The 72,089-nt window shown below is 31.5% G+C and overlaps 2 protein-coding genes and 1 long non-coding RNA gene across 3 annotated transcripts; 2 read left to right on the top strand and 1 right to left on the bottom strand.

The window, feature by feature from the left end:
• The first annotated feature begins 18,323 nt into the window (after positions 1 to 18,323).
• On the top strand, positions 18,324 to 21,108 carry LOC143047884 (EGF-like and EMI domain-containing protein 1). The gene is made up of 5 exons (XM_076221611.1): positions 18,324 to 18,387; positions 18,759 to 18,902; positions 19,562 to 19,699; positions 20,094 to 20,237; positions 20,966 to 21,108. The coding sequence occupies exons 1-5, from the start codon at positions 18,324 to 18,326 to the stop codon at positions 21,106 to 21,108; spliced, it is 633 nt and encodes a 210-aa protein (XP_076077726.1).
• Positions 21,109 to 22,314: 1,206 nt separating this feature from the next.
• On the top strand, positions 22,315 to 38,001 carry LOC143085018 (uncharacterized). Its single transcript, XR_012981227.1, has 4 exons — positions 22,315 to 22,442; positions 35,162 to 35,293; positions 36,599 to 36,629; positions 37,747 to 38,001. It is a non-coding gene; the product is annotated as an uncharacterized LOC143085018 (long non-coding RNA).
• On the bottom strand, positions 28,312 to 29,746 carry LOC143084981 (uncharacterized). The gene has a single exon (XM_076261094.1). It carries the CDS (start codon positions 29,653 to 29,655, stop codon positions 28,810 to 28,812), a length of 846 nt encoding a protein of 281 aa, XP_076117209.1. The 5' UTR covers positions 29,656 to 29,746; the 3' UTR covers positions 28,312 to 28,809.
• Positions 38,002 to 72,089: the final 34,088 nt, after the last annotated feature.

Here is a 72,089-nt window from a genome sequence, read left to right as displayed (position 1 = left end):
TGGCCCCTTTAGACAACGTGCCAAACATTGAAAAAAAAATGTGTCAAAAACTTGGCGTTAAAAAGAAACGCTAATACTTCCTGCTATTTTTAGTTTCTTTTTTTACACAGGAGGTCTAATAAGATTTATTATTGATCTCAAAGCTTGCTTACTATTCCGGAGCACCTTAGGTCATTCTTAGTTTTTTATATATAATTATATAACTATATAATTTGTCGGTTTTTTTTCCAGAACAGAAAAAAAAGGAAGTAATTTTTAAATGGTTGGCCAGATACATTTTTCAATAGTAAACAGAGTTGTATACAATATAACATGCTCTGGATCTTTCCTTGTCTATACATTTTTATAAGGTATTTTTTTCCATTATTCCAGGTAATTTATCCATGAAGCAGTTTGACCTTCATTCTAAATATAAAAGTAAAAGAGACACATTATAATATTGATATAAATATATCAGTTATACATGTATGTACAAGAGATAAATGGTACACATACTGTAAATTGAGAAATTTTTCCGTGCATTTATTATTGCAATTTTGTTATTTTAGACTAGAATGCGATTTTGATCTTTTGTGTATCGCAAAAAATCAAATCCTGTTTATTTCCTATAAAAAAAGTGTGTTTCTTCTTAAAACACACAATATTACATGAAGTGTATACGCTACGAATGTTATCAATAGTTCTCTCTGTGTGTGTGGGGGGAGGTGCGGTGTGGGATGTGTGGTGTGTGTGTGTGTGTGTGTGTGTAGGTGTGTGTGTGTGTGCGTGTGTGTGTGTGTATGTGTAGGTGTGTTTGTGTGTGTGTCTGTGTGTGTGTGTAGAAAAAGGACTGTTTGTATTTTCAATTCTTTTGACTAAGATAAAATGTATTGCCTCTCTATCATTGATATAGGATTTGTAATTGTCCAACTATGTATCTTCACACCTCTTATGTTTATACAAACACAAAAAAAATGATGAAATATGCTTTTTGATAGTTGAAACATTAATTGTGTTAAAGGTTAAATATGATAATGGTATATGTAACATTTTGTAAATATATATGGTTTACATTATACGGATTTCAGGTTGTCAAATGAGTTATTGGGGGAGTAACTGCGACAAAGTTTGTCCCGAAAATTGTGTAGGGCAACATTGCTACATTGGAAATGGTTCCTGTGTTTGGGGATGTAATGCTGAAAACTGTTTGGGTAATAATTGCAATAGAGAGACATCAGTTTGTGCCGATGGTTGTAAAAATAGACGGACAGGACACTTTTGTAAAAAATGTAAGAATCTGGGCATTTTAAGGGTCAATTATAAAACAGATTTTACCACAGTTATGAATAACTTTTGATTTTTGTTGACGGCTGGCCTTAACAACTATTGATTACAAGGCTGTCTAATATAAAATAATGAACATTAGGCTTTTCCTTTATCAAGAGTAGAAGAGCTAGTAATTGACATTTTTTTTTAAATCATCCATCTATTTTATTTAATTATTTGTGTAACTAAAACTTTTATCTGTTTGAACATTTAGATACACTGGGTTCCGTCTTCATTAAAAGAAATACCCGGACCAGCAATGGAAGTAATTTTATTGTATTATCCAAGGATTTCAAGTCCTTGTATTATCGAAACGTTTATGATGCATATATGCATGCATGCATGGTCCAAATACTCACATGGTCCGAACCGTCAAAAACAAAACGAGTATTAACGCATATGGTCCGACCATGCGCGTATGGTTGGACTATATGAGTATACGCATATCGTCATGACCGTACACGTATGGTCCAAATACTCATATGGTTCAGAACAAAGCCGTTACATTTAATACAAGTGCATGTTTTAAACTTCCCTTTTAAATCAAACTGAAAATTACCATTACGAATATATAATAGTCAACATTGTGTTTTGCAATTGAAATAAATTATATACGTCTACTTACAATTACAATATGTACTACTGAGTCAATCCTAGTGGAAGGTATGTTCCGGAAGATGTAATCAACCCAGTAGCTACTTCTTTTTAAATAAGCGTGTTTTAAATGTCCTATATAAAATTGAGGATGGAAATGGGGTATATGTCAAAGGGACAACTCCCGACCAAAAGAGCAGACAACAGCCGAAGGCCACCAATGTGTCTTCAATGTAGCGAGAAAATCCCTCACCAGGAGGTTGGTTTCAGCTTGCCCGTAAATAAAGTTGTGTACTAATTCAGTAAAAAAGAACGTCACACTAAACTCTAAAACATATAAATGAACTAGAATTAACAACCATACATGACTTACAAAGGCCAGAGGCTCCTGACTTGGGACAGGCTTAAAAATGCGGTGGGACTAAACCCCTCCCCCTATACCTCTAGCAAATGTAGAATAACTCAAGACTGTATATTTTTAATAATATCGTATTTAATAAGATAATGATTTTCAAAGATGTACGTGTTGCGGTAGAACAAATCCGTAATAAGTTTCTTAAAAAGCAAAAATTAGAACCACTTGTAAATGACAACAAGCATGCATCCATTAAAAGCCCACATTAACATGCGATATCTGCTACAATCACCATCAATATAAATAAAAAGATTCACATTACATACATATCTTATTACAGATAATATGGCATCTGATAGTTTAGTCTCGCAATATCCAAATGGCAGTGAACTTGCGAATAAAGCAACTGATGGATATAAGATATCATGTTCAAGAACGCAGGGACATAATGTACAATTTCAGGTTGACTTAAAAAAAGAAAGCATTGTAACAGGAATTTATATTACATTGGGTGGTATGTTTGTTAACTTTTCATCTTTACTATTTCTTAACTAAGTATGGAGATTTTTATCATAATATTACCGTTTTGTCAACTTAATTTATTTTCATTATTATTTAATAGAAATTGCATAGCATAGATTGTAATCTTGTTACGTTATTCGTGTCCATTTCAGTGATATACTGTCAAGGTCACTGTGCAACAGTTAAATTAATTGATCGGAAAGGGCATATAATGATCTAGGCACTTATATTAGCTAACTTTGCCTACGTGTTATTGAAATTCACCCGAGTGATCTATAAAAAGTTGTTTCAAAATATTTGATCAATCAACAAACAGTCGATGTTGTTTAAATTAATTTGATTGTTTGTTGGTTGCTTAAAGTCCAATGGCAAATATGTCTTATATGTTGGAACGAGAGTACAAACTAACAAATAAGACAATAGACAAATTCTGTAATAGAGAAAAAAGAAAAATCACAAAAAAAACTGAACTCCGAACGGAAAGTTCCTAATCAAATGGCAAAATCAAATGATTAAACACATTAAACGAATGGACAACAACAGTTATATTCCTGACTTGGTACAGGCATTTTCTTATGTAGAAAATTGTGGATTGAACATAGTTTTATAGCCAGCTAATCCTCTCATTTGCATGACATTCGCATCAAAATCGCATTTGCACATAGCAAAAATGAAAGACACGCAAAAACATGTTAAACAACAGCACAATAACGGGATGTATAAGTATAGAACCACGCTGTTTGTATCGTAGTAAACCCAAAAGGCTTATAGACCAAGCACATTTGAAAAAATGAAAGAAAAGAATACGAAAATATCCCTAAACACTAATTACAGGATGTACAAGAACCACAAGTCTCTTAATCAAAATAAAAATAAACAAGTATTCAACAAGGAAGCACACAAAGGCATATATCAAATTAAACAACCTTATTCACTGCTTCCATATTTTTAAATTTTATTGATGCATGTTTAATCCAACCATAAAGATTTTAAAGACTGGGCACAAATGGTTAGAATAACACTGACTCCAACGTAGAATCGCGCGTTGGCGTCACAATGTAAACGTCACACAGGTAGAGATATAATATGTTGTCGCTCAAAGTATGAAATATAAATATAGGTAATACATAGGTACTGCCTTTTACATTTTTGGGGGGAAACAACAGAAGATATTGTGAACCTTTTATAGTTAAAATGTTCGCCAAAGTCTGATTTACAAATAAGTCAGAAGAAAGGAAATTGTTAATTGATCCCTTATGAGAGTTTTTGCCCTTGAAAAAATTATGTTTGTTTCTGTTTTCTATAAATACTATAATAAGTACAGAGAAACTGCAAAAACAGTGTACAAATTGTTAACAAAAAAGATCTACAAATAGTTCAACATAACGAAAAAAAGTTGATTGAACCCTTTTAGGAGTTATTGTCATTAAAAGCTTTTGTTTACTCACTTAATTTATAGATCGAAAAATATCATAATAACTAACAAAAACCAGCAAATGATGATATATAAATACTAGTAGGCCATAGACCCTTGCAAAATTGTTTTTATCTGTTTTTGCGTTTTTTAAAACCCATACTAGATTGAGACAAATTATTTTATCAACGTTTAAGCACAGTAAGATAAGCAATTAGCCTACGTCATTTAGTTTCTAGTCATTGGCAATCATAATCAATCTTTTTATATTTGTATAGCCGAAATTGTCAACTGACTTCACTTAGTGAACATTTTATCCAGTTTATGATATTTTTACAGAAACTAAGATGAATAGAGAGCAACTACATGAGACAACTTGTTCATCGAAACAAGATATACAAATTAGAATATAATAAATATGACACTCAATATAAGATTTATAAATATTGAAACAGATCTGATGGTAATAACGGTAAATAAATATCAAAATCACATATATTTACCAAGTGAGAAATCTATCCCCTATTGGACCTCTCAATGTCGTTTTATTAAACCCATGTCCACGACTAAGCTGTGTTCACCACTACAAATCATATTTATCTATCCGCTTTCAGTATGTTCCATTTCTATGCTAGGAACTTGAAGTACCTAGATTTTCTATCTATAGAAAATAGAAATAGACACAAAACTTATGTAATTTTCACGAAGCTTTGTGCAGATATAAAGCGCTAAGCATTCATTCAAGTACATACAGTGCTTGACAAGATGAATATATAACCTATATATATTCAGTGTCTATAATGTTTCAAAGGTCTTTTAACGGACAATATAAACAACGGTTGGTTTTAATAGTTGCATATATCACAATGAACATGATGAACTGGATAAAAAAGATACCTCAATGTTATCATAATGTCAGTTTCATAGTCCAACACCATAAAATCGTTTACAAAAATTAACGTCATCCAATTTTTCCCAAAGTTTACATTTTACCTTCTCGGCTTCCCGTAACATTTCTTTATGTAGCATCGTAAAACAGAACCTTCAGTTAAAATCATTTTCATTTCAGGTACTACATTGCAACCTTTACTATTTTCCTATCATTTTGAGTGTAATCATGATACTCAATAATAAAGTTCAGCTGCATTTATATTTATCAATCAATCTTAAAATTCATACACCGATAAACAGTAGTGTATTGCTGTTCAAAAGTCATACCTCGATTGAGAGAAAAAAAATCTTGGTTACAAACTCCTACCGAGGGAAACACATTAATTATAAGAGGAAATACAACAAAAACAAACGACAATGAAACATACATAGAAACGAACTATCAGATAATAACTGCCATATTCCTGACTTGGTACAGGACATTTTAAGAAAAAAATCCGTTTATACCTTCAATTTTATTTGTTTAGAATTGACTACAAAGAATGGTATGCATAGTGTTTATGCTTCAAATACAAGCACCTGGACAAATGGAATCGAGTTATATGACGAAAACAGTTTGCCTACAGAAATCCATTTTAACGAAGTTTTCAGATATTTGACTTATTTACCTAAAAGTCAAAGTTTATCATTTGACCTTGAAGTATGCGAAATTGGGATTATTGGTAAGTATTTTTCCGATAACAATTGGTAAGACTTATGTATGTTATTGTGTCACTGTTTATTTCTTCCACTGTGATATATTATCCTGGAGATAGTTTGTCACAGTAAATCTTTTCCAGACGCGGTATTTCACAGGTAGAATTTTTCCACAGGAGTGAAAATCTATCTGTCTTATGCGGATATTATGTCCCTGAAAATATTTTCCGTTCCATATTTTACAGAAACTTGTGAAATAGAATCCAATTGACTACTATATAAGTTACTCGCAATCAATATATACCTGACAATATTTATAAAGGTTTCACAAAGGTAGAACAAATTTGCATTATTTATCAAACAAAGGGAGATAACTGTGATCAAGTTATATTTTAAAAATATTAATATCATATTCCTGAATCTATTTCATTGTGAAATTTTCCTGTGAATCTTATTTTTTTATATTCATTTATATAAAAGATATTGACTTAAAACATGATTTTATAAGACAGAAAATATTGCACAGATACATACTGTTTAAAGTAGTAATGCAACTATATATCTACTTTAATTTTTTATATTATTACTGATATTTGAAAATAACTCACTTTTACCTGTACTTCACTTACTTTGTTTTATATATATTAAATTACTCATGATATTGTTTCACAATTAAGATCTTTGAAATTATTTTTGGTTTTCATTCATATGTTTCATGATAATTGTCTTTTTAAAAGAGTGATATTTACTTAAATATTTCTGGATACAATTTTCAATGATCATCTGTGATTTTTTTCCCCATTATAAAACATATTTTTTTTACCAATTTAGCTTAAATACAAATACACTATTATCATTTCATAGTAAAATTGAGAATGGAAATGGGGAATGTGTCAAAGAGACAACAACCCGATCATAGAGCAGATAACAGCAGAAGTTCACCAACAGGTCTTCAATGCAGCGAGAAATTCCAGCAAATATACATACTAGTTCAGTGATAATGAACGCCATACTTCACTCCAAATTGTACACAAGAAACTAAAAGTTAAAATAATACAAGACTAACAAAGGCCAGAGTCTCCTGAATTGGGACAGGCACAAAAATTGGGCGGGATTAAACATGTTTGTGAGATCTCAACCCTCCTCCTATACCTCTATTCAATGCAGAAAAGTAAACGCATAACAATACGCATAATAAAATTCAGTTCGAGAATTATTTGTAATGATAAAGTTTTTTTTAATTATAATTCAATTGTTTATCTACCCGGATATAATTTCACGGCATAGGAAAAAAATCATAGGGAACTATTTTCCTCCGGATAAAAAATTAACAACAACTACTGTAATTTTTTTTCACCAGATCAAATTTCACCCATATATAAGTTTGCTTTATACTTACACTAAAATAAAATGCATAACAGATACTTTGCATCTCGAGGGTAATTATTACACAAAGTCGAGAAATTTGCAAAAACTTGTAAACAAACATTTGTTTAACATGTTTAACTTTAGTTCAAATGAATTCAATTGACAAATAACCACCATATTTATTTCTGTATCCATGGCAACAAAGCTCCATAATTGCATAATGAAAGTGATTTACATTTTTATAAATTGACATCGATTATAAAGCAACTCGTCTAAATTTTTATTATTATTATGATCATGAAAGCCGAACTTTGATGTAAAACAACAATGTTGTTCAATGATTACAAGTTCGTGGATTACTTTTCCAACGTCGTCATACAAAAACAATTTCTGAAACTTTCAGATCGAAAATTAAAGTCATTTTGTTACTCATTCATTGACAACCGTCAGAAAAAAAACCAGAATTCCTTGCAGGTTTACAATTTACTGATATCGTGCGTTATTGGGCATTTATTTCAGTTTATCCCAACTACAATTTGGTGTACTTACAATTGCAGTCAACATTTTATAGACACAATTAAGTATCGATATATGAATATTCATACGAACAAAATAAAATAATGTTTTGGGACAATATATGTATATTAATTTTATTTGGCAATGTATGTTGTATAACTTATCTCCCTTTGGCAACAGAGAAGGTTTACGTTTCTTTTTTTTTGTTCAAATAGTTATGTTTGAGTTTGTGTTCAACTTATTCAAATGTCAAAAGCTCTCGTCTTTGAGAAAACATATGTATATTTCTAAGCGACATAGGTGTGTGCTCAATTTTTAGAATTGTAAGACTTGTGACATCAAAATTTGAGTCTTTAAAAAGAACATAGAAAACATCTTTTAAGATTAGGTTTCCATCTATATGTGTCTGATAACTTTTTTAAAAGATAGTTCGTGATTTCAAGTATAATGATATGCTTCTGGGTATGTTGTTAAGTTTTAATTTGTCTTTTGAACTGCCAAAACTTTTTTCTTCACTCTATTAATTGTAATTATCATACTCTGATATTTTCATGTTTTACTTTGTAAAATGTTTTGCTTTCTTTTCAAAAAGATGGACGAAAGAAACCAAAGGGACAGTCAAACTCATACATCTAAAATAAACTGACAACGCCATGGCTAAAAATGAAAAAGACAAACAGACAAACAATAGTACACATGACACAACATAGAAACTAAAGAATAAACAACACGAACCCCACCAAAAACTAGGGGTGATCTAAGGTTCTCCCGAAGGGTTAGCATATCCTGCTCCTCATGTGGCCCCGTCGTGTTGCTCATGTGACAACAAACCCGGAAAACAGTCCAATTCGGTAGGTCACATTCATTGAAGGGAAGGGGATTGTAGTTACGACGTAAGGAATATATCCGATATCATTTGTGAAACGGTTATTCCATAACGGTTAAAGCATTGTTTGTAGTAAAAAAAAAATGATACTTAAAACTGCTCTTTCAAATCTAAACATTCTACTTGTTGACATATTTCTGTGAAATCATTATTTTTCGTAGAATACCAATTAGCGTAGATAACGTGAGTAAAGGGAAACCACGAATTAAAATGTTCAACGAATTGCGAATTTGTTGTATGATTAAATCTAATATTCACGAACAATGGTTCCTACGAAAATGAATGAATCAATAGTGCATTCAAATAAATAAAATAAAATGTCTTTTGATCAATGATATTATAATGAATACTTTTAACAAAAAAGTAAATCTGGGATATTCTTTAAACTAGAAAGCACTATATATTGTAAACATTGACAGATATAATGCAGATAATTTAGAATTTTATTGAAAAACCAAATGAAATGAAAAACTTGACGACTTTCAAAGTCCCTTATTTTCGTTTTTTTTTATATTTTACTTTTTGTTACTTTTTTCATATGTAAACTTTATAAGTTTTGAATCTAAATTATTAAATTTCAAACTCAATGAGGGATTTCCTACTGCAACAGTGTTTAAAACGTATATTTCGGATACAAAGTTTGGGGTATGACAACGATAAAAATTGCAAGATTTTCAAATCTTTAAGTGTTAAATTTTCGTATTAGTCAACTATTCATTTTTCAACTTTTCTTTTTCAATCATCCGGAAAATTTCTTAAAATTTTTGTATATTCCACCATGTAAGTAAGTAAGTATCATTTTATACTTATTAACTTTTAAAAGATAGAAAAAAGTTTTGCAGCTCAGATTTATCCGGAAAGCAGTTAAAATACAAAAGAAGAAATTTTCAGAGAAACATTTGTCAACAAAATTATCGTCTTCAACTTTGCAATGTTTCTTTTGTAGGATTTGTTTTAAAGACAAATCTGACGAATAATTTCAATATTTAAACTGTTATACTCTACGGATATTTGAATAACACATGTTATCGTTAAATTTCAACATTAAACAGTTTTGTATTTGTAATCGAAATCTGAACCCGAACGTGCGATTGTTAATTACTTATTTTCATACTGTCAACATTTTCAAACATCAGATCTCTTATTCAGAAATTACACTTCTAGTTTAAATTGACTAAAATGATTGATGAACATGTACAAATCGTTGCTATTGCCGTAACACATAAACTAATCTGTCAGAAAACAATCATAGTAAAATAAGTTTAACAGTAAAAACTGTAAAAAACACAAAATAAAAATATTTTTAAAACTTATTTTCCACTGTTGCACACGACTGTGTACGGAAATTCAAGTCTTTTTTTATTTTTATCAAAATAGACCAAAGCTTTTCAGGCGTTCATTTACAACAGCATTTAAATGGACGACGACTCCAAAAACAAATAATGCAAGGACGATAGTATCAAAATGCTGGATCTTTATCGACAACATATTTGTTAGGATTAATGGTTTGAAATGAAGGAGCGAACATTTATCTAATAGTAACACGACCTTTTCTTTTTTTTTACCTCTTTATCTTTCAGGTTGTCCTCCCACACATTATGGTCCGGTCTGTGACCAAATGTGCCCAGAAAACTGCCACGGACCATGTGACCTTGAAACAGGGCTTTGCATATTTGGTTGTTTAAACGGATGGACTGGTGTTGAGTGTAAACAAGGTATAAACAAATGTTAAAAATAACATATTTTGTTGTGCATTTTTCCGGCTTTAAATGGATAAATGCAATCGATCCTCAAATTTGACTGTCATATATTTTTATACAAATATGACATCCGTTAAATAGAGAAAAATTAACAAAAAGGCCCCGCAACTAAAAAAGGCAAAACGTTTTACAAAAACATAACACTATATTGCATCCGTTAAAAAAAGACACCATAAACAAAAAGGCCCAGCAACTATAAAAAGGCAAATCATTTAACAAAAATATAACACTAAAAGTGCAAGATTAAGTAACGTTAAAACTTAAAGACTACATTAACTGAATATTGATTTGTGATTTAAGTTTAAAGCATTACAGGATTATTTTCCATCAGAACAGTACGCTCAAATAAGATAATGTCTTCCTTACTTAGGTTCAAAATCACATCAAGTTCAAAAACGTGCACAGATAGTTGAAGATTAAGCTAAAAGCTAAAAAGAGAAATGAATGGGTGAACTATTGATTGCCATAACATTAAGGATAGCATTTCAACTACACCAACTTCTATTGAAATATGGCTTGGTTGTTATCATTTCAATCAAGCATCAACTAGAGAATACAGATAATTGTGTCAAAACATTTCCAATCTACTTATCTAATAACATTTAAAGACCACTTGCTCGTTTCAGAACTTTTAATAATTGTCTGCATATTAAACATAATCCTAAAGCACCAACTTCAGCAATAGATTGTTGTATTGCTGACTAGAAAGCATAGTTGTAATTATATTATAATTTTAAAACATACGTTGTATAAATTTCATGCGTCCGAGACACTTTTCGGTGATTAAATATTTTACCCGTTTCCCTCAGTTTTAGTTTGTTACCCGGGTTAGTATTTTTTTCTCAATCGATTTATGATTTTCGAACATCGGTATACTACTTTTACCTTTATTTACCTTCATCAGGAACGCTCAAAGCCGAAATTTGAAAGCCAAGGATTTATAAAAACTGAACCAATTGAAGGCTATATGACAAAAAATAACATTATAAAAAAGTTGATGTGTTACAGTCATCAATATACTTTGTCAATTTCTGTAAAACTGTCAAATGTCAAATCATTGAAGAGCACTTAATGACAAAGATAACAAAAACAGACCTAATTTAAAAGTGCGTTAACTTCACATCTGCAGTTACTACAGGGAATTGATATTTTAGAGGCCTTTCATGTCTTGTTGACTCAATAAGGTTATATTATTACACACATTAAATATTTTTGGCTGCGAAAACTTCAAGTCTCTTGAGTTCCTGGTTCACGAATTAAATTTTTCGAGTTTAAAAAAACAATTGCATTCATCTGAAATAAGTTTTTGATAGGTATTTAAGGGCATATCCAACAGTTTCAGGGGAGGTAATAACCGTCGTCTATAGTTTCCCGTAATTTCACGGTGTTTCAACGACGTCATAATGGCCGTCTGGAAAGGTCGGTTTCTTTCCTCAAAGGAAAGGGCACGGCGGGAATCGGCAGAAAACTCATACAGAATATTACCAGAACTAGAACTCAAAACTTAAAAGATATATCTTTGTCCTATTGGTCTATTTATATAAAAGAAATGCAATTATCTTAATCATAATTACTAGACCATACTCACTTAAGTTTCCGTTTTCTTAAAATTATCTTCAATACAGTAGAAAACAACGACAGCAAATGCGTAATGATTTATTATTGCAGTAGAATGTAACACAAATTGTTAGTATAGTTCTTTACCAAACTTTTCCGAGATTATTGTCATTCAGGATTGAAAACTCAAAGTTTGGTTTTTCTTGAGAAAGATGAAAAAAAATGGTTTCTTGAGAAAAATAAAATACGGCGTAAACTAACATTTATCATGCATCTAGCTTTGCGTTGAAGTGCTAATATGTATACAGTAGCTTTTTAAATGAATACGACCTTTAACCGGTAAACAATGTAAAACAAAAGATGACACAGTAATAAAAAAATATTGAAATAGGAAAACATTGTAATATATACACTGACATACAAGTAGAAAATATCTGACGATGTTAGTGTTTACTTATGTATGAGGAAACAAATATGATTTAACCCAAAAAAAAAAAGTGTAGGTCTTGACTAATTAGACACGCCCTCTTAAGTCAGCGGGTCCATAACAGGATAGGGAAAAACAGCCATCAAAATACCATAATTCAAAATTGGGGTGGAGGGGGGGGGGTGGCTGGGCTAATAGCTTTATTAATAACTCTTAACTCAATATGTTGATCATTATTCAACTTTATATATTACGGCATACGTTTTACCACGAGCACACTCTTTATATCTTGATAATGTATCAATCATTTACTTCAGATCCACTCTCACCTCGTCGTAAATATGCGTGATATATTTGCTACTGGAGGACGGGAGCAATCAATTCATCAGTTTCATATAGTGATGCATAATCATTAGTTCTCAACTGATAATTGTCTCAAACAGTATTCCAGTATTGGTATTTTATTTTTATTTTATATCTTATTTCTAAACGAAAATTTTATAATTTCTTTCCGCATCTTTCTCTTTGAATTCATTTGTTTGAATAATCAATAATAATATAGTAGTCTACATCAGTGATTACATTGTATGCAGCCAAACTATGTAGAGGGCAGTAGAACAGAAAACAATTGCCATTGTGTATATATGCAATAACTCATATATTGAAGCGTAAAACCACGGCAGTCAGGTTCGTTTAGGTGGAAAAATTACTGTGTCAATTTCATATACTTATATATTGTAAATATGTCATAAAAGCAAAAACACACGAAAAATTGGCCACAATTTATAATAACATTCAACATTTTTCGGCTGTTTTGTTTATTATCAAGTTAATGTCTTACTGATCTGTTTTGTTAATCAAATTATTATTTTTCATCTTCAACTGCAAAAGGCGCAACAGATGCGACTTATTTGAAGATTAATGTGACCTTTGTTGTTGTTTATAGATTTTATTCGAAGGTCGTATTTCCCTTCAACCATTCATTAAGATGGTATTTTAACGTATAGATAGCGCGAAACTCTCCTTACTCTATGCATCTGATATAACGAAATTTTTATTTCGACTAAACGAGGCTGCAAATTTATACATCCGAGCAACTAAACGGCCGCACCCAATTTTAGCAAATATATACACGTAACTGTCGGACTGGAGCAGTCCAGAGATGTGAATATTTCTATACCCAATCAATACTTTTTTTATGAAAAAGATTTTAAAGGTATACATTAATACGACAGCAACCCAACGACACATATAATTCAAAACACTAAGAGTCAACATACAGATTTTTGTTATAGCTAGAAGCCTGTAAAGAAAAAAAAACAAACTGCAACATGAATATATAATACGGAGTCGGTGAGATTTTAGACAAGTGTTTGGTTGCAAACTTTCACGTGCTCTTTATTGATTTCGTTATGTGAAATTATATAGACAGTGTAATATAAATCAGTGTAAGAAAACCACTTCTTTGTAAAGTAACGGTAAAATGAATAATGATTATGGATGACGGACGTCAAGTGTCATATTAAATGAATAATCAGAACAAAAACATCAAATGTAAATATAATATGAAAATTAACCCTGCTTTGTACTTTAGACCGACACACAGAAACGGATTTCTAACGTGTAATTCGTTTGTTTTAAAAGAGGGATGAAATACCGTATACCAGAGCCGGGGCCTATTTTAATAGTTTGTAATTCCATGGTTTGCTAACCCGAATAATTCAGTCCCTCCCCGTAATCGACCTCTCCTACTTGCGAGGTAGTAATCGTAGATCAGCGGAATATAGAATATAACGACTGAATTATTCGGGTTAATGGTTTGCATGTTTCACAACCGGGTTTCACAATTTTGACGAACACAATAGTAAAGCTAACTGAATTATTATCTCGTACAGATACTGGTCCATTATAAATAAGAAGATGCGATATGAGTGCTATCGAGACAACTATCCAACAAACTCACAGTGTAAAAATACATTTGTCTGCAACACCGTCGCACTGCCTTTGAAAAATTAGCGGGGAAATATAACGTTACGTCCCGAAACGTCTTAATTTTTGGCGCAATTTGTGAGGCTTACGGAAGGGATTGAGTAAACAATATTATATTACTCGATTTTTCTCAAAAACGAGTATGGTGACAAATATTTTTCAAAACGTTATGACGTTCCATTTTTTTCAAAGAATAACATATCGTACTTTGGTCAAATCGACACCGTTAGAAATATTTTTAAAAAATCTAAAATGTGCATTTCAAATGTTCATTCTTGCCGTTTTTGGGGGTAACCATAACGTTTTTGGCTTTATTTGAGTAAGAATTAATTCTTTAAATGGTAAATTTAGATTTTTCTAACCATCTTGAACTATTTTGCTTCAATTTGAGCCCCATTATATAAGTATATGTTGATTAAAAAAATCATATTTAATTTTTTTTAAATAAAAAACGTTTGTTTTTTCAAAATTGCAAAAATGTTCAATTTTGAGCAGTATTTTTAGCAAAAACGAAATAAACAACAAATATTTTTTTTGGCAAAATTTTATTCTCTGTCTATTGAAGAATGAAATATCTTTACAGGAAAAAAATCTCACCGTCAAAAATAAACTGTTGGATATGCCCTTAATAGGTTCTTCTATGATAAAAAATTCATCATTTGCAAACCACATTGAAATTGAAAATGTGTAGCCTTAGATAAGGTCGAATATGTAGTGCAAGTATATATATATGGAAAATAATGCATATACTATAATGACGGGTTTTATATAGTACATGTTTGTGTGTCCGACGTTTACATTACAGCCTGTCAAAATGATACTTATGACAAGGACTGTCTTGCCTCTGTTTAAGTTTGTAACCTGGATTTGTTTTTTTCTCAATCGATTTATGAATTTCAAACAACGGTATACTGCGGTTGCCTTTATTTATTCTTATTCCAACCTTCCAGTTCTATGAGTTATCGTGTAAGTTGATTATTCATTTTTTTAAAGTTCTTTCGGAATAGCTTTTAACCTAGATAGAATAAGTAAGATTATCTTACAAAATAACATAAAAAAGTACAATGACAATTTTATACCTTAATCTTTACATTCAATGGTCTGAACTATATGCTTCTTTCTGAAGTCACACATATAAAACACAAGGTTCACTTATCATGCTTATGACACAAAATGGTCTAAAATATCAACTTTATCATAAAACACCAAAAAGGTCTCAATTTGGTTCTTAAATGGGTCTAATGTTTGCACCTGTCCTAAGTCAGGAATCTGATGTACAGTAGTTGTCGTTTGTTTATGTAATATATACGTGTTTCTCGTTTCTCGTTTTGTTAATATAGATTAGACCGTTGGTTTTCCCGTTTGAATGGTTTTACACTAGTAATTTTGGGGCCCTTTATAGCTTGTTGTTCGGTGTGAGCTAAGGCTCCGTGTTGAAGGCCGTACTTTAACCTATAATGGTTTACTTTTTAAATTGTTATTTGTATGGAGAGTTGTCTCATTGGCACTCACACCACATCTTCCTATATCTATTTTAAAAGTCTTAATGCTAAATACATCAGTTATTTTCATAAGAGTAAAATATTCTCCAAAGTATGCCCATTTTGGACATTTTATCAAAATATTATGATTTTGTGCATTTTTCAGACCTAAAAGCTTTAGAAACACATTGGCCGCCGCCTACGATCCAAAATGTGTTGTTACCAAAATATTCCAATTTTGATATAGATTTCATCAATATAAAATCTTTTTGGATCGTAGATGGAGGCCAAGGTAATTTATGTCAAAAACATTTTAAATTATGTGGGAAAAGTACTAAAATTAACCTTTTAATACAAATTAAATTATCTTTATTTAAGGGGTCACAGCTCCATAAATTATATAGGAAAGTGCCAGAAGAAATATTTTTGTATTACTAGTAATATCACAAGTATTTCTATGTGAAATTTGTAATTTTTTGGCCCGATTTAAAAAACATAAAAAATTCAGGGCCAATTTTAACCCTTCATGAACCTTTTCCTTTTTCAGAATGTCCTAACGGTAGCTTTGGGAGAAATTGTTCAGGATTTTGTGACGGATGTATTTCAACTTTATGCGATAATGTTAATGGATTGTGTGATAACAAAACTAGCTGCAAGCCTGGTTATGCAATCGGGGAATTCTGCAACACAAGTACGTTAAGTATGGATTTGTTTTTAAATTGCATATGCATGTATCTGATATTACAAAATATTAAACCATTTGAAAGATTACGTCAATGAGATAGTAATGTAGATTTTACAAAAAGAAACACATTGAACAATAAATAACAATGTTTCTGGAATGATCCTACATGAGTTTTTTTTTCTATTTTGAATACCACGCTAGTTCTATAACTGGGAGCATAACGCCATACCAGAAACATACAGATTCTCAAAAAACAGACCGCACAATAAAATCCAAATTGTGCGCCTTAGATATTACTCTACTTATTTTATGTTCTGGTGTGTTCTGATGTGTATCCAAAAAGACACATTGTAACTAGAATGCAAAAGTAGTTCACCTTGGGTGTATTTGACAAAAACTTTCCGAATTGTGGTTCCTCAATGCTCTTCAGTTTGGTAATTTATTTTGCATATTACCATTTTGATTTGAGTAATTTGAAGACGAAAATCGCGGTAGACACGCAAAATTATAAGCATGGTGCCTAATGAGGTATTTTGTCACAATGCAGTCTTTGGACACAATCCATACAAATACAAAAAAAATGTAGATTTTCCAAATCTTTAACATTACGTTGAACAGCTGCTGAAATTTCCATTGTCAAATAAACATTTAAAGTTGAAAAAAAAACAGAATCTGTTCTTCATTAACTCTCTTTTATTAAAGAATCATTAAATTGATAATCATAGACAATATGGACAAACTTGCATAAAATAATTTAAATCATTTTCATTTCTAAATATAAACACATAAAAAATAATGGCTATTAGAGTAAAAATATGTTTCTGGTTTATTATTTGATGAACTATTTAGATTTTACCTGGTTATTTGAAGATCAAATCTGATAAACAATAATATAAGTTGGAGATCACCTTAAAAATGTAGATTTCATGAATCTTGAACATAAAGGAAATCGATTATGTAAGATCGATAAAGCAACGAAAATCAACTTTGTATAATTATATGAACGATAATACTTGTAAATAAATAAATGAAAGTACAATTATATCATTATAAATAATGAAGCATGGTTAATTGTTTTACGAGAACATTATATTTGGTCAATTACCGTAAAACTGAAAAAAGGAAAACAGTTGAAGAGCACTAAATGTCGTCGATATCAAAAACTGACCCAATACAAAGTGCGTTATATTCCTATTCACATTTTTAGCGACTACAGGGATGGCAAATTTCAGATGTTTTGCATGCCCTATTGACTCAATTATATTTTATCCGTACACATGTTTAATACTTTTGATTTAAAAAAACTAACTCCAACTTACCTTTTCGCAATATTATTCCAAGCTTTCAAAACCAAATCGGAATTAATAATCCAAATTATCGAAACACTTTAAAATATATTGTCCAGACACGAGAAACAGAAAAGTCGTGCGAGGTTACTTGACCGCAATTTAGTTTCTGATTAGATAATAAAAGAACCCCAAAAGTCATTCCGGATGAATGATTAATTTCCGTATTTATTATGTAGATATATTTTATGAACATATCTCAAAATACTTTTTCTGAAGTAGCAAAAACTATTTATAACAACTATAATAATAGTTTAATGTGTTAAATAAACCAATGTAATTTATTAGTTAATTTTACTGAATATTATCCCTGGGTATTCAGTGGTAATTTAACAGGGAAACTTGATGAAATGCTGTACACCAAGTTTAATAGTTAAACAGCAATATGTGCAATAAAGAATCAATTAGAGTGTTAAAAAAAAGATAAGAACCACGAGAGTTCTTTGATCAAGATTAAAGTTTAAAAAACAACTAAATTCAAATGGAAATAGTTTTTTTCAGTTTCTTAATTGTTTTTTTTTTGTAATTAAAATGTACCATTTAAAGAATGCATTTGGTGAATGTAATGATGGATGGAAGGGACTCGACTGTATAAGTTTGTGTTATTTATAAGTCAAAGAAAATATGTTTATAAGATCATGTGATATATTTTATTCAAACCAGAAAGCATGATATTTGTCTTTTAATTACATGAAAATCGATATAACGAAATACTGATTACGTTTATTACGCGTACGTGGTTTGGTCTTATTCAAACCTTCCAATTCTATGAATATGTAATAGATGAATATTCTACTTTTCAAAGTGTTTTAGAAGTAGCTATTAAACTGAGTCAAATTAGTTAGACTTAGAAAATCTTACAAAAAAACAGTAAAAAAATACAATGACTATTAACTACTCGACACCTTTACATTCAATGCTCTAAACTATATGCTTCTTTCTGAAGTCACACATAATTTTTTTTAGAATGTCCTTACGGTAGCTTTGGAAGAAATTGTTCCGGATTTTGTGAGGGATGTATATCAACTATGTGTGATAATGTTAATGGATTGTGTGATAACAAATCTAGCTGCAAGCCCGGTTATGCAATCGGGGAATATTGCAACACAAGTACGTTAAGTATGAATTTGTTTTTAAATTGAATATACATGTATCAGATATTGCAATATATTCAAAAATTTGAAGATAACGTCAATGAGATAATAATGTAGATTTTACAAAAGTTACACATTGAAAAATATATAAATGAATAAATAAAGGAAAGAACAGTTATGTCATTATAAATAATTTAACTTGTTTTTTTTTACGAAAACAATATAATTTGTCAATTTCTGTAAAACTGTAAAATGAAAAACCGTTGAAGAGCACTAAATGGCGTCGCTATCAAAAACAGACCCAATACAAAGTGCCTTATATTCCTTTTCACATGAGCAGCGAATACAAGGATTGTAAATTTTAGAGGTTTTGCATGCCTTTTGACTAAATTAGGATTAATTTGTACACACATTTTATACTCTTGGTTTAAAAAACTTATAGTCGCGAAGTTCTTGGATCAAGATTATAGTTTAAAAAATAATTACATTCAAATGGAATTATATTTTTTCAGTCTCTTAATTGTTTCTTTTGTTATTTAAATGTCTCATTTAAAAAACAAATTGAATTGAACACGTGTAGACTCTAAAAAAGCTTAAGATAAGGTTGAATTTGTAGAGCAACTATATATATATATGGAAACTATTTCATATATGTGTTCGACGTGTCCATTACAGCATGTTCAAGTGATACTTATGGCAAGGACTGTCTTCAAGCATGCTCAACAAACTGCTTAAATCCAACATGTAATCACATAAATGGAGAATGTATTGGTGAATGTAATGATGGATGGAAGGGACTCGACTGTACAATAAGTTTGTGTTATTTATAAGTATTATTTTTTTATATAAATAAGTACAAAGAAAATATGTTGATAAGATCATGTGATATACTTTATTCAAACCAGAAAGCATGATATTTGTTTTTTAATCACATGAAAATCATGACAATGAAATACTGATTATGTGTATTGCGTGGTCTGTTCTTATTCAAACCTTACAATTCTATGAATACGTGGATGTTGAATATTCGATTTGTTAAAGTTTTTTCGAAGTAGCTTTAAAACTGAATGAAATAAGTTAGACTATCTTACACCAAAAAAAAAAAAAAAAGGTAAAAAAATACAATGACAATTAACTTCCAGAATCTTTACATTCAATGCGCTGACTTGTATGCTTCTTTCTGAAGTCACACATATAATTTTTTCAGAATGTCCTAACGGTAGCTTTGGGAGAAATTGTTTAGGATTTTGTGACGGATGTATATCAACTTTGTGCGATAATGTTAATGGATTGTGTGATAACAAAACTAGCTGCAAACCTGGTTATGAAATCGGGGAATACTGCAACACAAGTACGTTAAGTATGGATTTGTTTATAAATTGCATATACCGGAATCTAGTATTAAAAAATATTGCACCATTTGATGGATAACATCAATGAGATAGTAATGTAAAGTTCACAAATAGATACACATTAACAAATAAATAAATAAATAGATAAGAGTGCAAATATATCATTATCAATAATGTAGCATAGTTAATCGTGTTTACGAGAACACATGAGAATAAAATAAGCAAGTGCTGTCGAGGAAGCAAACTAGGAAATTTGATAATCATAAAAGGTTTTGTTAGCTTTGTATGATTTTTTTTCAAGATCATAAGACGTAAGAACCATAAGCTTGGTCATATGCATGTTACTATTAACGAATAGTAAGTTGCTTTGAATTTAATTCTTTTAGCTTCTTTTTATCTGATTTAATTTATGTGTAAATTTCTCTTCAATATGGGTACGCAAAACCAAAAAAGTACATGTACTCTTAACTGTTACAGCTGTAACAAGTGTTTAATCTAAAAGAAGATGAAACATGCCTCAGACTATTATTATCTACTTCAATGATGTTATACTGCGCCCAATCTGTTTGCATTTTCATTAAACAATACTCGGTTAGAGGTAAAACTATGAACGCATGATTTATAGATATATACGTGTCAAGTTTTACTAGTATATCAAAATAAGACGATGTTCTTGAATTTTATTTATTTTTGAAATTTTAATGTTTGTTTATCTGTTTCATTGTAGGTTGTGACGATTGGTATTTCGGTAATAATTGTACAAAACAATGTCACTGTCTAGAGAAACCCTGCAACAATGAAGATAGAATATGTTCACTAGAAGGATGCAAGAAAGGATGGCATGGTCAATCATGCGATCAAGGTATTTGAAACTATGTTTGTCATACCAATAGAAACGACAACGCATACAGGTATTCATTGATACAATTCTTAATGATTTCTGTACAAACAGTTCTTTTGTAATAACCTTGATTTCCTTCTATAACCGGAACCTACATATGACAATCATTGATTATAGGTGTGGCTATCCCTTATAATCACGACGTTAATTTGTGATTTTGTTCTGTGTATATAGAAAATTCCAAAACACCGTTATGGGTGCACTGGCTGAGCGGGAAGATATAGATAAAAAAAACACAAGATATTGGTATCGGATTTGATCCGGAACTTGTGAAGTATGTGTAATTTTAATTATTTGGAAAACAAAAGGACTGGCAATGGTGAATTTTTTTAATCAATACCATTATCCCATAATAGTAACATGAATATATAAAGTTGATTTCTTTAATTAATCGTGTTAACGTCACTTCATTTAACAAATTGGACCTCGGTATTTTAGTCGTATAGATAAAAGAATAGGAGGTAACTGTTCTGTTTGATCTTGCATTATGTATATGCTATACTAGGTGTAATTAGAAAGCTGACACAATAAACTGTGTCGGTATCTTGTCGCAGCTTCGATTTCTGCGGAATCAAACATAATGGAATTAAAAATTATAATGAATACATTCAAATTATGACAATTAATTCATAATTTAAAGACTAATATCTTTAACCTTTTTTAAGATGTTTTGACCGCTGGTTCCCCTTCAAAACAAGAAAATGTGTGCAGCCTCGTTTTTTATAAATTCAAAGAACTGGCGCTCAGAAGTAAAAAAAAAAGGGTATCGCAATACTAAATTTATATCAAGGGTGCTTAATTGCGACACACCATTACATACACATTTCCTTTAGGAAAAAGTGAATTCGACGTTCACTATTGTGACAACATGACACCTGCACTATTCCATATATCAGTCAACAATAACAGCGACGATTATATCTTATACCAGAGAGTGACGTCGTACATGTAAATCAATGTACGTAAAACTAACAGGATTTCACATTATATAGACATGAGTTATTTTAGGTTATAACAATGATATGGCACAACTAAAACTGGCATATGAATTTTTCCAAAGTAGATTACATTTATAAAGCTCAGAAATAGAAAGACCGTTTCAATATTTTCATGTTTCTAAAGCAAATCCGTTATTTCATTGATATACGATAATATATTGGTTTTATTGTAGCATGTGATGATTGGTATTTCGGTTACAACTGTGCATGGAAGTGTTACTGCTTGACTGGTCCTTGTAATATATTAACAGGAGAGTGTCCACCTGGAGGTTGTCAAAAGGGCTGGCACGGCATAGCATGCGAAGGTAGGAAGAAGTAGGAGAGGCTTACAGTTTTAACTCCGTTTCGCCTGATAAATAGCATCATGTTCTATCTCGCTTTGCTCGCTTTGCACGCGTTGCTCGTCCAAACATAAAGTATTTCTCATTCTAAAAAAAAGAAACAAGATATACTAATATGGCAGGAGAGATACACAGTGACACCAAACAGTTTTAAGTTAAAAGTTGTCTTCAAAATACATATGTATCAAAGTAAAGTCCATATTACATCATGCGTCATATTATGCATCTCAACTATTCATACTAATATATACAAATAGAAAATACAAAGAGTAAGGATTTATACAAAGCTCAATATTACAATCTAAATTAAAAAAATTGTCAAACAAGTTGTGTGTGTGAAATCTCGATGAAATAAAAAGGGCGTGAAAACAGTATATAAGGTCCGAAAACCGAATTACTCAGTATTGCGCAACAGAAATAGTTAGAAATCTCAAAAACGAAAATAAAATACATATATCATAATTTAAACAGTGTGTGTAAAATTGCAGGTCCTGTATGTTCTCTGATTAAAAAAATAATCCTGATTGGGGTAGATCGCCGTTCATGCATAACAAGAAAAACTTTAATGTACATGGGTGTCAAGTTAGTGGCCGGTTCGTCGTTTGATATTCAATATCCAAACGGCTGCTAGCAGTCAGTTCAATATTAAAAGTTTCTTAAAAATAATAAAAATGAAAATAGTCGATAACATTAAAAGCACGGTAGTCCTAGTTCAAACAAATGGGAAAACATGTGTAGGGAATGATGTTATGATCACTTCAATCTATCATGTATTCAAACATAAACTCCTATATAAATCGTATACGTATGTATGTTCCTGTCCCAAGTCAGGAACCTGTAATTCAGTGGATGTCGTTTGTTGGTGTGTTACATATTTGTTTTTCGTTCATTTTTTTTATGTAAATAAGGCCGTTAGTTTTCCCGTTTGAATTTCTTTACATTGTCATTTCGTGGCCTTTTATAGCTGACTATGCGGTGTGGGCTTTGCTCATTGATGAAGGCCGTACGGTGACCTATAGATGTTAATTTCTGTGTCATTGTCTCTTGTGGACGGTTTTCTCATTGGCAATCATATCACATCTTCTTTTATATATTTGTCTTTTTGAAATATTGATTTGTTTCGATAAAATGCAATCAAAGATGACTTTTTATACATGCTTTTCCAGAAACAAAAACAAACAATCACTCAAGTACAAAATGTAATATATACAACTATATATAGAATACTTAAGGGAAGCCCCTTTAAAATATATAGTCACTTTATAGCTAAAAAACGTCAAAATATACACTAAAGGGCAAATGGAGTTGGTTCACCTCCCTGAACTCTTAATCTTCAAAGTATTATCCATGTAGCTGCTAATAAATAAAAAGAAAAATTGGCAACAAAAGAAAACACATGTTCTGACATTGGACTCGGAATGCCTGAAAAATGCATTTTATTGTACGTATTGTTGTGTGTTTGTTCTACATTTACTACATATATAGGAGGAAGGTTGAGATATCAAAAATATATTTAACCTCGCCGCATTTTTGCGCTTGTCCCGAGTCAGGAGCCTCTGACCTTTGTTTCTCTTGTATATATTTTTTTAATTATTATTATAGTTCATGTATATATTTTATGAAGTCCATATTCACTGAGCTAGTTGTCACACATTATTTTGGTATTAAATTTTATTTTCAAACTGTTTAATTATATTGATTTCTATTATGTACATTTCGTATACAGCATGCATATTTAATTTATTCCATCCTTAGAATGATCTCGAAAGTCGCTATGAATTTACATGTCCGAAATATTTGTTTACATCTGAAACATGTAAGATTATAAATTTCTATTTGTCAATAACCTTTTAAACTCTAAGCTAATGTAAATATTTTACAAGTTCGTTATGCAACTTTTTATTCGGTCATATCAAATACACACATAATACAATTGATTGATTGATTGATCACCTATCGTAATTCTCTTTGATAAATCAAATCACTTAATTATATAATTTCTGTTCACAACATGACCCCAACAATCTGTGGTGTTATAGCAACTTTATTTGGTATTTAAAGACAGATAAACTTCTATTCAGGGACTCCGTTTGGATATGCCAACGAGAGCACATGAACTGCGTTCGGATTTTCCATCGCAATCATATACATTATTTTTGATTTAAAATAACTAAGTTGTAACACTATCATTTCATATTTGGACTTTATTAAATGAATTTGGATTTTACCAATTTGTTTATGTTTACTGTATTGAACTGCCGACTTGTGTGTGAATAAAGAGCTAGTACCCCGCATTGTGAATCGTTCCCCCAAAGACGGAATCCCACCCGAAGCCGTTCTGGCAATGTTTATAAAGAAAGCACAAAATACTTTCTTCATACTAGTACACATTTTTGTTAAGGGGCCTCTGGGTGCGGGATTTTCCCACTGTGTTGAAGACCCATTAATGGCCTTCGACTTTTTTTTGCCCTTTGATAGTTGTTGTTGTGTCTTTGACGCATTCCTTATTTCCATTCTCAAATTTATTCTTTGTTTACGGAGGACTGAAAGTGTCAGTTTGATAGTCGAAATACAGCCCGTAACAGAGAAGTGATCGAATTGATGTTTCTTTACCGTCAAAATTAGCTACGTTATCGACAAACTTAATTGAGTAGTGACCGAACTATTGGTACTTTAACGTTAAAAAGATTGACAATGCTGACAAACATGTGTCGATAATCAAGTTTAATACCGATAATATTGAAAATAATTCTAATCATATGAAACAAAATATGTCCATGCACCATTTCGATTGTGCGAAAAGTAGTCATTTCTTCAAAGTCAGAACAAAAAAATAAGATTTATGGAAGGACGTCTTGATAGTATTATTTCCTTTACAATTTTACCCAAAACTAAAAGAAATATACTGGTAAACAATTAAAAAGGTGTTTGATAGGAATGAAGTCCTTTATCTTTCGGACTACAATGTGTACCGTATGTGTGGTGGATTTGAATTCAATCAATAACTTTGAAATGTTTTCTCATATGTATACACAAAAGGGAGGACTGGTATTTGTACTTCTGTTAGAATATGTCTTCGTCCGTTTCACATGCCAAACTTTTTTCTAGTACAGTTTAAACGGGAAAATTTTGTTGACAATTTTTTTTTCATATGACAAAAATTAAGGCAGCAGATTTTTTAAGTCAAAATCAGGGTCAGAATATTGTTTTCTAAAAACTACCTCCATGAAAATTAAATGGTCCGTGGCAAAAATCAAAAATTCCAACATGTTCAACTTCAAAATTTGACCAGATTCTATTCTTAACTGTCGGATAATATACTAGGAAATGTCCTGTATCGGACGACTCTGTACTCATACTTCACGCGTAGTTGGGTACAAGTGTCCTCGTAGTGAACGCACCCGACTACGCGTGCAGTAAAAAGTGTACTCTTACGTCGGATACCGGGCAGTTTCTTTGTTATATCTGTACTTTATCAAATACATGTACATGTTAATATTTACTTAATATTAAATAGGTAAAAATTATTGCTGAAAGCCTGTTCAAGGTTTCTTTCTTGTGTATGATTATTTAAATTTTCATATGCCTGAACTCATTGACGATAATGTAAGGTGCTCTATTAGAAAAAAAATGGATTTCTAGTTCGGGTTTGAAAAAGAAATTTCGTCTTTTCTTGAGCCTGTTTTGTACATTTAGTTTAACAGATATGATCCAATGGAAATTTTCACAGGGAACCTTCGGTAAATAGGAAAATGAAAAGATATGGGGTAATTTACAGAGAGACCACACTCCATCCATGAGAAAAACGGAGGGAATTTAAAAATCTAGAGGTCTCCACAAGGCTTTCAACAAGGGTGGAATCTCACTCCTTCTGAAAAGCTCTAAATCGCCCCAACGTGTACATACGTTTGGTCATCAAGAGATTATGGTTTCTCTTTTTGTGTGTCATAAACATTCAATTCGGATTTGACTTTAATTTACCAAAACATTTCCGTACATTAAATCTTAGGACGGTCAGAACATTTTAAGGACGCAACAGATCGAAGTACAATTTTAAGTAGTACATAGATGTGCAATAATTCAGCTTCCTGTACATGTTCATGAAGTTCTAAATTTTGAATGTTGATTTCTTTTAAAAAACACCATTTTTTTACAATAAAAAATCTCAAAATGTCCTTTAACAATGAAAAAGTTTGACCATGAAAAATCACATATCTAGGAAAAGCAGTCGTTTAATTGATTATAAGAAAGTTTCAGTATATCATGTCAAATTTCTTTAATTTGAGAGTTTTCCTTTACTTACAAATGTAGCTCTATGTCTGATGGTGAAATAAAAATGAATGTCTCAGAAAGTGGTGAATTAGTTTCCATAAATGACAGATGAATCGGGCCAAGCTTAGTAACTTACAGTAAACAGACTACTGTAACATTGACGCACTCGTCGAACTGTTTAAAAGATTTGTGTTTATGACCAAAAATTTATATACAACTTCATTTATAAATTAATCTGAATTTCAAAGCGCGTCGTCACAATAATGAAAGTAATAAAAAAAAATCTATAACCAGCAGATCTATACTTCTATAAAGAAAGTATTCTTGTACAAAAGGGTATTTATTATAAAATGGTCCTAACTATAGAATAGATAGTTTACCACAGAAATCTTAAACAGAAGTTTCGACAATTTTAAACAGAAGAGATTTGAAAAAAAATTTAATTTTAAATAAACACTGAAATAATTTTAATACCTCGAAGGTGTAAAGAATAAACCAACAATCTCAATCTTTAAAAGTGTCTTCATTGCACGACGAGTTCATGTTTCCAGTAGAAACAGTGGATATGACTCTAATAAATTCATTATCATTGTAGTCATGAATATTTATCGCTTATATTAAATTGATAAAGATTTTATCGAGGTCGCACCAACTGTTTCTACAGCTAAGATCAGTTACATGTAACATGATTTAAGACAGACAGACAGATACCATAAACTTATTGACATATAAACATGTCAGCCAGAGTTTGAGCTTGTTTTGCTATATCTATAAAAACAAGATTGACGAAAAAAGGTCATTTATTCAAAATCATAAAATGCAAAAAAAATACAATTTGCAAATAAAACATTTGACATAAAAGTTCATAATTAATATGCAATTATAATACATAATTAATACGAAATTACATCAACTAAAATCATATCAATTGAATAAATGACAAATAATAGCAAAGGTGGGGAGAAAAATCTGCCCAACTAAAAAAAAATATAATCTATTAACAAAACTACTTGTAAAGATAAATAAAGGGAGGTTTGCGGGTGGGAAATTTAAATTTCACGCAATGTTTTAGAATCACAAGTTATCAAGGCGAAAGTTAATGATAAAAGGAAGTGCACACATGGCACGTAAACTTGTGTTGACCCCGCAAGATCATTGACCAATAAGAAGTAAGGAATCCACTCACATGGTTTTCTACACGTGAAAAAGTGATACACAATTTAGACAATAAATCAAATAGCAATGTTATACAAATCTGACCCCAAGGTCACATCAGAGACATCGTAAAATTTACAATATAAAGTTCTCATCTTTTTATCAGTTAAAGCTATAAAACTACAAAGTAAATCTTCCCTGCTGTCTTAAACTATTTTATTCCGCTTCTTAATTAGCAAATAAAATTGATTTTAAGACAGACAGACAGATACCATAAACTTATTGACATATAAACATGTCAGCCAGAGTTTGAGCTTGTTTTGCTATATCTATAAAAACAAGATTGACGAAAAAAGGTCATTTATTCAAAATCATAAAATGCAAAAAAAATACAATTTGCAAATAAAACATTTGACATAAAAGTTCATAATTAATATACAATTATAATACATAATTAATACGAAATTACATCAACTAAAATCATATCAATTGAATAAATGACAAATAATAGCAAAGGTGGGGAGAAAAATCTGCCACAAATACACTCTTACATTAAGAGTGGATCCCCCACCCGAGGGCTCTGGCGACATGAATCCAGTCTAAAATTCATGTTATAAAAATCAATTATTTATTAATAAAAAAACAAAAAAATTTAAAAAAAATTACAGATTACAGTTACAGACCAGGCAATGCTGACATCCATAACATGCTCTCAGAACAAATCACAAAACATATAATAATGTACACAACTGTAAAATTCAAAATTGAAATTAGCATTTCTTATGACAATGATTAATCACAAGATTAATAAAACAGACACAGGTTATTAATAACAGATATTAAAATAATTAAATGGCACATGTTTTGGCAGGCAATGCTGACCCAAAGCTGTGCAATAAATAACTTAAAAATTTTGCATCCTTATATATTTCATAAAAGCACTCGATTTCCATCTCCCCATCCCTTGAATCACGGAGTGGGGAATTCCCCTAGCTGCAGCAGAAGTCGCAGCCCCTATCCTGAAACTGTGTGCTTTATAGTACCGAGTATCTAAACCGATGAATGAGAGAGCCGACTTTAAAGAGGTGGTGAAATAAGACCTAGTAACTGGAGCTCCAGACTTAAATTGGAACAAAGGTCCACTTGAATGGCCAAATTGAGACAGATAGTGATGTACATGAATGACTGGACACGTAATATTATCTGCACAAATCGGGATATAGATGGTTTTTGGATGCAGATCACTGTGTTTATAATATGTCATGGTTAAAGACATACCTTTCAAAGAACTATTTTCACGATCAAATGATATGTCGCCAACCTGAAGCACCTGCTTTGTATCGGAGCCGCCTTTGGTCGATATCTCACCTACTCGTAAAAAGGCATAAAAAGCAAGCAGAAACATAGCCTTAAGGGCTAATTGGTTGTCTACATTAACAATTACACACGGCAAAGAGTCAATTAATTTGATCAAGATGTCCTTAGTTATAGGTAGTCTAGGGTCATTCTTGCCTTTCAAATTCTGTACACCTTTCAGAATTTTATGAATAACAAACATATCTGTTGGATCAGGCCAGCTATTTGATTTGTGCACAAAACTCAAAGCCGATATATGGGTGGCGATAGTTGATGGACTATAATTTCGTAAGAATAAATTAGCAATAAAATAAGATAGGAGTATGTGGGAAGATGGAAATGGTCTGCATTCAGCATAATACGTCTCACAAAATTGTAAATAACTATTTATCATTCTAGAGTAAGATTTGTGTGTAGCATCTGATAAAGATGCTGTAAACAACTTAGCAACTACAGATTTAAAAATTGCACTGGAACTATTGTCTGTTTTGGAGACAACCATGGAGCAATCAGGCGCACCTTCTGGAAAGAAAAACGAGAGAGTAGATCACAAACGACATTATGATTTCCTGGGATATGCTTAGCTCGGAAGTATATATTATGCTTTAAAGATGCTAGGACTAAACGTCTTACAAGTCTCATAATGACGCTGACCTTCGAAGAAGTTTTATTGATAATTTCAACTACTGCAGAATTGTCAGTGAAAAACAAAACCTTACGATTTTCTAAACATTTGCCCCATATTTCGACAGCTAGCACAATAGGAAAAAGTTCCTTAACGGTTATATGTTCAGGTTCAATTTCAGGAGGCCAACTACCTGTGAACCAGTCATTACCAAATACAGCTGCAAAGCCTCCATGCACTCCTGCGGCATCGGAATACAGTCTTAAAGTATCAGAGGACACCCAGTTGTCAAATAGAAAGCATAATTTCCCATTAAAATGTTCTATAAACTCGAACCAAGCCCTCAGATCCGCTCTTGCTTCTGCATTTAAGGTGATACGGAATTGAGGATTAGTGTGACTTAAAGTGAGATTTATTAATCTTCGCAAAAAAGCTCGACCCGGTATGATAACACTGCATGCAAAATTTAATAAGCCAATTAAAGATTGCAAATCTCTTAGAGTCACACTTCGCCGTCGTTTGACGGAAACTAGCATATCATATATTTTCTCGATTTTATCAGAAGGCAACCTGGCTATCATTTCATTAGAATCAATTTCGATGCCATAAATGGTTAAAACCGTGGTAGGAAATCGGGTTTTTTCATGCTTGATTGGCACTCCAATCGTTTTACATAACTTCAAAAAGGAATGCAGTGCATAGTCACAAGCTTTACTACTTGCTTTACTAACAAAGACAAAATCATCTAGTCTCGTCGATTCGCACGACGAAGCCATTGTTTATGACAGAACACACATTCTAGATTATGTATTTTTGTTCCGTCAATTCGAAAGTATTTGATCATTTCAACTCCTTTGTATTTCATAATATGTGTCATGAACAAAGACATATGTTCGATTGAATAATGATTTCCTCGTAACAAATGATAGAAATTTCGGAGATCCCGTATTTGATCCTTTACCGTTAAAATGAAAATGCCAATGACAGAGGTTGATTATAAAAAATGTTTTACTGTGTTAAAAAAAACTTCGACTTAAACATTGAAAACTTACACGCTGGACATGAAATATTTTGTCGATGAAGAAAATTCATCACTTCTGAAATAAGTTTGTTGATAACGTAACTTATTCTGACGGTAAAGAAACGCGAATTCGATCAATACTCTGTTACGGGCTGTACCTTTTAACGTCTTTATATTAACTTACTATTTTAAAACTTTAAAAATGACAATGTTTGTTTGGCTTCCCATAGTTATTTTGAAATAAACTTTCAAATGGTAATGAAGTGAATATTTGTTTTTGTTTGTAGAATTAACCTGTATAAAAGTTCATCTTTGGTTTAATTTTATTTACAAAAATCTATTTTACATAAAGACAAATGTGCAATTTACAGACGATTTATATTTGAGACTTAGGACAACAAGAATGTAAGACAGCTGGAAAGGGTTATAAAACGAGTTCATTCATATTATTATATTCCTGTTAATCTTGACTATAATGCTTGTAATGTTATCGAGTATTTTAACATTTTTATTATTGTCAACTAATAAAGTGTCATATCGAATCGAATGCTAGCCCCCGGTTGATTATTGTATATCAAATAACGAACAACGAACTGACTGCTAATTTTACATCCATTTTATGCACTCGTGATGTGATCTCGGTGTAACATTTACTTCCCACCGGTTTTTCAGTTTGTTTGTTTTTTTGTGTTTTTGTTTTTGTCATTATTATTATATTCTTAATTTAACTAAGACATATATACTAAAGATGGATCAAGTAATGCTTCAGATTACAATAGAAAATAAATAAGGTCGAAGTTTAAATTCCTTTATTATTATGGCATCAGTTATTCAATTTTTGTATCCTATCAACCCATGGCCAGAAGTGTTTCATTTACCTACAAATCATATTTGTTCTTCGGACTATCATATGGACATTTAAATTTTGAAAGATTTGATACCAATTTCTGATAATAATTCAGCCATTTCTGGTAGAACAATATTAATGAGAAAATGATACGACTCCAAAACTGACTTGGAACAATGGGAATAAACAAGGATGTGTTATTGTTTTTATATTTTCCTGAAAGCCTATTAGACAAACAATGATATGTCCATAGCAACCATTTACTTCTTAAAGCATGATGTATCAAGCTCTGTTCTCTGATGTTTAATAGAATAATGAAAAGGAGTAGGTCCGGTAAGGGCCGATTTTAGTCTCAAATTTAAGGTTCATATAACGAAAGATTTTGGACACTTTTTAAACACTTAAGTGTTTATTTCAATGGATTCAATTAGTTTATGTGAAAGATTTTAACTGATTTAGTCATTAAAAACGCTCCGATTCAAGCTTAAATATGAAAAATCTATCAAATATGCCAAAAACGTCACTTTTCAGATGGTTCTTGTCAAAAATGAGTGGCCGCATCCGTGTTCATCATCAAACTTTGTATATGTTATGTATTATCATCAAATACAACTTAAATTTCAATATTATGAATGAACACAAATGCAGCCACTTTCATTTAAGACGGAAACTGTCTAAAATTTAACTAAAATGCTACAATTGTGAAGATTTCAGTAATTTAGCATGACTTAATGATGCTAGTACCCGATATATGTGCACTGTTTTGTCAAAAACAGCCCATATTTATGAAGCAGAAGCATTCTACTTTCTACATTCTACACTTTATACAAGTATTCCACATTCCAAACTAAACGACAAATTAATGAGTTGGTATTGCTTTGTTTCATAAAAAAAAATGGCCAACTAAGATACAAGTATCTTGCCTTAGGAAGGGATTAATCCTACTTTGTAAAGGACCACAACCAAAAATTCCCTGAAACTGACATTATCAAGATGCTTGATTTCTTGATTGACAACATATTTGTTCGGAGAACGTCTTTTTCAACAGACTATCGGCATTTCAATGGGAACGAATTGTGCCCCTCTTCTTGCCAACTTGTTTTTTTTTTCATTATTAGGAGGCTGACTTCACACAAGAACAAGAAAGATAAGAAGTAAGCAATATCCTTTAACTCTACTTTCCGCTATATAGATGATGTTCTTTTACTAAATAATTCAAAATTTGGTGACTTCGTTGAACGCATCTAGCCAATGAACTAGAGATAAAGGCTACAACAGATACAGTTGAGTCGGCCTCATATCTTGACTTACATCTAGAAATTGACAATGAGGGTCGATTGAAAACCAAATTTACGGCAAAAGAGATGATTTCAGCTTTCCAATTGAGAAGTTTCCATTTCTAAGTAGCAACATTCCAGCAGCACCTGCATACGGTGTATATATCACCCAATTGATATGATATTCCCGTGCTTGCATTTCCTATCATGATTTCCCTTAAAGAGGGTTGTTGCTCACAAGGAAGGTATTAAATCAAGAGTTCCGAATGGTGAAGTTCAAACCATCTCTTCGTAAATTGTACGGACGCCATCACGAGAACTACAATCCCCTTCCCTTTCATAAATGTGACCTACCGAATAGAATATTTACCGGATGTGTTATCTCATAAGCAGACGACGGGTGCCACATGTGGAGCAGGATCTTCCTACCCTTCTCGAACACCTGAGATCGCCCCTAGTTATTGGTGGGGTTCGTTATTTATTCTTTAGTTTTCTATTTTTGTCATGTGTACTATTGTTTGTCTGTTTGTTCCTTTTCATTTTTAGCCATGTTGTTGTTAGTTTGTTTTCGATTTATGAGTTTGACTGTCCCTCTGGTATCTTTCGTCTTTTTATTCCAGTAAATAGCTAAAATATTACATTTTCACAATTTTGTCAAAACTGCTATATTTTTTACCCAAAAAGGGGTCTTACTGAACCTACTCCTTTAGAAAAGGACTTTCTATTCATATGATTTAAAATAAGTATTACCTGCACTCTGAGTTGGAACCATTATATTTCATTATGATGTGATTTTTATTTTTGTTAGTTACTCGATAGAGTCTCAGAAGCTTCCACATGATATTTTAAGTCTTCGCTTCGTGTAAACAAAGAACAAAAGCTTTCAGAAATCTGCTATCTCACTGATTTGGAGATTGTTTCATTGACTTGTTTAAGGAGATGGTTCGTTACAGAGCAAATATTTTATCTTTTCTGTATCTATCTGTCATACATGTAGCATCTTCACAACAAGAGATATCACTTCAAAGAGACGTCAAAATGTATATTGGCATTAAAGTTTGCCGACATCTGCTTTCTGATTAAAACTTTTAACTTCTAAAATCAACCATAAAGTTTAAAGATTTTTTACAAGTGTCAAATTTAAACAATCAAATTACTCAACGCTCTTCAACTTCGTACTTTAGTTTGGCCTTTTTAACTTTTTATTCGAGCGTCGCTGGTAAGTCTTTTGTAGACGAAACATTGCACGTCTGGCGCAAAACAAGTTCAAATCCTGATATATATGCTGAGTTTAATTACATTCGAATATTAAATTAATGAATTTAACGATAGCATATTAGATTTGAAAAAAGATAACAATCGATACCATTTACTTAAATTCAGACATGAAGTCATAATATGTTTTACCTTCTTCTTTCAAGTTCATTCGATTCGTCTCTTCCTTGTCGATTTAGAACATTTTAACATCGACGAACTAATGTTGCCACAGTTAGCAATGCTCTTTTTTATGAGTAAATGAATGTTTTCTTTTTAAATAGGAATAAAATTCGTGTGATACATATAAATTCCACCACTGCTTCGAGTTCGATACGATATTTATCCACTCGAGACAGTTAAATTTTCAAATTTAAAACGCGAGGCTCGCCGAGTGGATAAATATCGTATTTCACGAAATTTATTGATGAAATCTGCTTATCTAATGATTTTCAAACAATACACAGCCTAACTAAGTCCTTCTTTTCGAATGATCTGCAAAAAGGTGTGTTTTTTTTTATGTGACGTCATCAGGCATGATCGCCTTTTTTCCTGCCTTCACAATAGGAAATTCAGAAGAAAGCAAGAAAATTCGACGTCATATTCGAACTGTGATCAATGAAGAACTGAGATCAAACGAACCATACGTTGATTAAATGTTTTTAATACACTGGGTGTAGAAAGGGATAAATTGACGAAGAATTAGAGAAATATTTATCCATAATGAAAGAATGTCTGTTCTGGAGTATATAAATTCGACTCAATTGTTCATGTATAGTGTGAATTGAAATAAGAGTTCCATATCAGAAATGCCAGAACTTTTTCTTCGTTGTATCAATAAGACTACGTGATTTTTATTTTTTTTATTTTCACCAGTTACAGATGAAAACAGAGCTTTATTACCGATTCAGATTGGTCTTTTTATTGGAGGTTTTCTTCTAGGAATTATGATGACAGCAGCTGCATGCTTTTTAGCAAGGAAAAGACGAAAACTACGGAAAAATCAAAGTATGAAATATCCGTACTACATTGGCTTTACGACAAATGAATACGTTTAAGATACTCAAATAAACTCAAAATAAAATTTCACGTTTGAATTGTTTTACATTGTCTTATCGGGGCCTTTTATAGCTGACTATGCGGTATGGGCTTTGCTCATTGTTGAAGGCCGTACGGTGACCTATAGTTGTGAATGTCTGTGAAATTTTGGTCTTTTGTGGATATTTATTTCATTAGCAATCATACCACATCTTCTTTTTTATCTTATCATAATTACCAAGATTGAAATTTTGCACCTGAGCCAGATGCGCGTTTCGTCTACAAAATACTCATCAGTTACGCTCGAGTCAAAAAGTTGAAGACAATTTCAATTGAGGACCTCAATTATTTGGATATTTGCTATATACAGGTAAGGTCATATCTTCATAAGGTTTAAACACTTAGAATTTCACAAATTCAAAGTTTTGTAAACAGTTAATTTATATGATGACCATATCAATGACAATTCATGTCAACACAGAAGTGCTGACTACTGGGCTGGTTTAACCCTTGGGAATAATTTAAAAAATGAAAATTTAAATGTCAGCGTTACTGTAAAGTAACATTACCTTCTTCGACTGCAATCCGCATCTGACCTCATTAATCTGACATCTTTGTTGCTAGACTCGTCATGACCAATCGTATCACCAGCCAAGTATTTTGCATGTTTGTGTTCACATGAAATATCTTTGATTCGTGTTTTTTTTTGTACATTTAGTACATTAAGTATTTATGAAATTTTGCCCTATTTGGGAACACTAAACAGATATATGTACATGTTTTACCCTATACTATCTTAGCCGTACTTTGTACAACTTTCATATATTTTTGTTTTAACAGTTCCTTAACGTTAAATTTAAATTTCTTACTTATTTTTTTTTATTCACTTTTGTGTAGTCAAAGTGACATAAGAAATGAAATTTTACTCTCTTGCGTAAGACATTCAATAAAATAGGAAAGAAAAAAATAGATTAAATTGTTTTGACCGAACTTAAAACTTATTTACGTATTCATATCAAACCAAATTGTTAAAAACGGGCTAGTGATTAGTAAACGCTTTATTCTTTATACAAAACCGTTTATAATTTGGATTTGGTACTGTTGCGACTTTATAGTAACCTTTTCACCAAGTAAAATTTCACAGTATGACTTTTATTATGTTTTTGTTGCAATCAACTTACAATATGTTACCTTCTTAAAACATTTCACTTGTCTATATGGTGAACAATTATGGATAACAACATGTGCACTTTTATTAAATAATCATATTTGCAGGAAAAGACAATATCACAGAAAAATCACTCAGGTATGTAAGTTATGCTTATGCAGATGTGACAATTTATTCGTCATAATATTATATTATTAGGCGGGCAAACGACATAAAATGTTATTCATAGGAAGGAAAAAAGCTTCCTATGAAAAGTATTTTCAACCAAAAATGTCTGCACGTATTCGAACATATTCAGTGAATTTGATTTTTAAGAAACTTATGTTTCATCTCCACGGGCACAGTTTATCTTAAATTAGATTTGACTATTATTTTTAGGTCCTTAATGGTCTTAATAGCTATCAAATGTACCAGGACTATAATTTAGTACGCCAGACGCGCGTTTCGTCTACATAAGACTCATCAGTGACGCTCATATCAAAATATTTATAAAGCCAAACAATTACAAAGTTGAAGAGCATTGAGGACTTAAAACTGTTAAAAAACATGACTAAATGAAAAACAAATTACAAAACAAATGGTTCAAATTTTACCTCCATCAAGTGATAAGAAATAGATACTCAGAGGACTCAATATTTTTTTTCTCCAAAGTAATCAGTGAAGTGGCTCTGAATCTGTAAAACAAATAATATTACCGGATCTGCCTGTAAACTAATTGAAGTTACTTCGGTGTGCGCCTCGGTACCGGCATTATTAACAAATATAGTTATGGCTACCATGGGTTGCTTCCCAGCGTAGCACATCCTCTTTAACCTTTCTTTCAAAATCATATAATTCCTTGAAAATTTAGAGTCTTTCGTATGCCTTTCTCAGTTTTCTTTTACGATCGATGGTGTTGGCTATTTTGGTCATCTGATCGATGTATGTTTATGTGTATGTTTATTTACGTATTTATGTATTTATGTATTTGTGTATTTATGTACGTACATACTTTTCTAAGAGGAAGTGGTTGGCAATGTAAAAACAGGGATTTCACTTAAACCTCGTCAAATATCTGAGGCCTACGTGTATCTGTGTTTTTTAACCAGGAGTCTGTTTTCCACTAAGACCATTCTAAGAAATATATACTTCTGACAAGCTTTCGCCAATGTAACATTTGAATGTATTCCTTATGTTTCTGTAAGTTTTTCAACACCTAAAAATCTGTTTGCATTGAACATGTAATATTCATAAGACATTTGTTTTATTTTCATAGTCATGAGCAGCAACACTATGATGATGTTCGAATGGAAAATATATCTACATATCAAGATCTCATGACACGCCAAACTACACATGACTATGAACATATAAATACAGCATTTGTCCGTCAATAAGCAAATACATTGTTTTGTTAACGAAAAGGTTGCAAACAAAATAACAATCAAAGGAGGAAAAACAGTCTGAGTAGTTAACAGAGTTGTCTGCATATTAATATCGGAAAATATCAACCACCAGTACCAATGTGTACATACTCTTCAGATTTATTTAAGACGTTTCCCGTTATACTTAGAACATGTAGAAGTACTGGGTTTTTTCTGGCATTTACAGATTTTCAGTTCATACTTTCTTATCGTTAAAACCATAGGTAAATTTTCAAATGGTCATTACTAGGTTTCAATTATATATCAGATAGACAGGAATATCAAAGAGATAAATATTCTACAATTATAATTAAGTGTTCTTCGCTAGAATATAGAGACATTATTGTACAAATTACTGCTAACATTTTTATGTAAATCATTCAAATGTATGTGTTCATTTAACTAGACTATTTTACTAAATTCCTATGACATAATAATATACAATAATATTTGAACGTTTTAAGATACTACTAGAACACACCCATGATATCGCGGGTTCATGACTGAATTAAAGTATAGAACTATGCGTATTATCTGATAAAGTCATGCCGATTATAAGATGCACAGTTTTCTCTGCTTTAAAAAGCTTTCTGTTTGAACCCGTCGACCTTGAACTTATCAATTATTGGTAATATTAATTATTTGGAAAACAAAAAGGGCCTGGAATGGAGTATTTTTTAATCAACAGCATTGTCCTATATTAGTTATTTGATCTTTGATTCGCTGTTTTAACTCATGCCGGCTAACAAATTGAAAACTGCACCTATACGCCTTAATTTAAGTCCAAATTTTTAGTACTCGTATTGTCATCTTAGAAATTCATACTGATTAAAATACTACAATAGGGAACAATGTGACAATGGTTGAATTTAGTAGTGTCAACCCTGTGGATATGACCCGTGTATATAGCAAAATCCTAAATACACCGGATGGTGGTGCGCCTGTTAGATGCGGAACGTACAGATAAGGTAATAAGTAACAGGTGAATATACTATTGGTATCGGTATCGGATTCGACCCGGAACTTGTTAATTATTGGCAATATTAATTATGTGGACTGCAAAAGGGTCTGGAGTGGTGTAATTTTTAATCAACACCAATGTCCTATATTAGCTATATATAAAGTTGAATTTTTTGATTTGCCGTTTTTACCTGATGACGGCTGACAAATTGGACCTCGTCATTTTAGTATTATAGATTTCAATATAACTTCATGTTTGATGCAACGCGTCTTCGGATTGACTGACAGTGTTTTATCTATCAGCTCTTAGACATAGGTGTGTCAGGTGTCCGTGACATCATCAACAATTTACTCCTGCTTAAAAAGGATGGTTTTTTTTAATTAAATTTGAAGGAATGACAGAATGTGTTTTCTACTCTATTCGCAAACTCTAAAATGTGGTGCACACTTAACAAGCTTCGCGGGTTATACAGTCACTACAAACCATTAAAGTCTGAAATGGCCTATTTCTGTACTCGACTGGACTGAATTTTACTCGACCAGTCTGAATTGGTCTGACTTTTACTTGAAATTACTCGACGCCAGTCTGAACCATACTCGACTGTACTGAATCATAATTGACCCTAATCTTTGCTGTTAAAAATAGTCTGAACTATTACTCGACCCGTCTGAAACAGTCTTAACCCATTCTCGACCTGTACTCAACCTACTTTTCCTGTCTAAACCATACTTAATCAAAGGTCTGAACAATACTAGACCAAATAACCTCTACTTTTTAACTGTCAAAATAATTTTCTTTTTAACTGACATATATAACAGCCAACAAAATTTATAAATTTTTAACCTTATATTAAAAATATATCTATATAGTAATATATTTAGGATAAAAAATATTGTATATAATTTATATTAAAATGGGATTAAATTAAATAAATAAATAAAATTGTTTTTTCTGATTAGTGATGAAATATAAAGTATTACCTCTGCTTGGGGCAAACTCATAACTAAGATCACACCTGGTCAGAGGTATTAAATTCTAAATAACATTTATTCAAAATTGCAACATCCTGTTGAACTTAAATAACAAGGCCTTCCGAATATACTAGATAAGTAATACACGAATTTAAGAAAATATGGCTTTCTTTTTACCTGTAAAACACACATGTACTGAGGTAATTAGACCATATTAAATTGCTTTAAGTATGCCATGTCTTTAATTTGACAAAAATTACTTAAATTAATTGAAATAAATTTTTACTGTTACTTTAGAACACATTTCCTTTTTTGAAAAGGTTATCAAGGACTGCTATGGAAATTCTATTAGCATGATTATATTAAATTCTTGGTTTAATAAAAAACAAAACAGTTGAGGTCTCATTTTTTAAAAATTTATTCAGTTGTTTTATACATACTATTTTATATATATTAATATAAATAAAACATTCACTGCATTATTAACTAAACTCAACTAAATTTCAAGTTGTTGTTTAAATTTCATTTTTATTAACAAAAATATTTCCTAAATTGATAAAATTCAGTTGATGGAAACAAAGAATAGGTCTAGGTTGGTTACAACTTGGTCGAGTATGGTTCAGACTAGGTCGAGTACGGTTCAGACTACGTCGAGTATGGTTCAGAATAGGTCGAGTACGGTTCAGACTAGGTCAAGTATGGTTCAGACTCGTATAAAATGGTTAAGTACAAATCCAGACTGTTAGTATGATTCAGACTACAGTCGAGTATTATCAAGTACATTTCAGACCAATTCAGACTGGTCGAGTACAGATGAGTACAGTCGAGTACAAATATAGGCCATTATCGACTTTTGCTGGTTTGTAGTGAGTGTTCACCGCATTTTTGTTTATGTTATTTCTTGTGTACTGTTATAGTTCGATCTTTCACCAATGCAAAGTTTGTTTTCGCCTTATGACTTTGAAAATGCATTTGGTATCTTTCGTCTTTCATTCAAAAATAAACACGCAATGTACATGATGCATTCATTAGATAACCAAGGTTGTATCGCTTTTCTATTCAAAAAATGACACTTAGATTCCTATATGTTATTGTAAAAGAATTTACTTTAAAATGAAAAGATATATGACATTATCGTATATTGTAAAATTATTTTAAAAACTTTGTGTACAAAATGAGGGATTAAACTTTGTTTTCTAGCTAGCTAAATATCGCATTTGTATGGAAGTCGCATACAATGGCAATGGGTGGATTGGGGAGCAACATAAAAATACATTAAAGTAAAAATGTCAGCAATGTGGATAAACCAGTCATAAAAATATTATTATCAAAAACTTTATCATTAAAAAAACAAACAACTTTGTCACCAAAGAAAAATGAAAATATATGTAAACTCTCTTGTGTCATAGATGAATACCCTATTTATTTTGTGTTTCTATTTAAAAACGAAATTTGAAGATATTTCATGTACGTGTACATGTATGTTAACTGTATAATAGATGTATAAGGTACAAATCAATGTACTTTGCCAAACACAGCTATGGTTATCTTTTTTGAATTCGTCATCCGATGCAAAACTTAACAAATAATGTTGAATCAGCAACTCTCAAAATGTGTCCCTGTAAGTGATATAAGTTCCGTGGAAATTGACACTTTCTCCTTACATTTAGTACGATCGTTTAAATAGAGGATAGAGATGCCAAGGGGTAAATCAATTTCGTTCTATAGAGCTGAAGTCATTGTCAAAACAAAAGCATAAAAGAACAGGATAATTAACATAATTATACAATATGACATATGGTGTAGCACTCTAATGTTTTCATTGGATATGACGATCCCCTCTTACGTATCTGAAGCCTTGTTTCTATTTAAACGTATATTGACGCTATTTTTCTATTTATTTGTATACTGATGTTCAATATAAGAAATTCGTTACTTTATTTATTTGTATATTGGTGTTCAATATAAGAAATCCGTTACAAAATTTAAATTGATGACGCCATGACGTTACACATAACAACCATGGAGGACGCCCGGCAGCATACGAAAAGAAATTTGCAAGTTTATTAGAAGGAGATATCAAGAATTTTATGTTAATGCGGACGCTGAGAATAGTGAAAAAACCTAACACAACAAGCCATAAAGTTGTTCAAAGAATGTTGATAGTTTTAATAACATGTTATATTTTTGCAAAATACAATTTAAGAATACACAGAAAGAACATAAAGTGCCATTTTAATTTTCCTAAAACATTATTCACATATGTAATATAAAAATTAAGGACTTTCGCGCAGTAAAAACGTTATATATGGACCTGTAAATAAGATTATTTGTTTTATTTACTTCATGTAGAAAGCCGAAGATAGCAAATTGTGTAGAGACTGGTCGAGTAAAGATCAGTTCAGATGAGTACATATGTAGGCTATTTTAGAGTTTTACTGGTTTTTAGTGTAGTGTTAATCCGACGTTTTCACTATTGCCTTTATTTTTTATTATTTCCATGATTTATTGATAATCTTTTTTCCGCTAGATTCATTTTTTAATGACCTGAAGCAATTATGTCAATCATTTTTATATCAAAAAGAAAGGCGAAAGACACAAGAGTGACATACAGTCAAACTCATATATTGAAAATAAACTGACAACGCCGTGGCTAAAAAAGAAAACAGACAAACAGACACATAATAGTACACAAGACAAAACATAGAAAACTAAAGTCTAAGCAACACGAACACTACGAAATATTGGTGGTAATCTCAGGTGCTCAGGAAGGGTAAGCAGATCCTGCTTTACATGTGGCACTCGTCGTGTTGCTTGTTTTATTGCAAACCCGGTAAATAGACTTATTCGATAGGACACATTCGTGTTGATGGAAGGGAATTGTAGTTACGACACAAGGTACATATCTGATACCATCTGTGAAATAGTTATTCCATAACAGTAAACCAACTCGTGACGGCGTCAGTAAAATTTAAAAAGGAATGATTTCAACTGCACCTTTTGGAACCGTTATATTAATAGCTTCTTGTGAGCAGAAACTCTCGAGCTCTATCAAGGAAATCATAATAGGAAATACAAACCTGGAAATATCGTTTTAATTGGGAGATATATACTCTGTATGCAAGCATTGCTCGAATGTTGCTTCATAGAAATTTCACAATTGGGAAGCTGAAATCATTTCTTTTGTCGTAAAGTTTGTTTTCAACCGACCCTCATTGTCAATTTCTAGATGTAAGTTACGATATGATGCAGACTTAGTTGTATCTGTTGTATCCTCTAGTTCAATGGAATAGGTGCGTTCAACATAGTCATCAAATGTTTAATTATTGAGTGACAAAACATCATCTATATAGCGGAAAGTAAAGTTAAATGAAATTGCTAAATTCTCATCTTTCTGCCTAAAAGTTCCTGTAAGAAGTCAGCTTATAAAAACAGAGAAACAAGTTTGCAAGAAGAGGGACACAATTGTTTCTCATTGGAATGCGGACAGTCTGTTGAAAACCATGTCATCCAAACGTATCAAATATGTTGTCAATCAAGAAATAAAGCATCTTGATAATGTTTGTGTCAGATAATTTTTTATTTGAATCAGAGTGATTCTTTACAAAGAAGGATTTATCCCTCCTTAAAACAAGATACTTGTATCTACGTTGGCAATTCTTCTTTTATGAAACAAAGAATCGTACAGAAAGTTGCACAAATTTTGTTTCATTAGTTTTTCTTTTTGTTTTAATTAGTTTGATTTTCGGTTTCTGAAAAATCAGTGCTTTAAGTATTAAATATTTAAACCTCTAGTATTCTCCTGAACAGCTTGGGAGTTTAAAAACCGTTGAACTTCGATCTTAATTGACTAGGACTCTCAGTTTTCCCATCCAACGTCAGGGTTCTCTAAAGACACCAATAAAGTTATTAACCCCACGATATGACAAACAAGTGGTGCAGGTGGCGATAAATACTTACAACCAATTAATCAATATATGCAGAATTTGAACCCATTGATATTCCATATTGATATACATTGCTACATATATTCAACTTGTTTTTCGAAATTCTGCATTTTTAGAAATAAAGTCAATTATAGAAATAACGAAATCACCATTTCTATTTATTTAAAGTTCTAAAATATATCCTAAAAGTTCATAGATTCATTCATTCACTTTAATGTTGTTTTAGAAATATAATATCTTGTTTTTTATATGTAACATCTGTCTGACAATGACGTTATATCTCAATATGCTTTCAAATGTCGTAACAGGTTGAATATAGTTAGTGAAATTCGAAAATCATTCAGAACTGAATGTTTAATGAAGGCAATTTAATTTTAGTTTAGCACACCTACCTATTTACAAATGTTGAATACAAATCTATGCTTCAATAGTTTCAATTATAATATTTTGTCCATTTTGAGTTAAAATTACATGGAAAAAATAAAAAATAAATATATACATCCGCATACATGAATGCATTGTTTAGAGACATTTCTATAATAAGGTACGTTGTTCTCCACCGTGTAATGCATCATCATTTATTGAGACATAAGCGCATATCCATATATATGTTTTTGAAAGGTTTTTATTCATCGAAAGATAAAGATAATTCCTTTTGTTCTTAATTCATGAGAGTTAAATTGAAATACTGCATACATATATCAAAAGTTAATTTGTAACCAACAACTACCTGCTAGTGTGTATATATAGTTATCATTTTAAAGCTTCCTGTTTTTACACATCGGTAGATATTGAACAGGTAAGTTGTATTTAATAACGTTAACCGTCAGTTGTATATTTGTGATCTAAAACCTTAGAAAATAAATTTTTATTGAGGTCAGCGCTTATAAAAAAAAATATGCATCCTTTGATGTTAGATTTCTGTTAAAAGATGAAAAAATGTCCGATTTCTCCAATAGGAGGCTCTTTTATTTGTATTTTCCATTGTTTGTCTTCATTACATTTTGATAATGGAGTGATAAAATGTAAGTAAAAGTTAAAATGACAAATAAAGGAACTGAACACTTTTTATTTGGTAAGATAGACAATCAAAAGATACAAAAAAAGCAATACTTATATACAAAGAAGTTACAGCAAAAGGTACGTTTTAAATCCATCATTAACACATGAACATATTCCAAATGAGTTATTCTTCATATATAACTGGTCTAAAACTTGGTTATTGTCATTAAATACTAAAAGACAGACGTAGTATATCTAACGCACAGAAAACTTTTATTTCGACTTCATTGCCACTTGTGAATGACTTTGAGTGTTGATAATAAATGGAACAATCTTGTTCTTAAAAAATCAAAAACATATCTACACGGCTATGTGTATTACGAAAGTTTAGATACAATCTTATTCTTTTAAATTTAAATTGACTATGTTTAACTGGCAGACGATTATGACTAAAGTATGGTTGTAAAGTATGAGATAACTGTGTTGTCGCAAATTCTTCGCCATCAGAAAAGAACTTCAAAGAAAAGAAACAACTCGTATTTTTGTTATTGCAACAATGCAATCTTATATTTGAAATAGGCTCGGAAACTTTGTTTGATAGAAGAAACCGATGAAACTTTAGTTATTCTACAATATTAGTCATGGACATGTTACTTATTATTAACGAACACTAATACCACCTGCTGAATCAACTATGTATATGCAATCTCTGAATTAACACTGACCCAAAAATATCATTTCGTACATTGAAACAATATTTCCGCAATAGTATAAGTTAGAAGGAAATCGATTGGTATATAGAAATGAAAAATTTCCCGACGTGAAATTTCCCTCAACCCAAAGCCCATTACACTATCATGTTGGAGAATGTAAGTCAAATACTCTGTGCACAAAACTTATAATCAATAATATAAATTATCAAAGCTATCAAATGTCATTAGGACTAACAACTGCTTTTTTTTTTAGCCCGTTTAATGCTGAAATCAGATTTCATTTTTTTTTTGGTAAACTAATCTTTGTTCCGTCTTTAGATCTAGCTGTTTAATAAATCGATAAAAAAAATATAGACTTAATCTCAATGTTTCCTTAGAGAAAAAAGAAAGTGAACGATTTAACCTTTATATATCTTTTGTTCTTCCGTATGAATATAAATGGTTTAGTATGTTGGAGAATATTTTTTATGACGTAGTATTGTTATCTATTTTGTACCTATTTGTGTAGATTTATAATTGTATAATTATGCTGTTGCGTGTCTTTATGCTTATAAATTCTGACATATTATATTTAGGAGAATACTATCTTAGTTGTAATAACTTGTGTTTGATTCTTTTAGCTACATGTAATAGTAAAATTATACATTATGTCTAAATAAAAAATGTCAACAGTTTACTTCATGCATGCAGTTATTGGACGCTTTCTTAAAATTGCGTAGAATGATTAGCCTGTTAGATGAAAATTGTCAAACATAATGTGTTAAAAAACGCAGTAACAAGTTTTTCAATACTAGAAAATAAATACCGTATAAAGATTAAGTTGTCTTGTCATTTTTTACATTTTGAAAAGCCGAATCGATTACATAGTACACGTCATACCATGTTAACTTCTTCCTTAATAACATACTGTATTCACAATCGCTTTTCAAAAAAGATTGACTACGTGTAATGGTATGCTAAACGTAATCATTGAATACCATTAACAAACTTTTGATTATACTGTAGGTATGGTGTCAGACAAAATTTTGCTAGTTAAGCGAACTCGGCTTAAAAGTTATTGAATTGAATTTTTATGTTAAAAGTCATCACGATTTTTTAGTATGACGTCAACATTCACTGAACTAGTACATATTTCTTAATGGGCCAGCTGAATCGCGCAAACGTAGCCCGGCGGCTACAAGCATATTTCAGACGAATTGTGCACATCCTGCTACAAGCATGAAATTTGGCATAGACCTTCGTCAACTATTCCTCTTTATTTTCAGATAGGAAGGCATTTGAAAAAAAATGTCTCACTTCCGGTAAAATCCAAAATGGCGGACATCATACTTAAATCAGCCCTAAATCGAAGGCTAGTATTTGAAAAGGTGTTATTATCATGCTTCCAACATAATACTTGGTACCAACCTTTGTTATATACTACTTTTGGATATATGATATAGATAAGATGTCTTCAAAAACCCTTATTCCGGTAAAATCCAAAATGGTCGATATAGTACTAGAATAAGCTTATTTTTTAGGGAGGGTAATTGAAATGTGTTTTAATATACTGCTGCTATCATTACATTGGACAGGAACCTTTCGTTTGTGCTTCTTGGCTTCTAGTTGTACTCAAAACCTCTATATTATTCTGTTGTAAATTTTTAAATTACACTTCCGGTAAAAAAAAAAACCCAATTTGGTGTAAATTTCAAAAATGAGTCCTTAATCCATATCTTTGATTTAGAGTTAAAGATAGATTGGTTAAAACAAAACAAAATTACTGAAGTACTAAAACATTTTTCAAATTACTACTATTTGGCTAAAAATACATGTTTATTCACAATCACCACAACATGCAATCAAAGCAGTGCATGGGAGACCCGATTTTCCACATTAACAACGACCGCGACATCCTTTGTATCTGTATCTGTATGAAAACGTTCTCGATACCAATTCTGGCTTTAATATAACGGTTTGAGAGAGTGCCGCCTATTTATTTACGAGAGCAGATTTGACGCTCTATACGATTGATGCACGCATTGCAGTGTAGTCTAGCTGATTCGACGCGATCACTGTCTTTACAAAGAATGAGTTTGAGTATTGTGGTGTTTTGCTTAGTAGAATGTCAAAACACTTGGATTGATTCTTTACTTGCTTTTCCACAATATATGTTGCGTTGTATTCTTCGAACTTCTTGAAAGTTATGTTTCTCTTAGGACGTGCTTTTTTGAGAAATTCGTCTGGTTTAATAGCGAGAATCAGCCCCTTAACCACTTTGTACATAAATATCAACTTCTAGTTTAATCGTTTTGCAATTGTCTGGAGGTCTTGTAGTTCTAGTTGGGCAAGCATATTGGAGACACACCCGTCCTCTCTTGACTTGTAATCTATGGTGATAAATCTTGCCACTTGACGTTGTATCCTTTCTACCTTATTTATGTTTGCTACCGTGTAGGAGTCCCATACCATGGCTCCATATTCCATCGTTAATCAACGAGCGAGATGTAAGCTGTTTTTTTTTTGCTATTTTGTGGACAGTATTTCCAGATTCTTCTTTGAAAGCTTAGTGTTGAATTTGCTTTCTTTGCCACGTTTAATATGTGGGTGGCCCATGTGACGTCTTCAGAAATTATTAGGCCTAGGTACGGGTTATGCTTGACTTGTTGTAGTATGTTTCCATTTAAACTGTAGATTTTATGGCTTTTGTTTCTGATGCTTAGGATGTAGCATTTTTTTTTTTGCATTGAACCGCATTCCCCAGTACATCCACAATGTACAAGCTTCTGACAAAATAATGAGGCCTTAAAAAGAGTTATTTAAAAGTCATCTTTGTCCCTTCGCCATCCATTAGCGCCTGAACTGGGTAGCATAAGAGTCAGATTTAGGCTGATCAGTCATCATTCTGTATGTCAAATGCCATTAATGTCTCCCATGCAGTCTTTTTTTCCTTTTCAAGCAATCAGAGAACCATATCACAACTGGTAAAAACATGGATCACAATAAGTGTGTGAAGTGTGTGTTATCACTCGTTACCAGGTGCATTTGAAAGGTCATTGATATATATTTATCTAAAGCTTTTTGCCCTCCCAAACACAATCTATAGTTCGTCTTTCCCTGTCACGGACTAGTAAAACAGTAACGACTATTCGAATCATGACTCGTGTAAGTTCGTGTTTCATTGCATCAGACACCATGATTCTATTGTCAGCCTCTTAATGTGAACATGGTGATAAACCTGAAATACATCTCGAGGTAGATAAGATAGAATACCCTCAGCATTTGTTATAAGAAGCAAGAGCTACATTTAGGGGAAAGGGAATACACAGACGAATCCAGAGTCAAGACAAGATTCCTACAATAAGAAAGAACTTTTAAGTTTTCATTCGCAATAGCTTGCTCAATATATTTTTAGGAAAAGGTAGCAACAATTGCACATGATGTTCTGTGTTATCCACCACATCGTGATGTTTCATGCTTAGCATGATGTTTACGTGAAGAGGCTGACAAGTTACATGTGTCTGATGCAGTGAAACACAGACTCAACTGAGTCATGACTCGAACAGTCGATACTGATGTTGCTGTCGTTGTTGTTTCGCTTTTCAGTGACATAGGCGCAGACAAACTTTGGCTTGCATTTGGAAGCGGGAAAAGCTTCAAATATCCATGACCTTTCAAATACATTAGGCATTGAGAGATTACACGTTTGCTGGAAGAGAAACTGTGTTGGTGAAATGGATGGTGATTAAAGATATGATTCTATCATTTAGAATGATGATTGATCAGCCAACATCACCAGATATGGATTTGACAATGTCATTGATAGAACGATACGTGGTTTTGTTGTAAGACAAACTTATCTAATTGGGTTAACGAAGCATGAACAAATGTTTTTTTTCGGACGAGGAAATACTTATTGAGGCTATTCCCACGACTCGGTCTAGTATTTTTCAGCTAATAAAACGGACAATATACCATGGCGGGTGCGAATGAGTAACAAGCTTGGTATTGGTTCCTATGCAAACTGGTCCATCGTTTAGGAATGGCGAAGAGAAAACTCTTTGTGAGACCTCTTCATCTTATCATGAGTTGGTACATTACAGATGTAAGAAACAATGCCACGATCTATGTAAATTTGGAAAATAGGATCATCCGATTGTTAATATTTGCGGCCATTAATAAGTCATTCTAAAGATGTTTAAGTGATTTTATTTTTTTTTCATCAATCTATCCAAAACTCTACATCGATGATATGGATTGAAGACTCATCTTTGTAATTTACGCCATATTGTTTTTTTGACCGAAAGTGTTAATTTTGTATTCAAACATACAAAGCTGAATAGAACTAGTGGTTTCGAGGATGATTAATGACCAGCTAAAAAAAACATTTTATTTACATTTTGAAAAAAGTTGAATATTAAAATAGAAAATTATCAATATTTATATGTCCGCCATATTGGATATCACCGGAAGTATTGGTTTTAAAGACGTTTGTCTTATACATTGTATCCATGAGAAGCAGCAAAGAAAGAAAGATTGTATCCATGAGAAGCAGCAAAGAAAATCACTTAAACATCTGTTTTCAAATGCTTCCCTATCTGAAATGAAAGAGTAATAGTTGAAAAAGGTTTATGCCAAATTTCATGCTTGAAGCAGGATGTGCACAATTTTTCACAAAGCCGCCGTACTAACGGGATTATTTCGCGGTGATAAAGATTTATTAGTGGATAATGTCTACTCCTTGTTCGGGTTGTTGTCATTACATATGTTGGTATTTTATTTTTATTTTAGAACACACAAGTGTCCTATTTTGTGTAATCGCTTGGATAAAAAAAAAAATTCTTAAAAAAAGTAGCTTTTTTCATAGATGAAAGCAAATGGTCTGTTACATCAATTTCATCAGAATACTTGGTAAAATTTAAAGAAAAGAACATTCGCTAAAAGGTAAAGATTTGAAAATCAAATCATTTATGCATTAAACATGAAAAGTTTAAAAATTTCTTTTCAAGAGCGTGTAAAAGATGCAAATTAACCATTTTTGGTAAATAGTTGTTAAAATTTTTATATTTTTAAATTCTAAAAGCTAATTGTCTTCAAAAGGTTAACTTTTAAACAAGATATTTACACATCAAAAGATATTCGCTACTCTATTTCAAAATAATAAATTTTAAAAGATTGTTATCAATTTATAGTATATAAATAAAAGAACTAAAAAGCAGGAAATTAAATGAATGGTCCCTATGCTGGTCAAACATTTTGAAAAAATAACAAGGATTTTATGTCATCTTAAAATATGGCTTTTTAAAATACATGTTATAAAATTGTGAAAAGAAAAATATGTTTAGGAACTACCGTTTAGTGTGCAACCAGGTGCGGATCGAGTCATTTTTAAAGGGGGTTCCCAACTCAGAAGACAGGGGGTTTCCAACCATATGTCCTCATTTAAATGCATTGATAATTAGAAAAGGGGGGTACCAACCCCAGTCCCCCTCCCTGGATTGCCAAGTAAGAATCGCCGTTTTGTGTAAGATCAATAGTTATCAAAGGTACCAGGATTATAATTTAGAACGCCAGACGCGCGTTTCGTCTACATTACACTAATCAGTGACGATCATATCAAAATATTTATAAAGCCAAACAAGTACAAAGATAAAGAGCATTGAGGATCCAAAATTCCAAAATGTTGTGCCAAATACGGCTAAGGTGATCTATGCCTGGGAAAAGAAAATCCGTAGTTTTTCGAAAAATCCAACGTTTTGTAAACAGGAACTCTATAAAAATAACCACATTATTGATATGCATGTCAACAGCGAAGAGTTTACTACTGGGCTGGTGATACCCTCGGAAACGAAACGTCCACCAGTAGTGGCATGGACCCATTGGTGTAAATAGTTATCAAAGGTACCAGGATTATAATTTAATACGCCAGACGCGCGTTTCGTCTACATACGACTCATCAGTGACGCTCATATCAAAATATTTATAAAGCCAAACAAGTACAAAGTTGACGAGCATTGAGGATCCAAAATTCCAAAAAGTTGTGCCAAATACGGCTAAGGTAATCTATGCCTGGGATAAGAAAATCCTTAGTTTTTCGAAAAATCCAAAGTTTTGTAAACAGGACATTTATAAAAATGACCACATTATTGATATGCATGTAAACACCGAAGAGATTACTGGGCTGGTGATACCCTAAGAAAAGAAACGTCCACCAGCAGTGGCATCGACCCAGTGGTGTAAATAGTTATCAAAGGTACCAGGATTATAATTTAGTACGCCAGACGCGCGTTTCGTCTACATAAGACTCATCAGTGACGCTCATATCAAAATATTTATAAAGCCAAACAAGTACAAAGTTGAAGAGCATTGAGGATCCAAAATTCCAAAATGTTGTGCCAAATACGGCTAAGGTAATCTATGCATAGCATAAGAAAATCCTTAGTTGTTCGAAAATTCCAAAGTTTGGTAAACAGAAAATTTATAAAAATAACCACATTATTGATATTCATGAGAACACCGAAGTGTTTCTACTCGGCTGGTGATACCTATGGGAACGGAACGTTTACCAGCAGTTGCATCGACCCAGTGGTGTAAATAGTTATCAAAGGTACCAGGATTATAATTTAGTACGCCAGACACGCGTTTCGTCTACATACGACTCATCAGTGACGCTCATACCAAAATATTTATAAAGCCAAACAAGTACAAAGTTGAAAAGCATTGAGGATCCAAAATTCCAAAATGTTGTGCCAAATACGGCTAAGGTACTCTATGCCCGGAATAAGAAAATCCTTAGTTTTTCGAAATAATAAACGTTTGGTAAACAGGAATTTTTTAAAAATTACCACATTATTGATATTCTTGTCAACACGAAACGTCCACCAGCAGAGGCATTGACCTTAGAATTATGATAGAGACATGTGACTGGGATCAATTATGTTTCCTTCAAGTAAAGGAGTCTTAAAAGTATTTTGTATTCCAAAAAAAAGCTTAATATTGGTTCGCTATTTGAATTTCCTAAAATGTGTTTTTTAATACCTTGAAACAACTTGTAGTGAACACTTTTAGTAATTTCTTATGTTCAGGCTATTAAATTTAAGAAATAATCAATTGCTATTGTTATCAATAACAATAGACTATGTTTTCGGGATGAAAAACAGGGGTTTCCACAAATTCCGCTCGTCACACTCTGAGGTCAAAATTCATTGTTACTTGGAACAATAGATCTATTCAATTTCCAGAGTCGGTGTACAAATGAATGACCGGTTTAGATTAAAATGTATACTGATTTCCTTTATATGATCAATTTCTCTGCACGTAGTATGTCGTCTTTTTCATGTTAATTATCATTTGACTTGTTTCACCGGCATTATATTGTATTTAGTGGTATGATATCAGTTTTATATGACTGTGTTTTGATATGATATTATTGTTTTTGTTTTGTCTATTGTACATTTTTTAAATCCATTTATAACTTAAGCAAGTCAAACAGCTCCTGAAAATCAATTATAATCGGTACACCTGTACCACAAATGATGGATCTTATGTACACCAGTTAGTACATAATATCGACTTTCCCTAAAACAAATCTTAAATTAAATTAGTAATGCAAACGATAGTCCTTTTTGAATTTATTTCAGGATAATATAAATTCTGCATGCCGAATTATAATAGCGCTGAAATGTTATTAGTGATACTAGTGCAGACAACTGTACTGTTGACCGTAGCTCAACGTAAGTTTATATTTTGTAATATTGAATGTATGTTGTATATATATGTCAATCATATACTTTTTTGTATTGCATTATAACATGTATTCACCCTGTAATTTTAGTACACCAGCTAATAATTCATGTGTTTCAATTTTAAGATATTCATGTTTTACATACAAGGAACCCTAGGCTTTTTGCATGTCTGACTTAATTTTTTTTCATCATATATTGTAAAGTTTTTGTGTTTGCTTTCAAAATAATAAATACAACATGTATTTTATTGTTCTTATATATCATTGCTTTCAAAATTCGGTTTTGAACGTTCCTAATGACAGTCAGTCCAGAAAAAGTGCTTCGATCTGACGACATTTATTAAGTATTTGTTTCATTTTTAATTCTAATCGAAAACTAACAATTACTTTATATTTTTTCTCTAATTTTTGTTTGCTGACTATAACAGATATTTCCCCATGAACAACAGAAATCTCGTATATGTTTGAATAAACACATTATATGAAATTTTTTACCCAAAAATGTTAAAAATTTATTACGGAAATAAGTGTGGAAAACTAAATATTACAGAAATGAATAAATTATATGCAAAAACTTCCTTACCAATTAATTTGAATAAGCTCTTTATTTTTTTAAACAATCGTAACTGTAGTCATTTTCTGGCTTAGACTTAGAAATGTACGTTCTTGTTCACAAATCATTATCAAATTGAACACTCACCGACACTTAGCCAATGTAAAAAAGAGAGTGTTAAACTAGATAATTGGATAAAGCAATTTTAAAATATTTACTCGTTTCTATGGACGTTGAATGCGGCTCATTTGGCGTTTTGCGTGTGTGCAAATTAGCGTTTGTCAATTACTGCCCACCTCTGTCGGTCATCTCGTGTTTTTGTTCTGATTGAATAGTGTTTAACAATTTGAAGATTTGACGACCTATAAAATTACAATGCGTAATTTAGTATGCTTACTATTTGCTAAAGACAAGTGGTAACACTTGCCGGTTTGATTTTATTTCTGTTTGGCTAAACTAAATTCCAACGCAAAATGAGCATACGATAAACACGTACAAAAATTAAGTACATTTCAAATTGAGGTATAAATCTGAACTTAGTTTTAAAGACTTTTTTAAATCCTCTATTTTTAGTTGAGAAATTCACTAAGCATGACTTGAAAATCAGACCACAACAGTTTTAAAAAGAAGTTAAAATATGAACTATCTGCCTATGCACAAATATCAGTATTGCAAATAGGTTTATTTCTCATTAATGTTGAATGAAAAAGAGCAAAAACATGTTTTACTCAAAGTCAAAATGTCTTTAAAATGTAAAAGGTTAAGGATTGGGGAAACCTCTATAAATAGTTCTTATTCAATCTTTTTTGGAGAAAACCTTTCGGCACAGTAGCACATATGTCCCAAAAAAATTCCTAGTATCATTATTCGTTTGATTTTACAGGCAGTGCCTCGTTGTTACTATTGAAACGTTTTAAAAAACTGCATTATCTTCATTTTACGTGAGTTAAATATGCCACTGTAACATAAACTTTACATGAATGATGTATAGAAGGGCCTACTCAAACTATACCTATTTAGCTCTGATTGGAAGAAAATATAGCCGCTATATTAACAATGTTAACCCTCGTGATTTTGATTGGCCGCAGTATTTAAAACTGCATGGCGAATTGTTTTGAAACTTAACTGGGTTGAGGATTCGTAGTTCCTTGAGTAAGTTACATCGTTATCATTATTCAGATGACGAAACATTGCAGTATGTTTTGCACAAAGATACCGTTCAAGTTATATGTATAGACTTTCTTTTTGTAACCAACAGTATAGATTTCAACAAACATTTTCTTTACATATTTGCTCATAGGTATTCTGGTAAAATAAATTATACTTATTCACAATGTATTTAGAGTACCGAGTATTATTTGATCTCCAACTATTACTCTCCTTGCCACAACGTATCTAAAAGATAAAAAAATTGTTGTTATCGTTATAAATCTATTTAATCAAAGTGATATGCGTGTGCAATTAAGGCTCATTGGAACCTTATGGTGTTAGTAGTGAAGGGAAATATATACGCATAATATAGTATAAAGCTTACAATACTCCAATCACAAAATTAACCGTTATATATATATATATGCTAACAATATCCCTACTACAAATTAAATCGTTTGCTATATGCTGATAATATTTTCATTTTTACACTTCGTTTCAAATGATAAAACGAGCAAGAAAACGTATTCGTGGAAAACTGGCCGAAAAAATGTTTCATGTGAATGATCATTAGAAACACAGAATTGAAAAAGCCGTATAAAGACTGTATGTTTGCCACGATTTTCTAGATTTACCTTTAACAGGAAAGCTCAAAACTAACATTGAAAATGAAATACGACATAACAAAGCTAGAATCTATATGACCAAAAAAAATAAGAACAAAAGTTAAGGATAACTGTTTGAACGTCGAGTAAGACACTTAATGTTCATAGTTCAAAGAAGAGTGTTAAAAATAATAAATCTAACAAAATAAGTCATTTTCGATTTCAGAATAACTGCCAATAGATATGGCTATCAAGATAAACAAGCTATTGACTATCCGACCATGATAAAAAAAAAAGATTTACTTTGTTTTTGTTTTCCTTTTGTTGGTTTTTTAAGGAGTAAATATTAAGGGCCTTTTTGGAAATTCATCGGGTTTTAATGTTAAATTGAGATAAATAATAGGTCAGAAATTATATGTTAGGTTAAAACTTCATACAATAGTTATCCAAATGAATACATCTTTTGCTTGATTTTAATGATATTTTCTGTTAATTGTTTCTACATTTTAAAAATTAGAAAAAAATATGCTTTTATCCCCATAACGTACCTAAATCACATGTATTTTTGATCATTCAATTCGGAAGAAATTAATCTATTGCAGATCGTTTTTAAAACAATTGTTGTAGGTTTCATTATTGTTGAATAATAAAGAATTGTTTTAAAGGTGCTGTTATTTCCAGAACACACATTTTTGCTAAATTAAACCTATTACAGGAACAATTATCATTTATGTAGTAAAGCTGTATTTTAAATTTTGTTCTGTGGTAAGTATTAACATCAAAGTGCTTACTTTAATATATAAGTTGAATCGTCTATTGAAAATGTCTGATCTTTGCAAACATGTGACATGTTTTTATTTTGTTTTTGCTTCGAATTTTACAGATAACCTTACCCCAAATGGTACGGCTTCGCAGAGTTCTAGTTATCAGAAACCTCAAGGGAACGCGGAATATGCGATATACCAACCTGCATCAAACACATTTACAGATCGGACGTGTTCCCAAACAGTTTATATGCCGAACAATGATAAAGCATGGTGGATGTTTCAATTTTCGTTCGGATTTGCACATATAACAGATATAACCATTTACTACAGGGAAGGCTGTACGTACATAAATATCACAACGTGTTTCACAAACATATACTGTTATATATTTATCGTGGGTTGCAGTGATTATTATTTATTAGAGTATACATGTCTATTCAAGTACAATTTATACACACAATGCTTACATTTGCAATGCCTCAGTATATATAAAATAAATCGTAAATGGGGAAGTAACGCCCATAAACCCTTAAATAATACATAGCAGTGAACTATAATAGGAAATAGAGATATATTGACAGAGATATCCGCTAATCAATGCCTAACTGTTGGTATTAATTATAAGTCAATTACACTATAGTGCTAATGTATCATGTTTGCATCACAATCTGTCCCGCTTTAATTTTTTAAGATCAAGATAAGCAAGATTAATCTCTAGTGTATGAAAGTAATAAAATAAATCTAACATCAACTAAACTAAACAGTCTCAAGCTTTACTGTCTATGTATTAAATGTTCAATTATGATATCCCAAAGCTTCAGTTATATCACTAGATTGTAACCATACATAGGTCAATAAGTATTCAATAAGTCTCTCTGGAGCTTTTCAATTTCTTTCTGAGCGGCGAGTAATGATAGTGCCATTAGCATTTTCAACGGTTGTAATTTTGGTTATTTTAGTTGGTTCGGATTCGTTGTGATCTTCGGAGTTTTCGATATCGCGTCTTGAACTACATGTTGATACTATAATTGATTCAGTACCAATATTATATTTGGTATTTTCAAGAATGTTTGATATGTCTTTATTTTCCTTCGGTACAGATTCACCAAACATTAATATTCATCTCCATATATAATATGGATTAAAGCAGATTGTTATCCCAAGAAAACATTGTCAACCGCGGCCAAGCCCTCTCAGCTATGTGTTATTTAATTCATTATACTGAATGTCCTATCATTATTGTCTTTTACAGATGAATTTTATTTTAAAGTATTTTCTATGGCGTCACATAGGTGTATAAATTCAACGTTACGGGTATTAAAACCAGAAGCCAAGCAAGATGGTTTTTCTTTAATTTGACAGTCAATATTAGAATCTGAGCCATAACGTACATCTTAAGCATTGTCTTTAATAGCTTGATGTAAATTCAATTAATTGCCCTTTAAATTTTTTGATTTTTGATTGGTCTGGATGAGAGGGTGACATTCAAAAAAATTGTCACCCGCTAAGCCATGTGATAGAGTAAATTAACATCCTCGAATTAGCCAATCAAAATATGGCATTTTAACATGAAGTATAAAAAAATCATATTTAACCCAATGGTATATATATAAATAACAAATGGGAATTTCATTATTTGTTATTTTAAAATTTCTTTCCCTCGTTAAGATTTTTCTCACTATGCATATGTGTATTGAAAAATCTTGAAAGTCGTTCTGTTCTTTTTTAATATTTATTTCAGTAACAAACGTTAAATGTGTCATTCTTAACCTGCAAATGTATTTCAGATGTGTAATATACCAACACAGAAGACTATTTGCAATTTTAAACATCAACATAAATAAGTATAAAAATAAATCAGACGATCATAAGCTGATCATAAGATTTCTGATTGTTTGCTTTATGAAAAATGGAAGCATGTATTACATTTGTTATATCATATTCAAATTATATACATAACTCTGTTTTCGTGTGACGCACATTTCGTAATTCTTTTCTGCTGTTTTTGTGTACTGTCCTAAATTATTTATTCGTTGTTATTCTGTGGTAAATATTTCAAAACGTACTTCAGTGTTTCTGTTGTTTTGTTGTTTTTCCCTTATAGCTAATGTGTTTTCCTTGGTTTTAGTTTGTAGCCCGGATCTGTTTTCTCTAAATCGATGTATGACTTTTGAACATCGGTATACTACTGTTGCCTTTATCTTTCTTTTAGCTTTTTATTTTAAAAAAAAGGCACTTTTTGTCCCTGTTTATACACTGCTGTCTTGATTTCAATGGGTACGTCTCTAGCTCCATTGATACTAAAATTAGCAATTAAGATTTTTGTCGATGGTATTGGTTGTGATGGTGTTGTTATCGATGCTGTTATAAGATTAACAGACTTTTGCGCTCCAGCAACTGCAAAACACAAATAGACCGAAAATTGTGGTTATACTGCTGACAAACATACAGTTCAAACTTAAATGCCAAAAACCCTAAACTTTAAGGAAAATTCAAAGCGGAAAGTCATTCATCAAACGAAAAATTCAAAAGCTCAAATACAAAGATTTATATATATGTAAAAAAAAAATAATTGCTCAATTCAATAGTTGTAAACAGCTGTCAAAATTTCACATCAATGAATGGATAACAAATATCATATTCCTGACTTGGTACAGGCATTTAATTCTGTAGAAAGTAAAGGTTAAACCTAGTTTTATAGCTAGCTAAATGAAATATATGATAAGCTAAGAAACCCATCCATTCTCTGGTGAAATGTTTTAATAGTATTATATTTTTTTCTTTATTTTTTTTCTTATATTCATCAATTATACTATATCTTTAATACTTGTTCGATTAAGATGGATTCATGAACTGTTTTGTTTCGGACTCTGAAATAGAGACTGTGCAAATATATTATGGCCCTGCTTTTATTAGGATGTGAACCCTGATTTCAATTTGCATTCGAGCACTTCTTAAAGTGGCATTACGTTGTACGTACTTTTATGAAAGAAATTAACTAAAATCTTATTCCTAGATTCGGTGAATTTGACTTTTACCCAAATACAATGAAATTTATTTTTAAATACATGTCCTTATCAAAAACACTAATAAGGACGCACCCATTTGTACTTACAAATGTGGATGCTTTGAAAAGGAACACCCTGCCAAATACTTAAAAGGCAACATGGACAACAAGAGTAGTAGTCTAGTAATTATGAACGTCTTGGGGTGAAGTAAAATTATAAGTGTGTAATTGTTTACTTCTTAACTTACTGAGTGCTTGTTTACATCAGCCAATTTATACAAAAGAAACTGCTATCATCATGAGCATATATATGTTTATTTAAGAGGGTTACAAGTTTATACAATTAACATACATATAGATTAGTCCGTTGGTTTTCCCGTTTGAATGGTTTTACACTTGTAATTTTGGGGCTCTTTATAGCTTATTCGGTGTGAGCCAATGCTCCGTGTTGAAGTTGATATCAAAGGTACCAGGATTATAATTTAAGGCCGTACCTTGACCTATTATGGTTTACTTTTATAAATTCTTATTTGAATGGAGAGTTGTCTCATTGGCACTCATACCACATCTTCTTATACATATAGACATCAAATATATTGTTTAAAGAGCGTAGTTAAGGTGGTATGGGAGTCTAAAATAAAAAGGATAGAACTTGTTCATACTTTGCAAAAACGTAGTATATATTGATATATGTTCAAAAATATAATAAAAATGATAGGTCACCGTGCATTTTATCAAGCTACAGGTTGTGACAAAATGACACATTTTGTATGGATTATACAGGAAAATACATCATTTTGTTTTTGAAACTAAACATAATGATAGACGTGTAAAATAAATTACGAAAAGATAGCTCTTAGACTAGGCTTTGGGAATATCAAAAGAAAACATAGGGTCACCTTACGTTTTTTCCGGCTAAAATACAAAATACGAACATTCCATGTAGATTTCTTCAGAAAATGCACCTTTTCAGAGTTACCTCCCCTTAAAATGCGAACTAAAATAATATACACTTGTAAAATATTAATATTTATAAGTTATATTCTTATAAATTGGTTCTTTTGAAGAAAAATCTACATTAGTTATTGCATTCCTGCATCAAATTATGCTAACTTGAGTGAAAATCTGGACCTTAGAATCTCTATTTTTTTTACAATCCAAGATGGCGAAAGACACCCATACCATCTTAAGGTGGCTCGTGGGTACACAAATTTTAGCAAAAAATTAAACCTTTATTTTTTCTTTACAAATTTTATTTGTTAGACTATTAGTTGTTACTTTTTGATATGGTACAAAAAAACAACCCAAAAAAAATATTTGCTTTGGCCCCAGATGACTTTGAAAATTGAAAAAGCTCCAAATTATCTCCCTTTAGTGTAAAAATGCCATTTTTTGGCCTTAAATTTGAAATATCTTTTTTAACTCATCGGTGACCTATATTTTTTATTATTGTTTTCAAATAAGCTGTACATAGACTAAATAATTGTAAAATTTAAGCGATTTCTTATATTAGGTTATTTTTCTATTTCGTTATTTCCTCTTTTTCTCCTATTAGTTCAACAGAAAAAAGGACATTAACAAAAATGTATGCTTCTTCCAGAGGCAGATTTTAGCTTAAAAGAACGGTGACCCCATTTTTTTATTTCATTTTTCTTTTAAGTATATGATAAAGTTCATTTACGAAAAAATATAGCTAAATCCTATATTAGAAAAAAAAATTCATTTATACCCAGGAGCCCCCTTAAGGGCCACTGTACATGGTATTATGACATATATGTTCGGTTTTTTAAGTTTCATTAATATTGGTCTATTCAATTGAACCCGCAAATATAGAATAAGTATAAATTGATATAACATTTATTGTTGTGTTCATTATTGTCTATGAGTATGCAAAATAAAAACCTAAGATGGAGACCAACGGCATAACCCAAAGTGAATTGCAACATATTTCCGACCAACGCTACTATAAGGTAGAAACAAAGAAGATACCAAGGGAACAATATAAAAAAGAAAACAAACAACATCATAGGCAAAAGTTAAAACGGAGAAAAGACAACAATCATAACACAAGGTTACACACAAAACTGTAGCTTGTCACACAATACCCAAACCAAAAATCATCGTTTTGCGCAAGAAGCTAGGATTTTTTTTTCTTTTTGAAAAGTTCCCATGTTTACTATTTCATTTTGAAACCATCGATAGTCAGAAGTACGTTATTTTTTAATCATACTGTATAAATTAACCGGTTTTTTTACCAAAATATTCTTACATGTTGACAACTAACATTGAATCAGATGTAATTTGTATTACAGTTGCTAAACGTATGAACGGATTTCAGTTATATGTGACCAATACATCAAATATTCCGCCTGATGGTTATCTCTGTTATGCAGATCCTGATCATGGATTTCCAAACATCACTCAGACAATACCTTGTAATCAACTAGGGAAATATGTCATTTATTACGATAAAATGGGATCAGATGAAGGCGATTTAGTCCCAGGACCAATTGTTGAATTGTGCTACGTTGCCATCAATGGTATGTTTATTATAATTGTGTAACAACAGACGTTCTCCTTCATAATGCCCAAATTGCTTCTTTTCCTTTCTTCTGAAACCTGATGCATGTAACTTAAGATATCATTTTATGTTGGATGATGCCAAAAAGAAAAATCAATCAAGAACCATTAATAAATAAAACAGGCATCCGGTGAATGGACTTTCGTCTTCCATTGAAATAAACTCGTATTTAAGAAACCAAGTTCATAAATAATATTGAATAATCAAGGCAAAGATTTATCCCTTATGATGAAAAACGCGATCAATATATAAGGAAAGTTAACGGGTACTAAAATTCTCAAATAAAAAAAAGATGCAAAATATATAGAGATTTTTGTAATTGTAATCAAGCAGACTTTAACACTTTGTTTTTTCCACCGTTTTCTACATAAGAAAATGTCTGTATCATGTCAATATTATGTATTGTTTCCCTATCGCATCATGTGTTTGGGTGTTTGATTTGTACTATTTTCTGAAAGAACTTTCCGTTTTGAATTTTCCTCGAAGTTTCGTACTTTTGGTATTTTACTATTTTATAACAAGTTGTGTGTATAACGAACGAGACAAACTATGGTTGCAGCAAATGGGTAAAATATATGTCTGCGCCAACACAATAACTATTCCACGCTATGATGGATTCCACTCGGACAACAGTAAAATAATCAGGAAAATTTGTTGGTTTTTTTCTAGAACAGATTAAATGAAATTGAGAGTAATTAATGTCAGTTCTTAGTTTAAAATCAATTTCTCATAATTGAGCTTTTTTATTGCCAATCCACTATTCTTGTATATATATGTCGACCTTTAAATCATAGAAGAACAAGACGCGGTTAAAAAGGGATGCAGATACAACGAGAGCGCTAAAAGATCGAGGAGAAACCGACAACACCATAACAAAGTTCGAAAAACGTATAAATGTATAAGCTAACAAGCAAATAGTGCAATTAACTTTTAGTCGATTGCAACATACAAATTGATACTTGTCTTTACCAATGTCTTTACTTTTTGTTGCTCTGCAGACTTTTGAATGGCTATTCAATTTAGTTATTTGTTGTTTTTTAAACTGTGTACACAAGTATTTAAGTCGTGATATATAGTTTTGGCTTTAAATCTCTACTGAATTATCAATGGCAGTTAAAAAATTATCATGACACCAATTAAAACCCAGAGAAGTATATAAGTGATATAAGTAAAGTGGGGTACATGTCTATTAGATGGCAACCCAAAAGAAAAAAACAACACAATTATAAGGGTGGCAATGCACATTTTCGTCGGTAGAGTTATGTAAATAGAGCAAGCTCTCAATCTTTCCTTGTTATACATTTTCATAATACATGTTAATGTAATAGAAACAATCGAATTATTTCAGGTAAATTATCCTTGGCGGAGTTTGAAACTCATTTTGGATATCTTAACTACTGAAGGAAGAGACCGATTCCATTAAGCCGCATAAATGTAGTGCTTTGGACTTCCTAAATTTGTCTTTGAAACAATCTAATTCCCACAGAAAACTTTAGTTTAAATGAAAACATTTAAATTCGGAGACCGTTATAATTATCGGTACGTGTCTATTACGCTTTCACGCATGCTCAGTCTACGTACTGCTTGAGAAATTTAAAAACTCTTTTTTTCAACAGTTGCCCAAATTTACCGCGACTTTGCGGACATCTTCTAGTAAAAGTTAAATGAGACACAAAGCATGTTCAAATATATATTATTTATGCATGTACATGTGATAAACGGTAAACATATTTGTTTCTTTTTAAACACATGACATGTCATGCAGTCAGTACGCTACGGATGTAATCAATCGTTCTGTGTGTGTAGGAAAATGACTGTTTGTTGTTGGTTTTTTTTCCCTATCCTTTGTCCGAGGTGAAATTGATTGTCTGTTTATCATTGATATAGGATTTTTTATTGCACAACTGTGTATTTTCTCACCTTTTTTGTTTATAGGAACATATCAAATTTATGAAACATGCTTTTTTGAAATATTTATTATTAATGTAAAATATGATAATTGTTTATTGATCATTTAATTAATGGGCAAGCTGAGGACAACCTCCGAGTGAGGGATTTTTCTCGCTGCATTAAAGACCCGTTGGTGACCTTCAGCTGTTGCCTACTCTTTTGTCGAGTTTTGTCTCTTTAGCATACTCTCAATTTACATTCTCAATTTTATGTAATAATTATAAATTGCATGTGCTATACTTATTTCAGGTTGTCCAATGAGTTATTGGGGGAGTGATTGCGAAACAAATTGTCCAGAAAATTGTGTAGTGCAACATTGCTTCATTGGAAATGGTTCCTGTATTTGGGGATGTAATCCAGAAAACTGTTTGGGTAACAATTGCAATAGAGAGACGTCAGTTTGTATCGATGGTTGTAAAAATAAACGGACTGGACACTATTGTAACAAGTGTAAGTATCTGGGAATTTTTAGAATCTATGACAAACAGTTTTATCAACAGTTATGAATAACAGATTGATTTTGGTTGACGGCTATGTTATGTACTGATTACAAAGCTTTCTAATATAAAGTTATGAAAATGAGGTTTCTTCTTGATAAACAGTAGAAATACTAGCATTTTTTTTTCTTTCTATTTGTTATATCTAAATGAAGATCCAAGCAGTAGAGCTTATAACATATCTGTATGGAACGCCACAGTTGTCTTATGTGGAATTCTGATATTACTTTATGTTGTTTTATTATTACTTAATGATATTTTGTATTTTCTAAATATGGTTTTGACATTACGTAATGATGTTTTAATATAACTCAATATGGAATAGTCATTACTTTATGATATTTCGATATTACACGATATGGTTCCGTTTTGACTTGATATAGTTTTGTCATTACTCAATATGGTTTTGTCATTACTCGATGTGGTTTCACCATTATTTAATATGGTTGTGTCATTAGTCAATGTGGTTTTAACATTACTTGATGTGTATGTGACTTAACGTAATGTAGTTGTTTCATTACATGATGTGGTTTTGTTATTTCGTAATGATGATTTGTCTATTCTTTATATGGTTTTAACATTACGTAATGATGTGTTTAAAAATTTGACGATTTTACGCTACTTGAAGTGTTTGTTTCATTATTTGATGTGGTCTTGTCATTCTTTGATGTGGTCCTGTCATTCTTTGATGTGGTTATCCCATTACTTAATGAGGTAAAACCACGTGACCAATTCGGAAACACCTGTTCTATTTATAGATAGATTTCCATGTTGTATGTGCCTTGAATGATCTAATTAGTGTTCAAATTAAAGTTCGGGTTACTATTTGAATCAAACTTTGAGTTAGTTTTCAAATTTAAGTCATGCTTAGAATTAAAGTTCTAGTTAGCATTGAGTTTCGAGTTGGACTTCGAGTTTGAATCACATTTAAAGGCAGAGTTCTAGTTACAACTTTGAATTTGAGTCACTTCTTGAGGTAGAGTTTGAGTAAGATTCGAATTTCAGTCGCATTTAGATTAATTAAGATTTCGAGTTGAAATGCGAGCTATTTTATATGTCTTTTTGAGTTCGTAATTAAATTTTCTATCGTGGAACAAGGGCTTTTGCTCGGGCTTCCGATAAGAGGGCTCCGAGATATGCGTACTAAATTAACAATGTTGCGGTATACAAAATGCAACATATGAGTTGAAATAAAGTTAGATGTGGTGTGATTGCCAATGAGACAACTATCCACCAGAGTTTAAATACAGTGGGTGTAAGAAATCATAAATAGGCCGAAGTTCTCAAATAGAAGCAGTATTATAATTAATTTGTAAAATAGTCCACGGAACTCTGTGTCTCGCCTGATATTGCTGCTTTCAGTGTAAAAGCGTAATATTGATCGGCTGTACAATCATCGGTCAACAAAAAAATTAAAAAATGATTTTCTGTAGATGCTTTTTCTTGATATTGAGGAAAAACTCCTGCACAAGTTTTAAAACACTTCATGGAGGTAATAAATTTATCTTTTATATACGAATATCAATCTTTTACTTTTAATCAATTGAATTTTCTGATCTACCTGGAATATCTGTTTCACATGTGACGACGAACATGTTCCAGTTGTCGTAACCATAATACCTTCATCTTTTACTCGAGTGTGAACTTCCAAATAAAACCAAATCACTCGGTTTGTAATTTCGCGAATAACAAGACGGGTGCCACACGTTGAGCAGAATCTCCTTACCTTTCTGGGGAACCCAAGATCACCCTGATGGATTTAAATTACCCAGTCATACCGATCTATTGAGTCAGCCAATTGAAACTGTTTTTTACCGCAACTGAAAGTTGGAGGCATAGTATTTGCCTCTGTCCGTCCGTCGGTCTTTCCGTCCCATTATGGGTATATAGTTATTCTGCATAACTCCTCCAACAGTTTGAATCCTAAGAAGGTTTCTCTTTACTGTCTGTTTGTACATATATTGAAGGTGTGCTGCATGTGGTCAGGGTTTAATTTTTTTTTAATATGTGCTCTTTTGAGAGAAAGTTGAACTTTGTCATTTTTGCGAAATTTACTTGCATAAGTAGGGCGTTTCCAGATAACTCCTCCTACAGTTTGACTGCTATGAATTTATCACTCTGCTAACTGTTTGTACATGTATCGAAGGTGTGCATGTGGTCAGGGTTTTTTCTTGTTATTATTTTTCCTCTTGTGGGAGAAAATTTGAACTTTGTCCTTTTTGGGGTATAAGCGGTTAAATGAGTGGAGTGCGGGGGCATCACTTTGTCTAGTTTACATTTTTTTCTCGTGTTGTGCTGTTACACTACTGTTACAGTCCGATGTTTGCTCACATACATGCACTTTCTTTATGTACCTGCCCCAAGTCAGGAGCATGAAGTTCAATTGTTATCGTTGTACACATATGTGTCATAATTTTTTTTGTAAAATAGACCGTTATTTTTTTCGTTTGATTTTTTTTTCACATGGTGCATGTTGGCCTTTTGTAGCTGACTATACGGAGTGTTGAAGGCTGTACGGTTACCTATTTATGATTTCTTACACCCACTGCATTTAAACTCTGGTGGATAGTTGTCTCATTGGCAATTACACTACATCTAACTTTTTTTCAACTCTTATGTTGCGTTTTGTATACTGCAACATTGTTAATTTAGTACGCATATCTCGGAGCCCTCTTATCGGAAGCCCGAGCAAAAGCCCTTGTTCCGCGATAGAAAATTTAATTACGAACTCAAAAAGACATATAAAATAGATCGAATTGCAACTCGAAATCTTAATTAATCTAAATGAGACTTAAATTCGAATCTTACTTAAACTTTTCCTCAAGAAGTGACTCAAATTCAAAGTTTTCACTAGAACTCTGCCTTTAAATGTGACTCAAACTCGAAGTCCAACTCGAAACTCAATGCTAACTAGAACTTTAATTCTAAGCATAACTTGAATTCGAAAACTAACTCAAAGTTTAATTCAAGCAGTAACCCGAACTTTAATTTGAACACTAATTAGATCATTCAAGGCACATACAACATGGAAATCTATCTAAAAATAGAACAGATTTTTCCGAATTGGTCACGTGGTTTTACCTCATCAAGTAATGGGATAACCACATCAAAGAATGACAGGACCACATAAAAAAATGACAAGACCACATCAAATAATGAAACAAACACATCAAGTAGTGTAAAATCGTCAAATTTTGAAACATCATTACGTAATGTTAAAACCATATAAAGAATAGACAAATCATCATTACGAAATAACAAAACCACATCATGTAATGAAACAACTACATTACGTTAAGTCACATACACATCAAGTAATGTTAAAAACACATTGACTAATGACACAACCATATTAAATAATGGTGAAACCACATCGAGTAATGACAAAACCATATTGAGTAATGACAAAACTATATCAAGTCAAAATGGAACCATATCGTGTTATATCGAAAGATCATTAAGTAATGACTATTCCATATTGAGTTATATTAAAACATCATTACGTAATGTCAAAATTAAATTAAGTAAAGACAAAACAACATAAAGTAATATCAGAGTTCCACATAAGACAGCTGCGGCGTTCCATACATGTATATCTGGTTTTTTTTCTCCGTTTACAAAATGATCAAACTGGGCTTATTGAACTAAATGATTAAATTTACACCTAATTTGGCACGCATCCAAAATTTCAGCTATCCTAATATATTCAACTAGTTGTAATCATAATCAACCAACAAAAGTATCAATTATAATCACATGCATTACATATAAGAACGTAACGTCTTCCCTTAAAAAATTAAAAAATTAAATTTGTATTTAATATTTCGTATAACCGTTTATATAAGTCCATTGAACTATTTAAAAGGGCATATCATTTTTTCATATGCTATCTTTATGTTTATATATGGCTAAAGGAACCGAGTCCGTATCATAAACATAGCTTAGACTAGATGGTAAATGTATTTATTTATCAGCAATTCATGTTTTAAACTTCACTTTAAACTGAAACTGAAAATTACCAGAAATAATATTTGACAGTCAGCATTGTGTTTTGCAATTGATAAATGATATATACTTCTACTCAAATAACAATATGAACTACTGAGTCAATGTTGGTGGAAGGCAAGTTCCGTAAGATGTTATCATCTCAGTCGCCACTTTTTTTGTATAAGCGTGTTTTAAAATACTCTAAGACTGTTAATGTTTAGCCATATCTTATTAAGTTAGATAATGATTATTTTGTATGATTGTATTGTGGTAGAAAAAATCCATAACAAAGATATTAAAAAGCAAACACAAGAATTATTTGTAAATGACAACACACATGCATCCATTTGACAACAATCATTTGCATGCGATATCTGCTTCAATCACCATCAATATAAATAAATAATATCACAAGACATCTATTATTGCAGATAATATGGCATCTGACGGTTTAGTCTCGCTGAATCCAAATGGCAATGCATTGGTAAATTTAACAACTGATGGATATAAACTATCATGTTCAAGATTACAGGGACATAGCGTTATGTTTCAGGTTGACTTAAAAAAAGAAAGCATTGTCACAGGAATTTATATAACGTTTGGTGGTAAGTTCGTTACATTTTGTTTTTGTTAACCAATTTTGGACAGTTTCATCATAATGATAATAATACCTTTTTGTCATCTTCACATTTTTAATCTGTATATAGAAATTAAATAGCAAAGTTATATTTCTTTCTATTATTCATTATCACGTTATTCGTGTCCATTTTAATGGGTTTTTTTCAATTTCCCAATGAAACATGTAAATAGATTGATTAGAAAAGTAATGTGTAAAGTTTCAGTAGAACAATTATTTTCAACATTACAAAACTAGTAATGAAACGTCTGTTTTTTGCAGTTTTTCTTCAATAGCAGGCATGTACATGCATGCTAAATTCTCCCATGAAATATGACATTGTCCTCGTCATATCACATGAAAACTCTGTTGTTAACGGGAATGAATTTGTCTTAGTAAATTATTTGTACTTGAACAAATTATTTCTTCCGTTGTTTCTAAAATCACTATTATAAATGGAGAGAAACTGTAAAACAGTGTAAAAATAATCAGCAAAAGAAGAATCTACATTAAATTCAATATGATCAAAATAGTTAATTGAACCCTTATCAAGAGTCACTGCTCCTAAAGCCTGATGTTTACATTTTTTTCGGAAACCATAATAGATAGAGAAATGAATTACAAAAAAATAACAAAAGAAGATATAAAAATAAGTTAATGACGAAATTAGTCAAATAAGCTTTTTTTTTTAATAAATATTCACCCTTGCAAAATGGATTTTACTGTTTTTTTTTCTGTTTTTCTGAAACCATAAAAAATTAAAACAAATTGTTATAGCAAATGTGTTAAGCACAATAATATTAAAAAATAAGTCTATGTCATTTGTTCTCTGGTAAAGAGTTGTTTTAATGGCAATTATGCCACATCTCATTTTTATATAGCCGAAATTTGCAACACTGAATAATAATTTTACCCAGTTTATGATTTTTTGCAGAAACTGCGATAAAAAAGAGGGCAACAATTTATAGCAAAAGGTTTATCATTAAAAGATCTACAAATAAGAAAATCATAGATATGACACTTCACAAGATTAACGAATTTGCAAACATATCTGATTGCAATAAAGCAAAAAATATATTAAAATGACATATTCTTACCAAGTGATCAGGTCTCATTCGAAGTCTTTTATAAATTCTTAGTCATACAAAACTGTCCAAAATTAAGCTGGTTTAAACCCCAAGCAATCGAATTTTTAGTAACCTAATTCATAATATGCAATTTTCAAGCCCGGACTTTTTAGTTTTATAGGTATAGACATAGAAACAAAAATCTATATAGTTGAATTCGCCTTAGTTTATAACACACATATATATATATATATATGAATATAAGCTCTAGAGAGCTTTTTCGATCACAATTGAAACAGAGAGTCGTCATTTACGGCATACAATCTAGTACAAACTAGTACATAAAGAGGAAATTTGAAAAGTTAGATATATCAAGTGAAATCCTAGAATAGATGATTTCAAGGACTGCATCTTTCCAATTTTTACGATTGAATTGTTCACACATGTTTGCCCTTATTGACTTTCTGTCTTTATGAAGCATAATACCAACAACATTTTGATTTCAAATATAGATAAATTGGGAAGCTTATAGCATTGATTCCTTTCGTTATTTCATTTGCAGTGTTATCTTAAAACTTGTATTTGTCATCCATCGTATCTTACTATGCACTATATGTTAACATTGTGTTGTTTTCATGATTTAAATGTGTGTTCATATTTTGTTATTCAGTCGAATTGAGAGAATCAACTAGAGCTTGTGTTTATGTAGTTCATTTAATATCGACTTTTAATGACATTTTGAATCATGAGTCTTGAATCTTACATAGTGATAAACAATCAAAAAACCATAACCGATAGCTTTCACTGCATTTATGTAAATTAATTATGATTTCTATCAAAACTTTCCTTTAGTGCATACACAATATATATTTATATGTTAAAAGTTTTATTTTATTTATTTAGAACGGACTACAAACGACGGTATGCATAGTGTGTATGCTTCAAATACAAGCACCTGGACTAATGGAATCGAGTTATATTATGAAAATGTTTTGCCTAAGGAGATTTATTTTAACGGAGTTTTCAGATATTTGACTTATTTACCTAAAATCCAGGGTTCAACATTTGACTTAGAATTATGTGAAATTGGGATTATTGGTGAGTATTTTTCAAATAAAAATTTGCCAGGTATTCTAATGTCAATATATCAGACTAATATGCATCTGCATTTAAAAAACTCGAAAAAATATTTCCTAACGTAACTTCAAATATGGACAGAAAAGCATATCAGTTGACAAAAGATCGACTATTGTATTTCTGTGTGCGTGGCAATAAACCTCCATAGTTTTATCGAAAAGGGTTTCACGCTCATTATAGTAACATTGATTACACAGCAACTTTTTCAACTTATTATCATCATTCTAATTTCATTTACACTGCCAAAGCACCAGCACTTTATAAACCCTATGCAATATGAAAATTAATGTCATTTTGTAATACTTTCATTGACAGCGTTCAGTAAAATAAATCTTTGCAGATTTATAATTTTCTGCCATCGCGTGTCTATATCATTTATTTTAGTTCTATTCAAACTAAAACAATTCAGTGTGAATTAAATTCACCAATGAGACAATTATTGTCGATTTGCGCATCTGGTGTAAAATAATTGGTACCGTTAATGTTATTATAGGTTTAAAATACAATCCTCAAAAAATAAATTGTCAAAATATAAATAACAAATTTTACTTATTGCAAAAATACTTGTGATTGGTCATCTTCCTTTGGCGTCCGTTCGTTATAGGCCCTGACAAAGATGTGCTTGTATAGTTATCATAAGCACATTCTTTCCATTGTAATTATACTGTATGCGTGTGTGTTTTATTAATTATTCAAATTTCACAGGCACTTTTTTTAAAAATAATCTGTATACCTTTAAAGGGTTTACCACCAGTACATATGGGCCCAAGTATAGAATACGTTTAAGTAGTTCCGGCAATATTCGAAATATCCATACGCCAATACTTTAAATATGTTTAGGCGCGCAACAATCTGAAGGCCTAGTTCTGGCAATAATCGAAATATTCATTCGCTGAAACATTAAATATGTTCTTGTGGGTCGGTGTTTTTGGGGGTTAACATAACAGCTGTTAATATGTCAA

Source organism: Mytilus galloprovincialis, chromosome 1 (genome assembly GCF_965363235.1).
Source record: "Mytilus galloprovincialis chromosome 1, xbMytGall1.hap1.1, whole genome shotgun sequence".
In the NCBI taxonomy this organism is placed as follows: domain Eukaryota; kingdom Metazoa; phylum Mollusca; class Bivalvia; order Mytilida; family Mytilidae; genus Mytilus; species Mytilus galloprovincialis.
The sequence above is the reverse complement of the archived record's forward strand: the minus strand, read 5'-3'. Positions and strand labels throughout refer to the sequence as shown.

What these genes read in the sequence shown, in the direction of transcription:
- LOC143084981 (XM_076261094.1), bottom strand. Translation starts at nt 29,655, where the DNA reads ATGATAAATAGTTATTTACAATTTTGTGAGACGTATTATGCTGAATGC.
- LOC143047884 (XM_076221611.1), top strand. Translation starts at nt 18,324, where the DNA reads ATGTACCATTTAAAGAATGCATTTGGTGAATGTAATGATGGATGGAAG. An exon ending in CGGGGAATATTGCAACACAA is followed by an intron (nt 18,903 to 19,561) that starts GTACGTTAAGTA and finishes TGTCCATTACAG; the next exon opens with CATGTTCAAGTGATACTTAT. An exon ending in CGGGGAATACTGCAACACAA is followed by an intron (nt 20,238 to 20,965) that starts GTACGTTAAGTA and finishes GTTTCATTGTAG; the next exon opens with GTTGTGACGATTGGTATTTC.